We start from the raw sequence: 72,089 nt of genomic DNA, 5'->3' as shown, positions 1-72,089 counted from the left end.
TACGCTGCAGCTGCTGGAGGGAGTGAATGTTTATGATACTGCATTGGATGTCAATCAAGTAGGCTGCTTTGTCCTGGATAACATTGAAGTTTTTGAGTGCTTTTTGATTAGTAATCATTGAGGCAAATGGAGAGTATTCCATTATGCTCATGACTTGTGCCTTGTAGATAGTAGAAAGGCTTTGGGGAGTCAAGAGCGGTGTTACCTGCTGCTTGATGCCCGATATCTCACCTACCATTGAAGCCTCAGTGGAGTTTCTCTTCAGTGGTTACCCCAGGAGGTTGATGTTACAGGCCTCGGGGATGGCAATGCTACTGAATTTTAAGGGTAGTTAGTTAGACTCTCTTGTTGGAGGTGGTCATTGCCTGGCACACAAGGGGCACCAATGTTACTTGTTACTTTTCAGCCCATACCTGAACTTTATCTTTAGGTATGAAATGATTTATTATCTGAAGATATGCACATACATTGACCATCCTGTGAACATCAGCAAGCATTGCCATTCCAGTGTTTATGTTGGAAGGAGGTATTGATAAAGCAGATGAGGAAATCTTGCAACAATGTCATGTGGCTGAGATGATTGACCTCAATCTACCTTTGTTCAAGGGGGAAGGAGCTCTTTGCACATACTTGTATGTAATGTAGCTTTTTGATGATAAACAGAGCCCTTTCTCTACCACCCTTCACCTTTCAACAAACCCAGCAGGCTCCAGTGAGCCTTGTTACTTCACTCTTTTCACTTCATTCACCAGAAAAGACCTCTCAGTAAACCATGGCTGTAAGTCTTTAAATCCCATCACGAATACAGATGGCCTGCTCAGTCAATTCCTTATACTGGGTTCTGATGAAAGGCCCGCTATCTGAATAATTAGCCCTAACTCCCTGTATCTACAGCAAATGGATGACCTGCTAAGTGCCTCTGATTTTGTTTTATTTCAGGTTTCAATCAGCTGCAGCATTTATATTTTTGCCTCAATAACGGATATTCATCTTTGGAGAATTTAGTATATAATTACCGAAGCAGCTTTAACCTTCAGAAATGTGTGATTACTAAACCCACAATTGCAGCAGGTCCTGCCCTGTTGGCATCTACACTGCAAGCATCACAAAGAATTCACCATTCTGAGTCTCTTATGCAGTTCTACTGCAAAAGTTTTATGAAGATATTGCACTTCTACATATTTGTCAGAGCAAAATGGAGTGGAAATGGGGTTATTTATTTTTTGTAGACATTGCTTTCAATACAACTCACCTGGCTTTTGCATGGGGTTAATGGAAATGTTTTGAACTGTTACTATGTTTATACAGTGAAGAATAAAGTTTATTCTGTGCCTAAATGAACAACCTGTGATTTTTAAACCTGCACCTCTATCTCCATTGCAATGCTGGTGATTCAGAAAGAACTGTGCGTGAGGTAGTTCCATATGTTTCCTGTATTAAATTTGAATCCTTTACTGCAGCAGCCTATTATTTTAACCAAGTTTTAACCTGATGCTTTTCCATGGCCACATTGTGCAGAACGTCAACGTTTTTATATTCCTTACCTGGACTTGGTGCCTTTACTTGCCTTTTAATCTACTAGTCAGTACCAATCCCAGACCATTATTGCTGTGTATGTTCACTTAGCTTCTCCACTATTATTCATTCCGTGTCCAGAGCTCCGAGCAGTTAAAATTAGGCACTATTCCAAAGTCAAGTGGTAATTACATAAGGTGACCTAGTATGACAATGATACCCTGCTGTTGTTTTTATTAAACACATTGAAATTGATATGGAACTTTCTATGTATAGCTGAAAAATTTGGAACTAATTTGGAAAAACACATCAATTGGTCAAAGTGTGACGCTTGTTAAAAGTTTAGGGTCTGTCTTGGATTTTCTCTTGTTTGCAGTCTCTCCCATTTATGGTCCGAACATCTTGCCTGTACCAATATTTAATTACCTGGGATATAAAAATAGGACCCTCTTGCAATCAGAACTTGCCATCAGCGGAACTGGCAAGCAGTTTAAAAGGGCGGAAAGGGATCACTTGCTAATATCCCATATTATTCTTGAAGGTTTCAGTTTTAATCTGCTCACTTGACCAGGTTACAGGAATGTTGGAAGACTGCAGAGCTCATCTTCAAATATTCAGATTCAGTTCTGATAAGAACATCAGGGACCCAGCTGCTTTTCCAACTTTGAGCTCTAGCAGGGAAGAGGTTATGGTTTTCCCACCTAGTTAACCATATACAAAGAGATGTCAGGGCCAGAACAGCCCCTGAATTTTTTTTAGGATTTTTCACCTTGTTTTTGACATTTTGATCAAGTTTTCCGATCTTTTGTTATCTCTCGGTTGTGCTCTGCTGAACAAATATCTGAACTCACAAAATTAGCAGGAGTAGGTCACTCAGCTCCAAGCCATTTAATAAGATAATGGCTGATCTGATTTGTAACATTAACTCCTCATTCCTACCTACTCATGGTAACTTTTCACCCCTTTCTCAAGAATCCATCTATATTAAGAATATTCAAAGACTCTGCTTTCATCGCCCTTGAAGAAAGAGAGCTCTGAAAACTCAAAACCCTCAGAAGGATCTGCATGAAGTCCAGTAGTGGAGCAACATTTTACTGGAATCCCCCAGTACTTACTCTGGGGAATCTGCTCTTAAATTCTTTGCCAGATTAGACCAGGTGCAGAATGCATGAGCCCATTCAGTTTAGCAGCTCAGAGTGGAGCTGCAAGAAAAGAATATGATAAAAAGTTTATTTATGTTTGATGTAATGTTTTTTAAATTATTTAAGTGTTTTTATGCCCTTTTAGACTTTCATTTTTATAGTCTATAACTGTCCCTACTATTTAGAAAGATTGGGGGAAAAAATTGAATGTTTTGGGAGGCAGTGTAGCTAGAGCAGGACTTTGCTGTCTACCAAAGATTTCCAGAGGAGTTTTGTAGTTGGGGCTTTTTCTGGCACTCCCATTATATCATCAAAGTCTTTCCCCTTGGCTGAAGGATTGTCTCGGGTCAGCAAAATAAATTGTACAGATCTGGACTTGGTAAGTTCAAGCTAGGGTTGAGTGTAGGCAGTGGGCTTCAGTCAGCAAAATTCAATTTTTCTAAGGCAGGTGCATCAAAAGGAACAGTCTACAATCTAAGTTGTCATAGCTGGGTCCGCTACCAGTCTGAAGAAACAAGAGACTGCAGATGCTGGAATCTGGAACAAAAAAAACAAGCTGCTGGAGGAACTCAGTGGGTCAAGCAACAAAGGGATAATCGACGTTTTGGGTTATGACCCTGCTTCAGGATATTCACAATCCCTTTTCTTCCTTAGATTTTGGTTGACCTGCTGATTCCACCAGCAGCTTGTTTTGTGCTACCAATCTGGCTTTTTGGATCTCTTCACTGCACTTCACTGTAGAAAGGATCATGACACATTGCATTACGGCCTGGTAAGGCAATTCCAATGCACAGGAATGCAAGAGACTGCAGAAAGTAGCGGACACAGCCTAGTTCATCATTGAAAACATCTACATGAGGCACTGCTTCAAGAAGGTGACATATATCATTAAGGATCCCCACCATCAGGGCCATGCCCTCTTCTCACAGCAATTGTCAGGCAGGAGGTACAGAAGCTTGATGTCCCACACTACCAGGTTCAGGAACAGCTACTTTCCTACAACCATCAGGTTCTTGAACTGACCTGCACAACCCTAATCCTACCTTAGCAACAGAATACTTTGAGCAACCTCTTGCACTATTATGGACATGTATTTGCACTCCAGTCTTGTTTTGTGCAGTCTTTTTTTTGCACTGCTTTGTATAATTTATGTACAATTGATGTTATGTGTTGTCTGAATCGATGTGCCTGTGATGCTGCTGCAAACAAGTTTTTCATTGTACCTGCGCCTCACATACTTGTGCATATGACATTAAACTCAACTTGACTTCCATCTCTTTTTTTCCTAAGTACTTGTCTATGGCAAAGCAACAGAAGTTCTTTTTTTTAAATCAATTTATTAAACTATTTATTCTTACTCCACACTTAAAACTTACTTAATTTCATTTTTCACAAGGTCTCACTGGATCAATTACCAGTTCCAAGTAATTGGCCCAACTGGGCCCAGCCAAGATGCTCTTGAAGTGCATTTAAACTACCTAGTGGTTTTTTGAGAGCAGTCAAAGTGAATTTAATGCAAAGGAACACTTGGCTATAAGCTCATTTTCAGCAACCGTCTTTATTGACCTAACTGGCTCTTCCAATTGCTGTTTAGAATGTATTTGCCTGGTGAGGGAGGCAGAAATCTATTTCTTTTATATATTTTTCATCTGTGTTCTTGTAGCCCAAGATAAATATTGATTCATGGCATTCTTACTGATGGTCTCTACAGCTGCGAGCCAGCACTTGACTCCTGCTTGGTCAATGGGGGGTGTATTCTTGGAAGGCTTATGCAGCTTTCAGGCTTCAGCTTCACAAGTAACTACAGAGATCAGTCCAAATCCAAAGCAACAGTGAGTTTGGATTCTTATTCCATTGGATGCTCTTGTATGCAAAGCTGCCTGAAAATGGCTAGAATGTGATTCCAACTATCACTGGATTACCTTTTGGTTGCCAATTATTTCAATCATCAATATTTCAGTACTGTAAAGAAACACTGTGAGCTGCTTATTAAAGTCACAATTGTGTACGGGTTGACTTAATTGAAGTTGGCAGTGATGCTAAATTTCACACACAATGAAAATTGTGAAATCCCTCCTGAAAAATAATGAAGTGCCTAAGGGACTGAGTTCAACAAATTAGACATGAGGCAGAGTGCAGAGAACTGGTTCACTGATGTGCAAGGGAGTTAAATTAGTTCACAGCTGAAAATGGACAGTGGACTTGTGTCATATGATGAAGCTCTGGTAATCAGGCAGCATATTAATTCTGTACCAAGTCACCATTGTAATGATCTCTGTATCTAGCAGATGCATTCCTGTGCTGATGGTCAAGAGGGATCCAATATCACGAGTGGCCATCAGTCCTTTGTACACACCTTAAAGGGGAGGAGCCTAGAGTCTGAAATAGGTGCAGGTGATGTTGCTGTAAGTAAGTCTGACATGGGAAAGAGTAAAGAATGGATGATAATGTGAGATTATGGAGTCACAGTTTCTCCCACACTCCTTACCCCTAAACAGTTAATCTTGTTGAAAGTCTCAAATCCATATCTTGCATTTTCTATATCTTGGAGCTGTTCTATGTTCTATTCAACCAGGTTACATGGCACTCACTAACATACTTCCCTCATTAATTAAAAAAAGTGGAAAGAGTTATCCTGTATCCTTGGGGTTAGGTGTGGAGGGGATTATGGGATCTCCAGTCATATGCTCAGGAGGAAAAGATAGTTGAGGGGGTCATGTGAAGAGTGTAATTCCAACAACATGGATGCAGTGCAGGAAAAGCTTAATGAGTTCAGAACACCATTTACGCAGTGAATGCTTCTTCAAATTCCATATCCTATGAATTATATTAGGAGCCATTGCCACTGGTCTATTTATCACAGGCCCATCATTCACTTGCCATTGATCTGTACCTGTAAAGATTCAAACTTATTATTTTTTGCTTCACCTTACCCTTAACAAGTTAATCTTGTTGAAAGTCTCAAATCCATATTTTGCATCTTCTATATCTTGGAACTATTCTATGTTCTGTTCAACCAGATTACATGGCACTCACTAACATACTTCTCTCATTAGCAGGAGAAGACAGTGCCCAACTGGAGGCAGGAGAAGCTCAGCTGAGGGAAGAAGGTTGCCTGAATTCATTCATGGGCTGATAAGTGGCATATAATCTTTGTGCCACAGAAGTGCCAGACAATGACCATCTCCAATGAGAGAGAGTCTAACCACCTACCATTGACATTCAGTGACATAACTATCCAAGCCCTGCACCAGTAACATCCTGGCAGCCACCACTGAAAAGAAACTAAAGTGGACAAGTGACGCAAAAACTGTGGCTAAAAGAGAAGGTCAGATGTCTTGGCATCCCATGATGAGTGACTCAACTCCTGACACCCCAAAGCTTTTCCATCATTTACAAAGCACAAAGGAGTAGTGCAATGGAATAATTGGTTTACTGGAGACTTAAGAGACTGCAGATGCTGGAATCTGGAGCAACAATCTGCTGGCGGAACTCAGTGGGTGAGGCAGCGTCTGTGGGAGGAAAAGAATTGTCAATGTTTCGGGTCGAAATCCTGCATCAGGACTGACAACCCCACAATTTCCGCTTCTATCTCTTACTTAAGATCCACAAACAGGACCGTTCTGGCAGGCCCATTGTTTGTGCCTGCTCTTGTCCCACCAAACCTATCTCCTCATACCTGGACTCCATCCTGTCTCCCCTTGTCCAGTCCCTTCCCAACTATATCTGGGACATCTTGTATGCCCTCCACCATTTGGACAACTTCCAATTCCCCAGCCTCCACTGCCTCATCTTCACTATGGATGTCCAGTCTTTATACACGTCCATCCCCCATAAGGAAGGTCTTAAAGCCCTCCGCTTCTTTCTACAACAAAGATCCAACCAGGTCCCCTCCACCAACGCTCTCATCCATCTGGCTGATCTTGTTCTTACCTTGAACAACTACTCTTTTGACTCCCCTTACTTTCTACAAAATGTCAGTCCTGATGCAGGGTTTCAACCCGAAACATCAATAATTCCTTTCCTTCCATAGATGCTGCTTGTCCTGCTGAGTTCCTCCAGCAGATTGTTTGTTGCTAATTGGCTTATTGGCTTATTATTGTCACATTACTGAGCTACAATAGAACAATGCAGCACAATACAGGCCCTTCGGCCCACCATGTTGTGCCGGCCTTTAAACCACACCTGAGACTATCTAACCCCTTCCTCCCACATATCCCTCTATTTTAAATTCCTCCATATGCTTATCTAACAATCTCTTGAACGTGACCAACGTATCAGCCTCCACCACCACCCCAGGCAGTGCATTCCATGCACCAACCACTCTTTGGGTGAAAAACCTCCTTCTGATATCTCCCTTGAACTTTTACCTTAAAGCCATGCCCTCTTGTATTGAGCATTGTTGCCCTGGGAAAGAGGCGCTGGCTGTCCACTCTATCTATTCCTCTTAGTATTAATGAAAAGCTTTTGTTTTGTGTGCCATCCAGATGGATCATGCTGTACAAGTTACATCAAGGTAATAAAAATAAAATAGAATGCAGAATCTAGTGTTGCAGTTACAGAGAAAGTGCAGTGCAGGTAGACAAATAAAGTGCAAGGGCCACGACAAGGTAGATTGGGAGATCAAGAGATCAAGGATTTCCACTTTCTTGTCTGAATGCAGTTCCAAGAACTCTCAAGAAGGGTGGTTTCCAACAATATTGAGGCTCTAGCTACAAGTTCGGTGCAGTCAGGGTAGTGAGAAATGAGAACGCAGGTGCCAGCTTGACAGAGGGTAGTTACACACGTGTTCTGGATTCCAGTGGTGACTGATGGGAAATATTGGGAGGTCTGGGAAGCCTGCTGAAAGCCTGTTTTCAGTGTGAAGAAGCACTCGTTAGTATGGAACCAACTTGCTATAGCGTTTATACCCAAGATCTAAAGCTCATCCCTTGCGGCATAAAAAGGAAGAGTAACTCCATCAACGTACCTGTGGGACCAGCCATGACGGCGAATCTGATGGCTGAAAGCTCATCCTCCATTGCAACACGTCATAAGTGTCTTGAGTTCCACAGTGGAAGCTCAAACTGGGTTCATATAAGCTCAGGAAAGCATTTTCCAGAGGATCCAATTGTCCAGACAGCCCGACTCTCCATCAAACTTCTCCCCAGCTGGGTAAAAGGATTGCCGAGATGTTGTCCTGGGTGAGTGAGCGTGGTTCCAGAGAACAAACCCACTGTGCTATCTGAGGATGACAGCATTTGTGATCCCACCTCTGGCCCACCATCAGTGTCCTTGCCTTTGACTGTCAGATAGTCCAGGCTATGGCAACCAGCCTGAGTGAGTTTTACCTTTATCTAGTCTTTCTATGCTGATAGAAATTTGATGTTGCCCTCCAGGTCCATTTGTGGTTCTCTTCACTGAAAGCCTTTCACCAGTCATTATGCAGGAATCAAAACACCATGGTGACCAATTGCAATGGAACAGGCACTAATGGAGCGCCCAGTAGTCAACAGTTTATTTTGTATGTATTATGACATAATTTAGTATATAAATTTGGATTGCATCGAGTATTCTGTGGCTTCTTTTATTTTAACTTTATGATTGTAGGATGGTGAGGTAGTCAGTGACAAAGGGAAAGAAAGGCATGGGACTATGTGTTTTTGGGAAGCTGGGGTTTAAGTTATTCGTATCACTCTGGAGTCATTTACTTACACAGAGTCTGTGTAGAAAGGAGTTCTTTAGGTTGGTATTGGTTTATTATTGTCAATTGTACTGAGGTACAGTGAAAAAATTGTCTTGCATGCTGATCGTACAGATCAATTCATTACACAGTACAGTTACACTGAATTAGTACAGAGTGCAATGATTATAGTAAGGGTAATGAGTAGATCTGTAGAGAGCAGCTTGCAACGAGTTGCCATGCTCCGGTGCCATCACGTTACAGGTTCCTTCTCTCCCACTTCTACATACACCTCATCTTGGTCCACTTTTTCATCCTCCGCCACTCTGCTTTCTCCACTGACAGATGGTGGCAGGGTTTTTTCCCTCTTGCAGTATTTCATGGCAAAACCTTAGACCATGCAGCTGAGTATTGTGGGGCTTTTTCAGAGTGGGCCAGGCAGCAGAGGGATTGTTTTAGCACTCCAGTGGCTTGTTCAATCAGATTTCTCAAGGGAGCACGGCTCTTGTTAAATTCCTGCTGGATGTGTGTGAATGGGCCGCAGATTGGAGTCACCCATTCTGGACCGGTATGGGGTTTACCTACATCAGCAGCAAAAGCAGCAGTGACGGTCTCAGCCTCATCACTACTTTCAATTTCTTGTTCATTTCCATATTCCCTCCTTGATTAACACCTTATTACTCAGTAGACTGAAAGATTAGCTTTAAATACCTGGGCGTTTAACATATCGCATGACCTGTCTTTGGCCCAGCACATGGATGCAATCACAAGGAAGACTCGCCAGCGTCTTTACTTTCTTAGGAGGTTAAGGAGGTTCAGCATGTCACTGAGCACTCTAACAAACTTCTACAGATGTACCGTTGAAAATATCCTGACTGGTTGCATCGTGGTCTGTTATGGCAATTCGAATGTGCAGGAACATAAGAAGCTGCAGAGAGTAGTGGACTCAGCCCAATACATCACGGGCACATCCTTCCCACCATCGGAAGTATCTACATGAGGCACTGCCTCAAGAAGGCAACATCCATCATCAAAGATCCCCACCTTCTGGGCCATGCCATCTTCTCGCAGCTACCATCAGGCAGGAGGTACAGATGCCTGAAGTCCCACACCACCAGGTTCAAGAACAGCTACTTCAACTATTTGGTTCTTGAACCAACCTGCACAACCCTAGTTACTATAGCAACTCTATGACTACTTTGATCACTTTGCATTACAATGGACTTGATTTTCTTTGTTCACATTGTGTTCTTGCTTGTCTAATCTTGTACAATTTATATTTACTTCGTGTTTTCCTTGTGAATGTTGTGCTTCTGATGCTAGGTGCATGTGATGCTGCTGCAAGTAAGTTTTTCATTGCACCTGTGCTGACATCATATGACAATAAACTCGACTTTGACTTTGGAAGAAGGACTGCTTTAAAGTGAAGGCATCATGACTGCTGCCAGAATCCTGGGCATTGACTGGCATCATGCAAAACCTTTGGTCCCACAGCTTCATGTTGCAATATGGAAGCATTTTCAGTTCAGTACAAAGCAGAGTTTAAATGAGTCACACTGATCAATGGGACCTCTACCACAGGGAAGTCTGACACCTTTGTTAAGCCCTCTGACCACTCCACCTACTTCTCTGTGACAAGAGGGAAGAAAATTGAATGAAATCGGAAAATGTGATGAAGGTAGATCAGTCAGCATTTGTGAAGGAAGTAACAGGGTTTACTTTTCAGTTCAATTAATTTTTACCAGAATGAGAAAAGTTAGAGATGCAGTATGTTTCAAGCAAATACTGAGGCAGAATAAAGGAGGAGAGCAAGACTCAAATGAGTAGATGAAGATTAGAGTAGAAGTAGGCAGGATAGATTAGATGAGGAGTTCTCTCTCCTTATATTGAAAATCATGGTCACATTCATGCCATATCAACTGTAGGTGCTTATATCTCAAGCAGCAGCTTGAAAGGAGCTAAACTCATCAATGGTAAGCTGACAGGCACAGGAAATGTTGTCCTTCCTTTCCTCTGGGTTGTAGTTTTGATTGCAACAGGTAGCAGATTTCAATGATAACCATTTCATTACCACATTTCAAGCAATTGGGATTGAAATTCTAGTTGGAGAATTGTTCCTTAAATACCCTTTGCAGATAAAGCTTGCAGAGCGCCGATTTGCCCCTCCACCTCCTCCCTCTTTTAATAGTTTGGCATATACTTTGTATTTTCCAATGTATGAGAGCAACTGATCTGTGCAGAAGACTGACATGAGCAAAATAGTTCTTCAAGCTTATAAGACAGTCAAGCAGAGTAAAGATGATAATAAATTTGCTGAAGTTCTCTGAGAACATAGCCTGGTGGATAAAAGGGAATGGGTATGTTTAGTTTATTTGAATTTTTATTAGGTATCAATAAAAGGTTATTGCAGAAGCTAAGAGTGCATAGGATTGTGGGTAATATATTGGCATGAATAGGAGACTGACCAACAGAAAATAGGGAGTAAGATCAATGGTTCATTTTCAGATTGGCAATCAGTAATTCATTGGTTACCATAGAAATCAGTAAATCAGTGATGGGAGTTGAACTATTTACAGTTGGTTGCCAAAAGAGAGTTTTAGTGCTAGGACTCATTTAGTAGTAGGTTCAGTCACCCCCAGATCTTCCTGCTCAGCTGATGACAGAACTCAGTTACTGCTGTGTAAAAAAAAGAAACTCCATCAGGCACTTGGATTTAAAGGAGCCGTCCTTTGATTCACATGACTGAAATTAAAGTTACTATTGAAAAAAGTTAATTAAAGCTATCCTGAATATATTTCAATAGAAAGTTATCACACCTTCGGACTACAACCATTATTAAAAATGAAAATCAAAGAGGAACAAAGAAAATTCAAAGTAAGAAAACTTTAAAAAAAGACCAATTTAAAAATTAGTTTAAGAATTTACATATATCTGTAAAATCTTTGTTGTAAAGATTTCAGACTGCTTAGGATGTCTTTGGCTTCAATCAATACAGGCCATCTTTATGGTGGGGATCTGATATTAGGCCCTACTGCTTTCTTTTCCTTGGTCTGCATCACCTAACTTCCTCTCCACTGAATTCTCCAGCCTAGTTTGTGTTGTATCCTAGGCGTGTGGTTACTAATTTCACAATAAGTAAGCATTGCAGTTTTCAAAATGGACATTTACTGGAATTTTTTGGAGCTATTTCATATCATTATGTAATTAATGATAGTAGAAATGGGTGGAAGGAATTCTAAAACATTTAAATGTGTTGCTGCACTTCAGCAATAAAGCTCGGAAATCCTAGCAAGTAATGGTAAAATCCTGAAATATGTTATGAAGGTTAACAGATGGTGGAGAGTTGATGCAAAGTAGAAACTTAATCTTCTGCTCCAAGTTATATCCCCACACAGATCAAGCCATGCTGTTACACAACATTTATCCATGACATTTGGTCCCTTGATTAAATTACTGACTGTAGAATCACTCAACCATAATTTATTCAATGTAGTATCACTTACTTGTCGAATGTATAAATTCCATTGTGGCCTCCAGGTGGCTACTTAGGCATTTTCTTAAGCTGTGTAGAGAAGATTGACTGGTTGCAGGCTGGTGTTGTCAGCAAAAAGACGAATGGGGCAGTGTGCTCAGTTGGCTGTGGGTAAACAATTCAGAAGCATATTTAAAGGTATAAACTTCCTGACAGTTGGCTAAAGCAAGAAGACACCATATGAAATCTATTTGGGATCCTAAGCCACTAGGACACATAAAGGTTAAATTCAATATTCCTCAAAATTGGACATGGGGATGGCAATGCGCAATCAACCGCACCCATTGATTGCAATGCAGGCACGACGCCAATTTCATTCTGTCTTATCATTACAAAGCTAGTCTTCATTGCTTCAAGCTAGTCCACATCTCTTAAAGGGGACATGGATGGCTGAAGCAGTTACCAGGACAGTTGTGCATTGTGAATCTGAACAGGGAAACAATGAAGAATGTCACTCCAATGCTACATTGGTAAAGGCAGTGGAAATTAAGACATGATGTTCTGTGCCTATTGGCATGCTCTCTGGACACATGTTCACAAGCAGCAGTGGGAGTAGGTAGCTATGCAGATCACTGTCAGTCTCCCCATGATCTGGATGCAAAGCCATAAAAAGTTGAATGACTTCACACGAGTGGTCAAGGAATGTGAGTGCATTTTCTAAATCCATACCAACTTGCTGTATAACTAGTCACAAAAATGGGCAGGTACGGTAGTGTATGGGCAGGCACGGTAGTGTAGCAGTTAGCATAACACTTTACAGTGCCAGCGACCTGGGTTCAATTCTGGGTGCTGTCTATAAGGAGTTTGTACGTTCTCCCCGTGTCTGTGTGAGTTTCCTCTGGGTGCTCTGGTTTCTTCCCACATTCCAAAGACATACGGGTTAGGAAGTTGTGGGCATGCTATGTCAGCGCCGGAAGCGTGGCGACACCTGTGGGCTTCCCCCAGAACATTCTACGCAAAAGGTGCATTTCACTGTGTGTTTCGATGTACATGTGACTAATAAAGATATCTTATCCTATCAAAAAAAACATTTCACCAGAGTCCCATTAAAAATAAATTGCACTCAAATCTAACATTCATGCTCAATTGTTCCCTTGCACACTGAGCATGTCCGTAAGCCTTGCAGCCGTATTGCATCGTCAGTTATTCACCAATAAGATCCACATAATTCAAACAGATTAAACAGCACTAGCTGATAAATTTCTTGCTCTTCTGGGATGAGATAATGTGTAACCAGGTCATCAGCCATTAACCAGCAGGAAACACACATGCTTGAATGTCCTAATGTTAATGGAGGAGCCTGCCGTCATTAAATTGACTCTTACAAAAACTGTGGTCAGAACTGGGGTTCAAGCAATTGCAGACTCCATCTTCAACTTTACACACAACGTATAATGAGCCTACAGCCCACAGTGTTCAGTATTGAAGTAAGGACACAAATAGGCAAGGCATAGAAGGACACAGTCCGAATATGGGCAAATGGGATTAGTACAGGTGGCATGGATGTGGTGGGCTGAAGGGCCCATTTCTGTTCTGTATGACTCTGTGACTCTATGCTCCATTGACATACACATCCAGACTACAGAGTTCAAGGCTCTTGGAACCATTATCAAAATGAGCTCTGAGGTGTACTTGAACCCCAGTATTCGATCCTCCAGGAAATGATCAGCATTGCAGAGCTGCCACCCTGAGTATGTACCAGAGGCTTCGTGCAGCAAGAATTAGCTCAGGATAACAGCTTTTAGAGATCCATTCAACCAGTGCCACTTGTAATGACGCAATCTGAGACAGAGCCACGGAGGTCCAAAGGTGCTCAGGACATATGGAGGAGAGGAACAAAGTGCAAACACTGGGTGAAGAGGTATTGATTGTGTGTCCTTGGTTTTGACTGATGTAGAAGTATAATTTGTTTGAGTCATGAATTTATCTCGTATTGAGGGCAAGCAGACACTGATCAGCTGTGAGAGGAAAGTAAGATGGGAACTGTGATGTTATAATGAATACTTGTTTTTTTAAAAAACTTCTGTTTATCCATAGTATATAATTATCATTGCAGGTCAGCAATTAATGATCAACCCAAATTGTCCTTGAGAAAATGTTAGGGTGCCAAAGTCTACCAGACCATACAGGCCATAATATGCAACATATATGACTGCCTTAATAGCAAGACACACGGCAGATAATGCATTGCACTGACTTGAAGAAGCATAGTGAGGCTTTTTAATAAAGATAACCAAATCATGACTAAATCATCATAACATGGATATTTATGTATTTAGCTGAATCAGTATAATTTGAATTGCTTTTGGACATATGATTTTTTTCAGTTCTATTCCCATGTTTAATTTCTATATAGAATGCTAAATTATTCCCATAGGCTGCTCTGCTTTAACTCTTTCTTCATTTATGACAATATTTCTAGCCTGTGTTATGTGTTTTCTCCCTTTTTAAATATGGGTTTGTCCAAGGTTCAACCTTACTTCCTCTTGGTCCAGAATAATTGGGCTATTCCTGGAAATTACCCTAAAATCAGACCTCACTTTGCAGAAGCTTTTGTTACTGCATCTTCCCCTTTACTTGTACCACACAATGATAGATACATTGCACATGTCTTAACCAAGTACATGTTTAGTAATGACTTTTACATCTCTTCAAATTAAAACAACTCTTAGTAGTATGCTTGGGATAAATACTGCTACCATGTGAGTAGAGGGTTTATTTTTGTCTGCAATGCAAACTGTACCTCACAGGGGCATGACAGACAGCATAAGTAACTAATTTCTCATATTCATTCAAATTGTCAGTGCTTTTCAAAGAAATATTATGTCTTTAGATGTCTGTATTTTGAATCAAAGCTTTTTCTGTTAGCAAATTATGAAGTCAAAACCCTATTTTTATGGAATTGTAAAGCAAATTCACATCAGGCAGTAGTCTATTAACTGAAATGGCATCAAGTTTGTTTTTTCAATTAATTTAAAGTAACTCCAGATGTAAAGGCACTGCAGGTTCTCGTCAGACTAAAACCGGAGAATTCACTACTAAAAAACAACCTTCTTTTGTGAAAATGCTTCTTTCCTTCATGGACTTCTTTATGACTTTCCATATCCAAGCTTTTCCACAGACCAAAGTATTTTTACTTCTCCGATTTTGTTCACCCCTGCAAAAGACCATGTGGTTTACTTTTGCCCCACATATGTTTATACTTTTTTTGTTCCATTGTCTGTAATTAGAACAAAATCTTCGGTTGTACACAACCATCTTAACAACCAACTACATGAAGGATTCATCTTGCCATATTAGACAAATACTGTAATACTGGAATGACATCAAGTTTGTCCTTGTTCATTTTTCAGTCCCTTGAATTGTCCTAAGCAATTGGCTACTGTACAGCAATATTTGGGTACCTCAGCAAGTTTGCTGCACATCCATATTTTAAAATTATTTTATTTATCTTGGCTTTTCTTTCTTATAATGAACGTTAATAAAATTGTAATGCCAAATATTTCAATGTGAATGACAATGAAATAACCTCATAAATCATTACATCTTCCTTAACAGAAAAGTGCTTCAAGAAGAATAATTTACAATAGTTACACGGGCCTTTTCAATGAAATGTTTTGATCTGTGCATTCTGTGCATACAAAACTTTTTTTATTCATGCTTTTTTTCTGAAATTGTGCTTGGTAAGTGGACAATAGAAAAAAATGAAATTCAGAAAGTGTAATTCCATTCCTTACCTTGTAGTGAGGAAGAATATATGATGTTTGTAAATTCATCTAGAGATAATTTCACTTCTACTGAAGGCTGTGCATTAAGAAGTGAAATAGAACGTCTAAATGCTCAACTTTCCTTTACTTGTTTGACAGGCCATTACTTCTTTCTTAAACCTATGGTGCACATGAATTATAGGAGTTTCTCACTCCTGAAAAAAATTACAGTGGTAAAGATCCGAACAGAAATCCCAAAAGTCATTCTCTTCTGAATAATTTTACAGTACTTTAACTATTTGTGGGTGGATGATGTTAACTGCGGCCTGTTTATGATAACATTGCTACATATTGCATTGCACTATTCTGGGATATGATGATGTGCTGAAAGTTACCCTCCTAGAAGAAGCCTGTAGACAGGACCACACCAGAAGGAACAGGCTGGTGCAAGGGCGGGTGACCAGTGACTTCAGGACAGTGGAAGATCTGGCTTAATGAAACAGGATGTCTCTTTGTGTAACCTTTTGATGTAATCACCTGGCTATCACCAGTAAGCACTTTAAAACAGGTTGATGTAATTGAAATGAAGGATAATTAATAGAATAATTACTTGATACTTATGGCAGTGGCATATCATTAATTGAACACTAGCTACCCCCCGATGGGGGTGGGCATTTTGTAACAATTTCCTTTCTCTTATTTTCTTTTTATTACTTTTGATGGGAATCTCCTAGGGGGTATACAAGAAAGATCAATTAATTATTATAATTTAAATATTATTTGGACCAAACAGTGGCAATAAGGTTGGATTATAGGTCTGCTAGTATTCCTTCTTATCATGTTGGTATCATGTTAAAAACAGAGAACTATTTGAAATCCAGTAGGTACTCTGAATTGGAGGCTGGGAGTGGAAAATTAGGGCCCAAGTTACATCGTAATGGGTTGAAGAATAAACTAAAGGAAAGACAAAAGCTCAGTGTTATGGGATCTCAAAAAGAATCTACTCTACAAGGCTGGATGGATGAAGAAGAGATAAAGCTTTAAAATGTGGTGATATGAAATTGTCTGCATAGGGGCAAAGTTGGGACAATGTGTTGGAGCCTGTTGGACATTGACATTGTATTAACTATTATGTCATCAGAAGTATATGAGGTCAAACTTTGGGAAAAAGAAGACATTTTACCAAAATGTTACTCTGACATCATTTGTTGGCCCCTGGGCAAATAAAGATCCATGTGAAATAGAATAAAACTGTAGCTAAGGACAAAGATTCCTCATTGATGGGTCAAGTTAATCAATAGATCATTGCTAAAATTGAAGTATTGTGTACATTCCTGGTCACCACACTATAGGAAGGATGTGGTTATGTTGGAGTGACTGCAGAGTAGATTCATCTAGATTTTGTATAGATTGGAGCGATATAGTTGTGGGGAGAGATATGATGGACTGAGTTTGCTTTCCCTGGAGCAAAGGAGGCTAGGAGGTGATCTGATAATGGTATTTAAAATTATAAGAGGCATGGATAGGGTAGATAGTTAGAACCTTCTTCTTACAGTAGGGGTATCACCCACCAGAGGGAATTAAAGGTGATAGGAAGGTGTTTTAATGGGGATATGAAGGGAATATTTTTTTACACAGAGAGTAGTTGATATCTGGAAAGTGCAGCCAAAGGAGGTGGTGGAATCAGATACAATCATTACATTTAAGAGACATTTAGACAGACACTTGAATAGGCAAGGCATAGAAGATATAGTCCTAATGCAGGCAAATGGCTTTAGAGTAGATGGGCAAAAAGGTCACCATGGATGTTATGGGTTGAAGGGTCCATTTCTGAGCTGTACGACTCTGTGACACTAAGTGTCATGGCTTTTACTGCAGTTCCACCCATCTTTCTGAGGTGTTATTGATTGATCGATCGAGAGAGAGAGAGCAATGTTCTCTTTTTATGTCATTGTAAAATGTAGTCATTTACATTTTTGCTTTTTTTGGTTGTAATTCTTGGAATATTTCTATCTTCTTATTCTCAGGGGGATAGCCTATTAAAAGAAAAAAAAAATCACTGACTTTTGATCATTGATTCCCAAACAAATAGAAGAGATTCTATGGACCTTAGAAAAAGAAGCAGGACAGGCTGTGTGGCTACTTGAGTCTACTTCACTATGGTCTCTTCTCCTTTCCTGTCTGGTATCTGTGAAAGCTGTTTGACACAATTTTTTATGTTATATGGTTATAATTTTGAATCACATTCCAGGTAATTTAATAACATTTCAGTCGTTACAATGAAATACATTTTACTTCAGCAATAATTCAGGTGATAATACAGTTCACAATGGGATTAAAAAAAACTTGACAAAACGTTCCCAGCTTCTGCTCCTCTGCCGTTGAACCAAACTTGCCTCACACTGACATGGAATGCCATATGTAAACAGACAATTCCTGCATATCGGTATTTCTAAAAGCATCCTGGAATATAGGAAGACTGTTTCACCACTAGATTGTGAATACAATTGCTATGTAGGCAATAAAGCAACACAGAAGGTGAGACACACATCTCTGTTTCTCTCCATGTGAATTTCACACAATTGTACATTCACAAGATATTGGTTCTTTCAAATCTGGAATACTACAACAATTGGCCAATTTCAGGAATTGTGGTGCACAAGTTGTCTCTCACTGTACAGCTGCCCACCTTCTTACCCAGTCAGGTTAATGTAGGTAGAGTTAGCCACACTTCCTGCAGGTATTGCTTCAAACATCATTCTAGTGATCTGCACAGTGCTCCTTCCAGTGCCCAGAACTGAGTGTGGTGCTTCAAATGGGGTCTGACCATGTGAATGATAAAAGGCTGCATAAGAAGCAAACATTTTGGTGATTCAAAAATTATTCATTTTAACTCATCATGCTCAATCTCAATCTTCTGCTGAACAACTGAAGCATAACTTGCCTCCATTTTAATTCTATCTCACATGAGATGATGGTGAACATTCTGTTTACATCTTGGATTACATTTGTATCAAACATCACCTGAATTTTGTACTTGGACACCCTGATCTGCTTGCTGCCCTGATCTTCCTAATTTCTCCATATTAAGGAAATACTCTTATTTGATGTAGTGAACTCCATTTACAACAGTCTTGCTCACTCACAACCTAAGTTCCTTTTTAATTTTAACTTCCATCTGCATAATTACTGTGCCTCGAAACTTGAATATTCCATTATCGGAGTCATTCATAAATGTTATAAAACTGAAGTACCAAAAATCCCGAGGATTACCACTTGCCAATGATAATACATTCCTGTTGTCACAATACAATTTCTACTTCTCTTCCAATGTTCAATCTATTTAACAACTTCCTTCCAAATCTATGCATTTTTCTCTAATAACACCGAGTGCTGAATCTTATCAAGTCCCTTCTGGAAATCTACCAGCTTAGATTTATGGATACACCATCACCTGCTTTGTAAGTAGCATCCCTAAACTACTTAACTGGATTTCTCATATAAATTCCATTTACAAATCTGTGCTCACACTTATCCAATTGTTCAACCAATCTGTCTTTGCTGAACAATTTGAGTAACTTTTTTTTTATTAAGACACATTTTAACCTTAGTTTCTTTCGTTGAAAAGAGTACAGGCTTTTCAATTCTTTCTGGTAGTTATACCTCTCAGTTGTATTATTATCATTATTATAATTATTATATTTTGTAATATTATTTGTGTCTGTGCATCACAAATGGGCTCATGTTACATTTACTACTCCTTTTAACATATGTTTACTATTATCCTTGCTGTCCGTAAATATCCTTTCATGTTTCCTTTTGCACCTTGTAATATTTTATTTGTACGCTTTTGTTCCTTTTACTAGCTCTTTCAGTCAGACGGATTTGGACACAATACCACTGTATCAGGAAAAATAATGCTTACTAAAAATCTACAGAGTTACAAATAATAGCATCGAGGATATGTTTCCTGGACATAATCCAAAAGCAGGGCTAAAGATTCAGAAGAATGTTCAAATTCCATTAGGGAATTTAAATTGGGTTAATTAAATAATGCCCCAATATTTGTTCATACATTAGGCTGCCAATCTGAATGTCAACTTAGAAAAGTCACAAATTTGAAACCCTCCATGAAAAGAGCTGACAGCTGAAATAGCAACTGGCAACTCAAGCTGAGCTCCAAGTATAGCATTTGACCAGAATGGTTGCCTTACAATAATTGAATAAGATTTTCACCGGTGTTTTAGGATCACATTTCACAACTTTTTCCCTTTGTTTGTGAAAATCAGAAGTTATGAGGACGTGTGATGAGATATGAACTGCATGAAGTGGTTATTACTTCAGATGCAGGTGCACTTGAGATGTGTGTGTGTGGTAGATACTGAAACTTGTGAAGGCAAATCAAAACACTGGAGGCGTAAGATGTGCACTGCGGCTTCCCTCCACTTTACCAGAAGATGTTGCTTTCTGACACATTTTTCAGGAATTTTACAACATTCCTGGGTCATACAGCACAGAGACAGGCCCTTTGGCCATTATGTGTTCTTCCTTAGATCCCCCCTAAACCTCCTGCTCCTCACAAACCTATGCTCTCTGGTCTTTGACATCTCTGCAGTTGGGAAACTCTGCATTTCCCCTATCTATGGCTCATGTTCTGTAATTCAGTCTTACAAATCAATAATAATTTATTCTGGAAAGATTTAAAATATTAAGATGTCAAAATAAATGTGTTGTTTCACATTGACAGAGCAGACTTGTTACAGTAATACAAGGGTAGGAGGGCATGGGGAAGAGAGTGGTGTTCTATAAATTTTGAGAGGACTTAAGAATTGGCATTGCAGGAGTGCTTAATCACATTCTCAAGACCTTTAATAGCAGCATTTACTTTCTTATCCTTATTCATAATGTTCAAGCATTTTGAGAACTTTATTGCAATTTTTTCACCCATTATATGTGGTTTATTCAGAGCAGAATTTTTATTTGTGATTACTCCAGTAATCACAATGCCAAATTCTATTTTGTCTTTTCTGTTCTTGTTTGACTTGATGGGTGCACCGAGGATTAAAATGTCGGGCTTGTTCATCAAAGGTTAGTTTGCTTTTCCTATTTTCACAACATTTCCTGCACTTGATCTTAACACAATTAACTTTTGACAGGTATTGTAAACTTTTTGATTGTTAGCTCTTTAAGATATACAACCTTTGCTACTTCAAAAGACATAATTCCTTTATGAGTGTGCTATAGCATGCTGGATGAAACTAGACCTCTCTATGTGGACTAGGTAAGCATGGGCATGGGGGAAGTGTGTTTGAATATTTTGGGTAGGGATCTGGGTCAGCAAGGTCTGGCCCATTGAGAACAATAATGAAAATTGCATAGCTGTAACTATTATGTAAAATTTGGTGTTAATCTTGAAAATTGCACCTTCCATCATGTTCATTGTTTAGCGAAAAACCAATTTTTAATGAATGTGGTAAGTTCAAAATATTTCTTTGGTATTTCTGTTCACAATGCATGTGGCCACACATACCTATTGCAAATTTGTATGTAGGGCCAGAATTTATTTCCAGCAACAAGCTGCACAGGTTTGCTGTTGATCTACATGATGAGTATGAATTTGTCTTTTGTGGATCTGCTTTTATCCTCTAGCTGGTGAGAGCTGCCCTAATCATAACTAGAACAGGAGCTTGGCATCATACTGCTGACATAAAGAGATAGGGGCAGGATGTCACACCCACAAAACAGCTGATAAAAACTTTGACTGTGAACTAATCCATACTACTGGCTTAGTCAACTGTTAAACGTGTCAAAGACTTGAATATTTCTGAATGTCCTTGACAATTAGACAATCAAATGATAACTACTAAAGATAACCATGAATCAAAAATAAATACAAATTAAAGAAACACCTAAAGAATTGCAACATGTAAGTCATTTAATTGAAAAAAAATATAAATTACCTAATACCTAGTGACCTTGAAAAGTTCCTGTCTGAAATGAATGAACTCGCTGTTCCTCTGCTGGGAGTATATTTGGGCTCTGCCGTTGGATTTTATGTGGAATCCAACATTTGTGTTCAGTTGGAAAATTGCCGGTGAAGAGAACCAACAAGTTTGGGACTTCCATGTTCACATGGGAATCCTGAACCTCGGTGGCACTTAAGTGGGGAAATGCCAACAGTTTGGTGCAGAACTGCCGGAATTCCCTAGCAAGTTCCAGCCCATAAAATCCTAGGAATCTTCAGACTAATTGAGTTGAAGGAACATCTGTGAATATTATTTACAGTCTGCAGACTACTTGCCTTGTAGCACACATTATAGTAACACCCAACATGTTTACACACTTCTCTCATTACAAATGATTCAACAATTTATTACTCAACATTGCCTTGTTATGCATAACTTCATGATGAGCTTTGCCTGTAAATTATGGTGGCCTAAGTATGATTAATTGCTTTAGTGCAACAGCCAGGCACACAATATTTGACACCGGTGAACAACAGTAATTGCATTAGTCTGGAGAAGCGAGTAAAATGGGAGAATATCCAACACAACCATGCTCAATTTTTAATAGTCATTAAACACTGAACAATATAGTTACAAAAATAATATCCTTTACTGAAATTATGTTTGTAAACTTGATCTGTAAGAAGCCAGTTTTGCTTTATGAGGCTAGATCCCAGTTCATTGTAGTGAGTCTCTAATGGGTCTGTAACATCTTATAGGTATGACTCTAAACAGATGAATGGCTGGAAAAATAGAAATAAAACATTCAAGTTGAAGATAATGTTGGAGTACCTTTCTCAATATTGAGATTCAAATAAATTTCAGGGTTTACACTTTTGGTGGGAGCCTTGCTTGAGTTCACGTATAAATGTTCAACATAAATGTTCTTGATGCTCTGGAACCATAAGATTGTGCAATGAAGGAAACTATCACAAATTTCTTACCAGAACTGCTAACTCAAAAAGTTGGCTCTATGCATTGCTTCTGTTTTGACTTTGTCTCTGGTTGCAATACCTATTACCTCATAATATGTATAAACATTGTATAAAGAAATACATGATTAACAACACTTTTGACTTTACACAACAGTGCAAAATTTCCATTGAAGTAAAAATTGGGAGGGATGTAAAACAAGCTGCTGACACACTATCACTCATTTTACGCTATTGTACAAAGACAAAATCAATCCCAAGATATTGTTCTCACAGTAAAGTGTAGCTGTGGTGCCATTTAATGGGACCAGAAATGTCCTTAAATCGACCTTTCCATAAATGTTCTGATTTCATTAGGTACTGCAAGATCAACTTGTTTGGATAATTTTCAAGTTCTTCCAGGTTCCTCAGTCGTAATCTTCCAGGAACAATATTGTCTAAACAAAGTTCTACTGAAGTTTATTTTAATTTCTCTTCTTTTCAATTATATAACCTTGGAAGTAAGTCTTAATTATGTGTTGGCTTTCTTACAGCATTTTCAACTGCACCTTTACTCCCAGTAATTTGTTTCCATAAGCCAGATCCCCTCCTTATTCCCATTTACACATATTTTCTAAGCCTTGTTTTGCCCCCCTATTTTGCATAACAAAATATACTTTCTCATGTTTTATCTATATTGCAGTTCATTTGTTCATTACGTGTCCTGAGAGTGCATAATCTCATCCTGCATTTTGCAAGTATATTCTTTGTTAACTATTCTTAGTGATTTTGGTGTTGGCAGTAAACTTTCAAATTGTATTTGCAGTTCTCATGTCCAAGTTGTTTCTGCAAATGATGCAGAACAAGTGCGCTTAGCACTGATACTTGTGGAATCCCACTCCCCATCTTTTGTCAGTATGAGTAATTTTCTTTGAGCCCTACATTCTTTTACTTGTTTTGTTATTAGGCTGCCGGTCAAATTCTATGGTGTTGAGTTGTATATTCAGAATAATAGACCAAGTGTTCTCTTTTGCTCTTGGTAATATGTTTCCCAAGAATCAGCACTCTACTGCATCATTTACAGAAATAACTTGGATTTGAGAAATAGAACCACAATAAGAAAATTTTCCCCCAACATCAAATTTGGTAAGAATAGTTAACGAAGAATATCTTTAGTAAAATACAGGATGAGATAATAAACTCATAGAATGGACATGCTACAAGGGAACATGATCTTTTTAACTGCAAGATTCATCAAGCAAGATCCAATGGCTGGATAACAACATTAGTACATTGGAGTACCAAGATTTAACACACTGACCAGGAGATTGTCACTTGCTGACTTGAAAACTCCCTGCTCTTACCTAAAGAGAAGATCAAACACCTGCAACAGTGCATGGAACCAGACTGATTCTCTTACAACCCAAGGTGCAGTGGAGATTAAAAAAATCATTTATCTATTAACCTCAACTGCAAAGAATATATTCACAACCATCTTAGAGACTCTAAAGAAGGATAATATATTACATTTGAAGAATGGATGCACATAATTTGCTTTTGCATTTGCTAAAGATATAATATATCACCTGTTAAACTGTCAATGTCTTAGAAAAAGAGTGACATCACGAAATATGAAAACAGCAGGGGCATAGCCCTGCTGACTGTTCTCTTCCTGCAGTCCTTTACGCACAGTTAACCTAAATTGTGGTGCAAAGTCTACAATGAATGCATATGTGAGAAAGAGAATGACTTCTTGGATGATCATTTCAGAAACAACCAGATGCCTGCTTTGAAGCAGATCATTGAAAAGGTGATGCAGTTCCAGCAGTCATGCCTGATAAATGTCAGTGATTTTAAACAGCTCTTTGGTCAGGGTATCATAAAGCTTTATACATTTACTATTCCCGGGTCAAGTATTAACAACTTTTGCATAAGATGAGAAACTGTGTGCATATACTTGCTCTGGATTTTGGATCATTTACCATCCACTTGGGTGTCCATTGGGATTGCGTGTGGTAAAGTCCTCTGGTGGGCATTAGATAATAAAGGAGCAGCTGGCAATCATTTTCCAATGAAGTTAGCAATACCCAGACAGTTGACTGAGTGACCTATGCTAATCCTTTGATATTGCAGTCATCTGATACAGGTTTGAGGAGAAAATATCTTCAATATATGAAAGGAATGCAATGTCACTAGTCACATTTCTGTGATATTTGATGGTAGGAAGTACTTTGGGACACATCTTCCATGCCAGTTCCAGTGCCTCTGCTGGGAATTATTGGCAATTCCACATGAAAGTCCCATACCATAAGTGGCACTGGGTGAGGCTGGTAGTAGTATGTTCCCCAATACCCCCTGTGCTGCCGGCTGCCCTATGTTACTGTCCAGGGTTCTCCATAGCATCCAGTTTAATGCTTCTGCTGCATTAAATCCAGAGTTATTCACCCTGCCCCACCCAGAATCACCACAGCAAGGCTTCTACAGAAATGGGCATGATTTACAAGCCCCAGGGAATAGTGAGAGGCAGCCTAGGTTGATCTCAGTTGTTCTTTGTGTGGAATTTGCATGCTCTTCCTGTGACTGTGTGGACTTCCCTTGGGTACTCGCACATTCCAAAGTCAGGCTGGTAAGTTAATTGGCTAATGTAAATTGCTCCTGGTGTAGGTGTGTGGAGGACAGTTGTAGGGAAGGTGGGAGTTAATGGGTATATCAGAAAAATAGATTGCAGGGAAATAAGTGTGGGAATGGGACTGACGGAAATGCTTTGAAAGCCAGAATATACTCAAGAATAAAAAAACTGCTGGAGGAACTCAGTGGGCTGAGCATCTGTGGAGGCGAAGGGATAGTCGACGTTTCACCAATATTAAGAGGGGGTGGCGTATGTGCAGGCAGATGATAGGTGGAACCAGGTGAGGAGGGGTACGATGGCCAGATGGAGTCAAGTGGAGGAGGAGGAGGGGGAAGGTTGAGTAAGATGCCAAAACAATCATGGTTTGGTGCAACCTTTATGCAGCCTTGAAAGAAGGTAGAATCCATTAAAATGACACAAGGCCTGTGTGCAGGGAGTGAAGATGATGTGTTTGTGGATGAAGTTGCCACTCATCTGAAACTGACCACTAAAAAAGCTGGACGACACAAATCCAGTGGAAGGGTAGAGCTGTTTTTTTTTTAAGTTAAACTTAGATAGACAGATGAAATGCAATGATATAGTTCACCCTGTCAAATATGGCAGAGAGGTTGAGAAGGATAAAAAATGACTGACAGAGAGGACATCCTTTCTATTTGTGGTTGGAGAAATTCAGATAGGAAATTGTGGGAAACAGAAGAAGAAGAAGAAAAGGACGTTCAAAGATTTTGGAATGGAACATGAGATGTGGGTTAGGATTTGTAAGGCGAGAGTAGTTGAGGATAGTTTCTTTTGAGAGGGACTATTTCAAAGTCAGCTGGCATGGGAGAATTAGGAAGGGAAATTATTTGGCAAACAATTCATTAGGAATAGATTTAAAGAAGCAGGATGTGGACATTGGTGCGATACTACAGGAATTCTGCCCTCATCTGCCTCCAGTGATCCTGTGCCTGCTGAGAGCAAAGGTATTTTCTGTTGTGTACTAAGATGGGCCACGAATGAATTTATTATGTTGCAATCATTCCTAAATTGGTCCTTTTCTGCCCTGATTAAATGTGTCAACAATATTTTTTCTTTGTCATTGGGTCTACGATATCCACCAGTACGCTACCTTGGAATGGGATAAAGACAGCAAAAACATGCTGTGTTTTGGCAACATTCTGGGGTGGTCACTTCTGTTGTGATACCTACCTGCCACAAGTATTAAAATAACCCTCTCCAGAGCATAGTAGGGGATAGGGAGCTATGTAAGTAATGGCCAATGTTTATCATCTCGCAGTACCTTCAAGCTGTAGAACATAAAAGTGTTCGATGCATGATCTCTGAATGGAAAACCAGGAGTTCACAGTCTATGACATTGTTCCCTCGACTGCAAATGAACCTTGCTTTTGTGCCTGAAATGGTTGATTGTAAAACTTTACTCAACCTTGCTCAACTGTAGGAGAAGCATGCAGAATAAGAAATGACTACAGCTTAATCTTACTGGTTTTATGTCTCAGCATAGAAAAACATGTTGAAATAAGTTATGGTTTGACAAATATGTTGATAAATGGGTGAGACCCAAGGCCTTAGGGAATTTTGATTTTTATGTTAAATCCATGCACAGAAAGGATCTGCATTTTAACAGAATATGTTATGCTGACACCAGGTGCTGGCTCATTTATCTACATTACACAGGTCTTACTGAACAATCTTCTGCGCATAAATTCTATTTTTGCACTCTGTGGTGTTTTACTGCCTTCATACATATGTACTTCATGGGTTTTCTCTGACCCATGCCTGGTACACCACATGTTTATTTCCCTTGGTCTCTTTGTGGACTGGCATATTAATCTCTCTCAATCATCTTTTTGTTATAGCCCCTGCTCTGTTTTGGACATAACAGTGGTTACATTGGAAAGTCAGATATGCACAGCTGAATGAGCATTGTCTTTATCATGGTGTACAAGTATGACTGTTGGTGCTGCTGTGACATTACCCAAACGAATTGTGCTTATGCTCATCTATTGAGGGCAGTTGCTCTGGAAATTGCATTGAATATCCAAACAAAGGTCCTTCCTAAATTTCAGCTCTTTCGTAGGATTTGGTCCAGGAAACTGCAAAAGAAACAAAGTCAGCAGCACTTTTAAAACTGACCTTGCCTCCAGAAAGAAATGAATTACTTCAATGATTTACCCAGATTTTGAAGGAACATGGCATCTGTGTGAAGTTCTGACATTTTTGTCATCTCAAAGCATATATGTCCAGAGCAGGTGATATCGACAAGGATTGTACCATGCATTAGCTCATTCCTTAACCACTTAACATTGAGAAAGATGCAGAGGAAAAATAAGTAAAGAATAATGTGAATGATAGAAACATATAATCAGAGAATAATACAGGATAGGAGGCTATTGCTTAAATCATATGTGACAGCTCTTTGAAAGAACAATCTAATTAGTCTCAGTGCACTGCTCCTTCACCAAAGTCCAGCAATACTATTTTACAAATGTTTATCTGATTCCATTCTTAAAGTTCTTTTGAATCTGTTTCTATTACCCTTTTACACAGTGCATTCTGAATCACAGCAAATTAGTCTGCTCAGCCTTAGGTTACCTCGTACCTTATGCCAAATAAATTAAATCTGCACCTTCTGTTTGCAAGTCTGTATTTCGATACAGCTTTCCTTATTTATTCTATTCAAGTCCTTCCAAGATTTTGGACATCTCCATCAATTTCTCCTTAGCTCTCTTTGCTTTAAGTATAACAATTTTACCTTTCCTGGTGTCTCTAAATAACTGAAACATTCTCAAGGTATCACTCTAAAGAATCTCCTCCACACCCTGCGCAAGATATTGATATCCTTCTTAAAGTGTGGTGCCAGAACTGATGACATTTCTCCAGCCAGAGATGAATCAGTAATGTTTTTAATATGAAAGCTTTTTTTAAACATCTCTAAGTTTGTGTTCTGAGTCCCAGTTTATAAAGCCAAGGGTTCTGTATACTTTTCAATTGTCTTGGCAGATCCAAAGACTTGTGTCTGTACCCCTTTTAAAGTTATACCACTTTGTTTGTACATCCTCTCCTCACTCTTGTTACCAAATTAATTATTTCATACTCTTCTGTGTTAGATTTCATCTGCCAGGTGCCTATTTCAAAAGTATGTCCATGCCTAATTAACTGTCTTCACTGTTTACTAATTCCCATGTTTAATGCTATCTGCAAACATAGAAGCTATGCCCTGACTTCCCAAATTCAGATCAGTAATTTATAACAAAATTACCATGGTCCCAACACTGACCTTTAGGGGACACTACTGTATACATATAAATAGTTCGAATAACACTTGTTCTTCAATACTCTTTGCTTTCTGTCTCTTAGATAATTTACACTGACCTAGCCATGATCCCTTTTATCTCATGGGATATCATTTTGCCAACAAGTCTGTTAAGTGGTACTTTGTAAATTGCCTTTTGGAAGTTCATATGCACAAAATCAAGTGTAGTACTGTTGTCTGTCATCTATGTTATTTCATCAAAAAACTTAATCAGTTTAGTCAAGCATAATTTAAAAAAAATGTGCTGCCTTCCGTCTGTTAACCATTTATTAAAATGTGAAACATAAGGGGATGTAGGTGACTTGGAAGATATGCCAGCTTATGACTGAAGACCTGCACTCCACTTTCATTTGGCAAACGGTACTGTCTATATCACTCAGGCTCACAACTGTCTTGACTTTTGTTTTGCAACTGGATCCTTACACATCACATCTGGTGAGATTTCCCTCATTAATCAGGAAGCAGGCATCATTGCCTGGAGAAGGTGACAGATGCTCTCTTCATGCAATCTTCAAACTTGATTTGGCCTCGGTGGAAGCAGACTAGGAAAGAAAATATTACAGACAGGCAGGGTTCTGCAGCTGCAAGGAACCATTAACAAAAAAGCAGGTGGCAATCAAAGCCCCAGCTGATAACCCTTATATTTCATAAATAGGAAGCACTTTCAATACATTAAAGTACATCACAGGCACAAAATCACTCATATTGAACAATCACTGCCTAGAAAGATTCCATTTGACAATTTGTGAGTTATTTAACTTAAGCCCATGTGGGGGATGAAGAGCCAGTCAAAGACCAGAGCAATGGATGCAACGAGCCTTTATTTAATCTCACTACAAGTAGACATATAGGAGAGATCAGTTGGGACAGTCACCCCAAAAATCTAACTAACTTGATTGACAGCTCCTCAGATATGGCTACAACCATTTTGGGTGAGGCTGGGAGCTCTCTGGGGTCTCCCATTGTCCTGAACACAAACTTGAAACAACAGGCCCCTCTTGGTATTTCCATGTTATTATATTGAATTTGTTTCTGTGAATATGGAATAATGAATTAATTCTCAAATATATTTTGCCCCTAATGCCCAGTTCATTCATACTTTGAATGTTTCCTATCCTGCCTGTTGTCAGCCTTCCAGTACATTTCACATATATCTGATTTCCCCCTTATCCTTAACAGCGTTTCTTGGCTTGGGTTTTGATGTATCACTGAAGTGTTGATGTGGATTTAGCTCTTCAAAGTGGGCTGCTATCTTCCCTGTACATTTGCCAAGTATCCCAGAAAATCTCATGGTCTTGTCATATTTCTCACTGGCACAAAGCTAAGCAAATATGTACTGTATGTACTTATATCCTTATACATATTGCACATCAGGATTTCTTCCATTGCAATTTCATTTGGGGTCTTTGTAAATACTGTGGCTGGTTTCAAGAAGCAATTATGTCAAGTGTCTGCAGTCTGTGTAAACATCATGCAGCTGCCACTCTGTTGATAGCAGTCCTTAATGGTACAGGTGTATCCTGGTGATTTCTGTTCCCCATTACTGTTTGTAATATCATTCCTAGGCTGGGGGCTCTGTGAGATCAATATAGGACACAATAGGAATATGTTACCTTCCAATGGTTCCAATTAACTATACCCCCTGGCTATGTATCTCTCTCTCTCTCTCTCTGCTCCGCTCCCTGACTGCAGGATGATAAGGGAGTTTTGGCTTATGATTACAGTGCTTTCTGCAAAAGGAGGGAGATATCAGATATAATGAGGCCCATTAATTGCAAAAAGTGTAGAAGACCAGATTTTAACCATTATGGTTTAAGTTTGCTGACCCACCCTGCAAGAAGCTCTAGAATAACTGCAGCTTGATGTTCCATAATATTGTAATGAGGAAGGGATTTCTGTTTCTGTATTGAAGAGGGTGATGAACATGAAAATTGGCTGCCTTTCATCCCCACAGGATGAAGAAGGTAGAAAGGAAAGGGAGGGTGTGTAAGGTAGCAGTCAACAGTCAGTGAAATGGCAGCACAAATTATAATCCAATGAATAAATAATCCAACGAATAATTCAATGAATAAAAGTTGTCACACGGGATAAAGTCACTTTGCACATATCTCATTGTCCCTCCCTACACTCACATAGTCCCCCACTGTCCAAGACTTTGACCAAAGGCCTCCATAAAATATTTCCTCAGTCATTATCACATGTCCTGGAGTTAAATACATTCACAGAAATGAACTCAGCATTCTATATGGTTAACTATGTCAATATTACGGAACACCTTTCATTCAAAAGTGTCAAAAATTCTATTTACTACATTTATAATTAGCTGTCAACTCTGTGTCTGCCTCTATGCCAACTGCTTTACTTGCTTCAGTTTGTAATCCACTATCTCTCAGACACACTGATTGAGGAAGATGTGTTTGACTGGTGAATGGATTGGGTAAAAACCCCAGACCGAGCTGATTCTGCCAGACCTTTTCACAAAGTATCAAGGAGTAGCAGGCCCTTGTATGAAACTTCCTCTTGTGTGGACATTTCTGTACTCTGTAGAGACATCTGCGATCACTCTTTAAAGTCCACTGCTGCAAGGTGCAGATACAAAGATCTGTCTGGTCAGACCAATTGATCTCAACCAGGTCTTGGAAACCCTTCACAGACAGTGTTAGGGTGTATCCTGGAATCATCTCCTGAAGAAATGAAAGTGGCCACTCTGGAAACCATTGTTGTCTGTACTGCTTTCTCTCATTTCTCTAACATTATAACCATATGCAAAACAATAATCTCCACCAGCTCCACAAGAGATAAAAATTTTGAGAAATGACTATCTACTTCTTCCAGATTTTTGTTCTTACTTATATTCTGTACTCCATCCAGTGACAATACTTCTAATCCATGAAATTCTATCTCTTGAGTGGGTGTCTGAGTTGCTGCTTGAGCAGGCAATGGTGGAATTAGTGAGAAGCTACAGATCTGAAAGGGAAAGATGTTGTGGAGTTGGAATTGCAAGAATAGATATAAAGACATCTAAATACCCTCTAAAGCATTCCTTAGGATGTCTGACACTGAAGAGACTGATCTTGAAGAAACAATGGCTGACTCTGAGTCCATGGCAGTAATTTGAGAAAACACTTGAATCTGACATTGGCTATTATTGACCTTATGCTTTTTACCAAGTGTATCTGTAGTCTTACTGACTCCCATAGTCAGTCCCATCTGTCTCCCTATTGTCAGGAGGGTTTCCTTTTGAAGGAGCCTCAGGGTGTTCCTCTTCCTGCTATAGTTCTGCCATTGGTTGTTCTGAACCATTTTTTCTTCACAGGATAAGGATATAATGTTTAGAGAATGTGAGTGGCCTGGATATATGTTTCTCCCTTTAAGTGTTTGCATCCCATGTCGATGAGACATGCAGGTGCATTATCCTTGTAAATGAACCGTTCCTCAAGGCCAGCAGAAGCCCTGGGGGCAGCCAATGTGAATTGACAGCAGTAGAGAGTTAAGATGGTTCTTGACTATTTATACCAGGTCCCTTTCACAATACAAGGTTCATGAAAAAAAATACAGCCACAATCTGCTGGCGCCATTTCAGACTTTCAGCTAGATTTCCTAATGAGGAGCCGTTCATCTTTAGATTCTTTGATGTCTGCGGAGCAGTTTTGGAGCCAGCATTGCTAAATTTTGGTTTGTTTTCTCCCCCCACACACACAGGCACACAATCTTTTCAAGGGCTGAATAACAAATGGATGGTCAGAAAAAGGGCTTTCTCACATTCTAAAGTGATGTGCTCAGTGCTGTATTTACTCAGGGTGTTAAACAAAAGGATCATAGAATATATATTAATTATTGAATAATTGTTCAATTTATATATTGGGGAAAACAGGTGGAACAAAATATCATTTTTAACTGAGAAGGAAGTCTAATGTCGACCATTGTAATTTAGAGCAACAGTGGCGAAAGGAAACAGTGTTTAGTTTGATTTGTACTTAGTGATCACTATTTCACACCGGAGCTGGCTATTACCTATTGGCACGATTGCAACTGGAGCAAGCAGACAGAAGACATCTAAATAAATTGCAGGCTTCTTTCTCAAAATAAACCCCATTTAAAGGAGCACTTGTTTTTGAAGATACACCGACACATCTTTATCCAATAGATAGAGGTGCCAACTATTTCATTGATCTCAATAACATTATACGTAAATGACTTATGGGTGTCCTTGAACAGACTAGACTGATGGATTGTGTGTTTGAAAACAAATGAAAATAGGATTTTTTTAAAATGAGCTTTACCTAAAGTTTTGATTCATTTCTCTTCATAATGAAACAGTTTAGGTATGTACTTCTACCACAAACTGCTGTGATAGATATTAAATTTTCACGGCTAATCTATTTCACAAATACAGAATATTCTTGGCTAGTTTTCAACACCGGCCACTCATTTTTCAGTGAAATAGAAGACCAGCAGTTGGGAAGGAGACTTTCCCTAACCCATGGATTTAAAATCAATTTTCAGATAAGGTTGCAAATGCACATGTAGCATTTCTGGTTGTTTCCAGCAAAAGGCTTTAAATGTGTGCAAATGAAAGTTCCTTATCAGTTGGAGGTTACTGATACCAGTTTTTAAGCACATACAGGCAACGAGTTTACCACTCATGCTCAACAGATTTGTATTGGGGGCCCAATCTCTCTTTGTTTTTAGTCTTTCCCAGGCATCCTTACAGAAGTGATTGTGTTGATGTCAGCCTGCTCTCAAAGATTAATGAGGGTAATTAACACCAATATTTTCACATTACTTTAGAAATACTGTCCCCACCACTTTAAACAGGAGCATTAATGTGACTGTGATTTAACCTCTATATCTCATAGATGTTAAAACCAAAAAAACATATTTTTTAAAAACACAAAGATTCCACTTAACAACTGCCATGCCTAATTGTTAGCAGCTGCACCTAGAATCTCATTGTTAACTGCTCTTTAACAAGGAGTGAACAGCTAATTGAAACTGCTTGAAGGTCTGACTTTGTCTAAACTCAGCAGAGAAGGGTAACTAAGTGCAGGATTAGCATATATGAAACTGTCCACAATATTTGGCAGTGTTTAATCTGTTATAAGCAATGCCTTTGTAATTGATGCCTATGGTAATGTCAGTTTATTAGTATCATTTACCTGCTATGTACTGCAAGCCACAATGGATGGTGTAAGCAGTGGAACTGAGGCTCATACTTTGAAAGTTATTGAAGGTTAAATTGGACAACTGTTCAAAATGGGCACAGGGATCATGATGGATAATTAACCTACAGATTTTGATTGAAATAAATGCAGAGCATCATGCCCCGTGTACTTGGATTTCTATGAGCATTTTACTTTCCCTTTACTTTTCATTTTGATTGCTGGAAATGCTGAAATTGCTAGGAATAGTCTGTGTGTAACAATTAACCACAGCCGACCACTGGAAACAGCTGGTGGAATGGCTTTCAGAAATTAAAGAGGCAAAATAGAGGAGCAATGTCATATATCCTCAGAGAGGGGAACCTCAACCTCTTCCCTCAACATGCCAAGTAGCAAGGATGGATAACAATAGGTTAATTGCTCCAAAAATGTGGATGCAGTGTGCAAACAGGTTTAAGGATCTGACATAAGCGGTCAGGGTCAGTGAGTATATATTCAAATGCCATATCCAATCATTGCTAGCCTCAGCCACTGCTCTTTTCACTTCACCAGATCTCTCAGCAATACTGATCCCTATCACAGAGGTAAACAGGCCTTTCAGACCAGCTCATCCATGCCATTCAAGGTGCATACCTAAGCTATTCCCATTTGCTTGTATTTATTCCATACCCTTCTAAACCTTTTCTATCCATGTACCTGCCCAAATGTCTTTTAAACATAATAATTGTACCCACCTGTACCACTTCCTCTGGCAGCTCATTCCATATACCCACCACCCTCTATGTGATAAACTTTCCCCTCAAGGTCTCCTTTAAGTCTTTCCCTTCTCACCTTAAACCTATGCCCTTTATTTTTAGATTCCCCTATCCTGGGAAAAAGACGATGACTATATACCATATCCATGCCCCTCATGATTTTATAAACTGCTATAAGGTCACCCCTCAGCTTCCTTTGCTCCAGGGAAAATAGAGTCATAGAGCAATATAGCATGGATACAGGCCTTTCGGCCCAACGAGTCCATGCTGACCATGGTGCCCACCCATCTAGTCCCAGTTTCGGTTTATATCCCTCTAAGCCCCACCCCTCCATGTACCTATCCAAGTGCTTCTTAAATGATACTATTGTACCTGCCTCAACCACTTCTTCTGGCAGTTCGATCCATATACCCTTTGTGTGAAAAAAGTTGCCCCTCAAGTTTCTTTTAAATCTTTCCCCTTCACCCTAAATCTATGCCCCCCAATTTTGGATTCCCCTACCCTGGGGAAAAGATTGCTACCATCCACCTTACCTATGCCCCTCATGATATTATAAACCTCGATAAGATCACCCCTCATTCTCCTACACTCCAAGGAATAAAGACCTAGCTTGGCCAACCTCTCCCAACCCCTCCCTATAACTCAGGCCCTCAAGTCCTGGCAATGTCCTTGTAAATCTTCTCTGTGCTCTTTCCAGTTTAACCACGTGTTTCATATAACAGGGTGACCAAAACAGTACTCCAAGTGTGGCCTCACCAATGACTTATACAACTGCAACATAATGTCCCAACTCTTTACACTCAATGCCCTGACTGATGAAGGCCAACGTGCTAAATGCCTTTTTCACCACACTGTCTACCTGTGACGCTGCTTTCAATGAACTGTGCACTGTACTCCTAGGCCCCTCTGTTCCATTATACTCCCTAGTGCCCAACCATTCATAGTACAAGTCCTACACTGGTTTGATTTTCCAAAATGCATCACCTTACATTTATCTGCATTGAAATCCATCTGCCACTCCTCGGCCCACTTCCCTAACTGATCAAGGTCCCCCTGTAATCTACGATAGATAACCTTCTTCGCTGTCAACAGCGTCTCCTAATTTTGTGTCATCCACAAATTTACTGATCAAGCCTTGTGCATTTGCATCCAAGTCATTGATATAAGTAATGAATAACAAGGCTCCCAATACTGACCAATGCAGCACACCACTGGTCACCGGCCTCCATCCCAAGAAACAACCTTCAACCACCACCCTCTGCTTCCTACCTCCGAGCCAATTTTAAATCCACCTAAATATCTCTCCCTGGAGTCCAGGGGACCTAACCTTCAAACCAGCCTACCATGTGGGACCTTGTCGAAGGCCTTGCTGAAGTCCAAACAGACGACATCCACTGCCCTACCCTCATCTACCTTTTTGGTTACCTCTTCAAAAAAAACTCTCAAAGGTTCAGCAATCACGACTTTCCATGCACAAAGCCATGCTGATTCCTCCTAATCAGACTTTATCCAAATGCTGGTAGACGCTGTCCCTCAGAATTCCCTCCAGTAACTTCCCCACTACTGACATCAGGCTGACCAGCCTGTAATTCTCTGGCTTGTCCTTTCTACCTTTCTTAAACAACGGAACAACATTAGCCACCATCCAGTCTTTAACCTTCACCAGTGGCTAACGATGAAGCAAAAATCTCCACAAGGGCCTCCGCAATTTCTCCTCTAGCCTCCCACAAAGTCCAAGGGTGCACTTGGTCAGGCCCTGGGGATATATCCACCTTAATGCACTGTAAGGCTGCAAATACCTCCTCCCTGGTAATATGAATTTCCTCTAAAACGTCTCCACTAGTTTCCCTCATCTCTTGAGCAGCCATAATTTTCTCCTCAGTAAATACTGAGGAGAAATATTCGTTAAAAATCCCACCCACCTCCTGCGGCTCAGGACATAGGCGGCCCTGCTGATCTCTAAAGGGACCCACTCTCTCCCTAGCCACCCTTTTACTCTTAATATAGATAAAGAACCTCTTGGGATTTTCCGTAACCTTGCCTGCCAGATCCATCTCATACCCTCTCTTTGCTCTCCTGATTTCCTCTTGTGTATTCATAATCTCCTTATAGTTGTCAAGAGATTCACTCGTGCCGACCTCCAAAATCCAATATATGCTTCCTTTCTTTCTTGACCGGAGCCTCAATATCCCTCATCAGCCAAGGTTCCCTAAACTTGCCAGGTTTATCCTTCACCCTAACAGGAACATGCTGCCCCTGGACTCTTGTTATCACACTCTTAAAAACCTCCCACGCCATTCGTTTCTTTCCCTTCAAACAGGCTCACCCAATCGACCTCTGTTAGATCCTGCTTAATTCCCCCAAAGTTAGCTCTGCTCCAGTTTAGGACCCTGACCTGTGGACCTGTGCTATTCTTTTCCGTCACTATCTTAAAACTAATAGAATTATGGTCACTACAGCCAAAGTGCTCCCTGACTGCCACTTGTGTTATTTGCCCTGCCTCTTTCCCTAAGAGAAGGTCCAGTATTGCACCGTCCCGAGTAGAGCCTTCCATATATTGACTCAGGAAACTTTCCTGGACACAATTCACAAATTCCACCCCATCCAGGCCCTTATCACTCTGGGTAGTCCAGGAAATGCTGGGGAAATTAAAATTTCCCACTAATACAGCCCTATTATTCTTACAACTGTGAGCAATTTCTCTACACACCTGCTCCTCAAGTTCCCACTAACTACTGGGGGGTCTATAATACAGCCCCACTAGGGAGACCGTCCCCTTCTTGTTTCTAAGTTCTACCCATATGACCTCACTGGACAATCCCCCAAGAACATCATCTCTAATTACTGCTGTTACGTCCTCCCATATCAAAAAGGCAACACCCCCACCTTACTTACCCCTGCCTCTGTCACACCCGAAGCATCTGTATCGTGGAACGTTGACCTGCCAGTCCTGCCCTTCTCTCAGCCATTTTTCTTTTATGGCTGGAACATCCCTGTCCTCAGAGCCAATCCACAATCTGAGTTCGTCCACCTTACCTGTTAAACCTCATGCATTGAAATAAATGTAGTTTAACTAACTATTCCTTTCCCTGACTTCACTGTGCCCTTGGCTATCCTGATTACTAAACTTGCTCTCGCTGGCTACTGCTTTATCCCATGATTTGCTCCTGCTCAGAGTCCCACCTCCCTGTCCAAGCATAATCCAAGCATATCCAATCTCTCCTTATAACTCAAGCCCACCAGTCCCAGCAACAATCATGTGAATCTTTTCTGCATCTTCTCTAGCTTAATTACATCCCTCCTACAGCTCGCTGACCAGAACTGTACACAATACTCCCAGTGCAGTCTCACCAACATATTGTACAGCTGTAACATCATGCCCCAACCGATGAAGGCAAGAATGCCATATGCCTTCTTTACCACCCTGTCTACCTGTGTTGCCACTTTCAGAGAACCATGTACTTGTACCCCTTGGTCTTCCTGTTCATCACCACTCCACAGGGCCCTGCAATTTGCTGTGTTTGTCCTGGCCTGGTTTAACTTCCCAAAATGCATCACTTCACACTTTTCTGAATAAAATTCCACCTGTTATTCCTTTGCCCACTTTCCTAGTTGATCCAAGTCTTGTTGTAACCTTAGACAACCTTCTTCACTATCCACTATACCACCAATTTTATTGTCATCCGCAAACTTACTAATCATGCCACCTATGTTCTTATAAAAATTATTAACATATATGACATACAACAGGAAGCCTTGGTCACAAGCACAGCACTGGTCACAAGCCTCTAATCTGAAAAACACCCCTCCACTACCACGCTCTGCCTCCTACCACCAAGCCAATTTGGTATCCAGTTGGTTAGCACACCCTGGATCCCATGTGATTTAACCTTCCAGACCAGCCTACAATGTTGGACCTTGTCAAAGGCCTTGCTAATGTCCATGTAGACAATATCTACTACCTTGCCCTTGTCAATCCTCTTGGTCACCTATCAATCTGAACTAGGACTTAACATTCAAATACTTCTCCTCTCACTTTGACTGTCAATACTGTTGCAAGTCTCAAACTCACATCTCACAGTCTGCACAAATAACAAATATTCAGAGTATCCTCCAAACAGATTGTAACACATTCACATTTCCCTTTCTTTTTTGGAAGAAGGTGGCACTGAATCAAGTTTTGAAAACTTAGTCTAGTATCGCTTTTTTCTGTGGTTTTATACCCTTTTTGAGCTGATAGTGCAAGCCATTATGAGAATGGTCCTGCAGAGGTGGAAGCCATTAAAGATGACTACGTCTTCATATCTAATCTATCTTCTATCAATAAATTCTTTCCTCAACCATTAATGTCTTCTGATTTGCAAGCTGCAGATTAGTGAAATGTGTACTTTATGCTTTTCTCTCTCTCTCTCTCTCTCTCTCTCTCTCTCTCTTGTTTAGAACTGAATGCTCAACCATTTTTCATTTCAGATGCAGGGCATGTTTTCTCAGGATCAATGTGACATGTTCCACTGCTTCTAAGAGATCATTTTGGGAATGTCAGGGTTTATTCTGGATATTGTCAGACACATTACTGCTTCAAGATTATTATCTATGATCTGATTGCACTTTTCACTTCATGGCTCCCTGCCGTAGCTTGGAACCTGTTCCAAATGAAGACTAATGTAGAACTTGAGCAGATTTCCTTTGGTCTATTTGCTGTGAAGTGATTCAGAACATTGGAGGTTGATAAGTTCAAGCCGAATACTCAATTTCTCTTGCTTCTAAAAATGGGTCAGCAAATAAGTATACTTTTTCTCAGTTTCTGCACGAACTGTGAATTGCTGCTTAAATTAATATTAAAGCTCCCTCACAATAAGGTCCTGAGTCCAATGGATCTCAGAAGACACTGGTAGGAAAGAGAGAGATCATAGCACTGCAGTTCACTTGTTACTTCGTGTTTCCTTATGACATAGAAAGTGGACATTTGGCCCCTCAACATAATGACAGCTCTCAGAACAATCCTGTTAATCCTATTCCCCCATATTCTCCAGGCAACCTATTGTCTCTCGCAAACCCATCAACTCCACCCTAAATACCCTACCACCCGCCATTTACACTAAAAACAAGCACATCTTTGGGATGTGGAAGAAAACCAGGAACCCCAGGGGGAATCCACACTGTCACATAGAGAACATATATACTCTGCAGGCAGTTGTGTCAGGAACAGTTCCTTTTCAATGTGACAGAAACATGATTTGGCAGATATCAGACTCAAGTTTTCCTTGCTCTGATGGTCAGTAAGGAAAGACAGATCGCAAAGCCTGTTGGCATATATCTGTTAGGTCACAAGCTTTTCTCTTACTCTCAGAAAAACTTTGAGCTCTGACAGCAATGCCACAAACCTTTCTAAGACCTTACTGCTGCTGAGGCATCTCTGAAGTTACACCACCAAACCCAACATTAACTTCTTCTAAATACACTTGAAATTATAATGATTGTGTCCAAGTGATTTGGAGGGAGAACTGTCGTCCAAGGTTTGCGGGCTTCTTTTTCTGTTATGGTCCTGTAAGTTTATTAAGATGGATTGTTCATTTGTGTATTGCCCCTTCAAGTTGAATTCCTTTGAGTCTGCATCTCTTCCCTTAAGAGTTAAAGAGAGACAGCCTGGTCAGAAGAGGGTGCCCAGGTTGCTTTCTTCTCCTCTCTTTTCTCTTGCCTTCCCTCCTGCTCTGTAGCTGCTTTTCATATAGCTGAGCGCTTGGGTAAGCATCATGAAGCAGATCATGAATCTTGGAACTGCTCTGCTGACTATTGCAGAACTCCTCCAGAGCAGTCTGCTGCACAATGACTGCTGCCAGAATACCGTGCAGTGACCTATGTGATGCAATGTCCACGTTGAAGAGTAGAATCCCTTCAGATTGTGGTACATCTCTGAGTCAGATATGTGGCACCCTCAAAGCAATGTGCTTGCAGTCGATAACATTGAAAGTTGTGAGCTTGCACTGCCTGTTGCCTGTCAACTCTCTTGAAAGGGAGAACTTTATACAACAGTTGTTGGCAAACTATGAGATGTTAACATATCTACAGCCTGAAAGGGTCTTGATGCATAAAAAGTAATTGCTACGATGACCTTGGCAGCATTGGCAGACTAGTCTTCGAACTGCTGTGAGGTTGGCAGTGTGCATGCAGCAGTCAGCATATTTCAGTCAGGATGGTCTTAGTGAAGCAAAGTTACCTCACACACTCTTCCACACTGATGTCCAGGTAGGAGAATTGCTCCCTGAATCATTGGGATTATTGAACTGCAGCTGCAATCTCTTCCCCTCCTCCTCCCCCTTGTAGCAGTTGTTCCATTTTCTCTCTGCTCACTATCAGTGTGTTCTCTAGGGGAATACCTACTAATGCACTCTTGTCTGGGAGCAACTGGCTTGTGCACAAAGCATAAGCTCAAGGCAAAATTTGTTGGCACCTGGCACAGCACTCCTGTAGATTCTAAATTAACTGAACACTCATTGAATGATAACAACAACCGGCAAATATTAATCAGTAACAGATATGCAAACACTAATTGCGTTCTTTATAAAGCAATGGTTGGAGGGCATTCCTACTGCTGGCTATGTTTTTGACAGCACAAAGTTAAGGGATGGTGTTAACAGGGGTAATGTGCTTTAGTTTTGGTTTGTGGCAAGCATTTGCCTTGCAAGATGGCAACTCCCAAACTTGTGCACAAGCATGAGTTGTCATATTAAAACTAATCTGCCATCTGTAGCATCTGAACGACAGGTGGAAGAGTGAAAAAATATGTGGGAGCTTCTTGTTTGATCATGCAGCAAATACACATTGTAAAAAGAACATCAAAGTCTAGACATTGTGCGTACTCCTTTTCTCTGATTGGCTCACCATATTGTTAGTATCTGGTCATTTTGTTCTTGAACTAAAAACCCTGCCTTCTCTTTGTGCACCCTAAGGAATTATGCACCTTATTGCATACTTCGGAGGGCAAACTTCGGAGGCTTTGTGGGCTTCGCTTCGGAGGACTTCGGAGCAGCTAAGATTTTCTTTTTTAATCTTTTTTATTAGGGTTTTAAGTATAAGACTTAGTTTTTAATAGGGTTGTAATTTATTAGGGTTAGTGTTTTTATAAGGTACTTTTATAAGAGTTGTGAAAGTTTTAAGTGGGGAGAGTGGGGGCTGGACTGCGCAGGCGTGGCGCGGGCAGCTTAAAAAGCCAACCACCATATCCAGCGGGCAGCGTTGGAGCGGGCAGTGAAGTGGGAGGTAGCGGAGTGTTCTGGGCTTTGGCTCAAGGGGCTTTGGCGTAAAGGGGCGAGGAAAGGTAGGTGACTTGAGTTAAGGAAGGAGTATGAGTGCGGTTTCCTGAACTCGGTGTCAGATGTGGGCGCTCCCGGAGTCTCCCTGCCTCCGGGAGGGCTACATCTGCACCCAGTGTGTTGAGCTGCAGCTCCTGAGGGACTGCATTAGGGAACTTGAGATGCAGCTCGATGACCTTCGTCTGGTCAGGGAGAGTGAGGAGGTAATAGAGAGGAGTTATAGGCAGGTGGTCATGCTGGGACCATCGGGATCAGGCAATTGGGTCACAGTCAGGAGGTGGAAGGGAAAGGGGAAGGGGAAGAGTCAGGTACCAGAGAGTACCCCTGTGGCTGTACCCCTTGACAGTAAGAACTCCTGCTTGAGTACTGTTGGGGGAGACAGCCTACCTGGGGGAAGCAACATTGGCAGTGTCTCTGGCACAGACCCCGGCCCTGTGGCTCAGATGGGTAGGGAAGGAGCGAGGAGGGCACTAGTGATAAGAGACTCTATAGTTAGGTGGGCAGACAAGTGATTCTGTGGACGTAGGAAAGAAACTCGGGAGGTAGTTTGCCTCCCAGGTGCCAGGGTCCGGGATGTTTCAGATTGCATCCAAGATATCCTGAAGGGGGAGGGAGAACAGCCAGAGGTCGTGGTACATATTGGTACCAAAGACATAGGTAGGGAAAGGAATGAGGTCCTGAAAAAAGACTATAGAGAATTAGGAAGGAAGTTGAGAAGCAGGACCTCAAAGGTAGTAATTTCCAGGTTACTGCCTGTGCTAAGCGACAGTTGGTATAGGAACAGAATGAGGAGGAGGTTAAATGCGTGGTTGAGGGATTGGAGTAAGGCGCAGGGATTCAGTTTTCTGGATCATTGGGGCCTCTTTTGGGGCAGGTATGACCTGTTCAAAGAGGACAGGTTGCACTTGAATCCCAGGGGGACCAACATACTGGCGGGGAGGTTTGCTAAGGCTACTGGGGAGAGTTTAAACTAGAATTTTTGGGGGGTGGGATCTGTACTGGAGAGACTGGGGAAGAGGTGTTTGGCTCTCAAATAGAGGAGGCTAGGAATAAGTACCATAGGCAGGTGATAGAGAAGGGACGTGTTCAGACAGCCTTGAGATGTGTCTATTTTAACGCAAGGAGTGTTGTGAACAAGGTGGATGAGCTTAGAGCTTGGATTGATACTTGGAGCTATGATGTGGTGGCCATTACGGAGACTTGGATGGCTCCGGGGCTGGAATGGTTGATTCAAGTGCCGGGTTTTAGATGTTTCAGGAAGGACAGGGAGGGAGGCAAGAGAGGTGGGGGAGTGGCACTGTTGATCAGAGATAGTATCGTGGCTGCGGAAAAGGTGGATGTCGTGGAGGGATTGTCTACGGAGTGTCTGTGGGTGGAGGTTAGGAACAGGAAGGGGTCGATAACTGTGCTGGGTGTTCTTTATGGGCCGCCCAATAGTGACAGGGTTATTGAGGAGCAGATAGGGAAGCAGATCCTAGAAAGGTTTGAGAATAACAGAGTTGTTGTGATGGGGGATTTTAATTTCCCAAACATCGATTGGCATCTCCAGACAATGAAGGGTTTAGATGGGGTGGAGTTTGTTAGGTGTGTTCAGGAAGGGTTCTTGACACAGTACGTAGATAGACCTACAAGAGGAGAGGCTGTGCTTGATTTGATATTGGGAGATGAACCTGGTCAGGTGTCAGATCTCTCAGTGGGTGAACACTTTGGTGATAGTGATCATAATTCTATCTCCTTTACATTAGCACTGGAGAGGGATAGGAACAGACAGGCTAGAAAGGTGTTTACTTTGGAGTAAAGGGAATTATGAGGCTCTCAGGCAGGAAATTGGAAGATTAAATTGGGAACAGATGTTCTCTGGGAAAAGTACGGAGGATATGTGGCAAATATTCAGGGGGTATTTGTGTGGAGCTCTGTATAGACATGTTCCGATGAGACAGGGGAGTCATGATAGGATACAGGAACCTTGGTGTATGAAGGCTATAATAAATCAAGTCAAAAGGAAAAGAAAAGCATACAAAAGGTACATAGAGCTAGGTAATGTTAGAGATCTGGATGAGTACCAGGCTAAAAGGAAGGAACTTAAGAAGGAGATTAGGAGAGCCAGAAGGGGACATGAGAAGGCCTTGGCGGGCAGGATTAAAGAAAACCCCAAGGCGTTCTACAAGTATGTGAAGAGTAAGAGGATGAGATGCGAAAGCATAGGGCCTATCAAGTGCAGCAGTGGGAAAGTATGTATGGATCCGGAAGAAATAGCGGAGGTACTTAATGAATACTTTACGTCAGTATTCACCACAGAAAAAGATCTGGGGGATTGTAGTGGGGACTTGCAGCGGCCTGAAAAGCTTGAGCATGTAGATATTAGAAAAGAGGTGGTGCTGAAACTTTTAGAAAGCATCAAGTTGGATAAGTCGCCAGACCAGATGAGATGTACCCCAGGTTGCTGTGGGAGGCAAGGGAGGAGATTGCGAAGCCTCTGACGATGATCTTTGCGTCGTCAATGGAGATGGGAGAGGTTCCGGAAGATTGGAGGCTTGCGGATGTTGTTTCCTTATTCAAGAAGGGGAGTAGAGATAGCCCAGAGAATTATAGACCGGTGAGTCTTACCTCAGTGGTTGGTAAGCTGATGGAGAAGATCCTGAGAGGCAGGATTTATGAACATTTGGAGAGGTATAATATGATTAGGAATAGTCAGCATGGCTTTGTCAAGGGCAGGTCCTGTCTTACGAGCCTGATTGAATTTTTTGAGGATGTGACTAAGCACATCGATGAAGGGAGAGTAGTAGATGTAGTGTATATGGATTTCAGCAAGGCATTTGATAAGGTACCCCATGCAAGACTTATGGAGAAAGTGAGGAGACATGGGATCCAAGGGGACATTGCAGTGTGGATCCAGAACTGGCTGGCCCACAGAAGGCAAAGAGTGGTTGTTGAAGGGTCATATTCTGAGTGGAGGTCGGTGACCAGTGGTGTACCTCGGGGATCTGTACTGGGACCCTTGCTCTTTGTGATTTTTATAAACGACCTGGATGAGGAAGTGGAGGGGTGGGTTAGTAAGTTTGCGGATGACATGAAGGTTGGGGGTGTTGTGGATAGTTTGGAGGGCTGTCAGAGGTTACAGAGGGACATAGCTAGGATGCAGAGTTGGGCTGAGAAGTGACAGATGCAGTTCAACTCAGATAAGTGTGAAGTGGTTCATTTTGGTAGGTCAAATATGTTGGTGGAATATAGTATTAAGGATAGGACTCTTGACAGTGTGGAGGATCAGAGGGATCTTGGGGTCCGAGTCCATTGGACGCTCAAAGCGGCTGCACAGGTTGACCCTGTGGTTAAGAAGGCATGTGGTGTATTGTCCTTCATCAATTGGGGAATTGAATTTAGGAGCCGTGAGGTATTGTTGCAGCTATATAGGTCTCTGGTCAGACCCCACTTGGAGTATTGTGCTCAGTTCTGGTCGCCTCACTACAGGAAAGATGTGGAAGCCATAGAGAGGGTGCAGAGGAGATTTACAAGGATGCTGCCTGGAATGCAGAGCATGCCTTAGGAAAGCAGGTTGAAGGAACTTGGCCTTTTCTACTTGGAGAGATGGAGGATGAGGGGGGGGACCTGATAGAGGTGTATAAGATGATGAGAGGTATTGATAGGGTAGATAGTCAGAGGCTTTTCCCCAGGGCTGAAATGGTGGCCACAAGAGGACATAGGTTTAAGGTGCTGGGGAGTAGATATAGAGGAGATGTCAGGGGTCAGTTTTTTACTCAGAGAGTGGTGAATGCGTGGAATAGGCTGTCGGAAATGGTGGTGGAGGAGGATACGATAGAGTCTTTCAAGAGACTGTTAGATCGGTACATGGAGCTGAGTAAAACAGAGGGCTATGGGTAAGCCTAGTAATTTCTAGGGTAGGGACATGTTCGGCACTGCTTTGTGGGCCGAAGGGCCTGAATTGTGCTGTAGTTTTTCTATGTTCTATGTTCTATATAAACATGCTTGTTTGAATTGTTTGTCTGATGTGGATTCCCAGTTCTACTTCAAATAATTCTTCACTCCAATTTATCATAAATCACAGCAGTGCCTAACCATCCATTAGCAAGCCTGATTTCTCGTCTGGTTCCAAACTGAATGTTTCCCAGGTGACTTGTTCTGAGCTGTAACCTTGCTTTCTTTGTTTTACATCTGGGCAGATTTCACTGCAAAGATAAATCATTCTAGACCATATCCAGAAATCTGTCCTCAGACATGTTCTTGCAGTCACATGATTCTGAGCCATCAGACTGAAAATCATCATATTCTTGTTACACACCTTTTGAGTCCTGCATATTTGCTTTCAGCATTAAACTTCTGAAATGACCAAGTATCCCAGCCCTCATATCTTTCTGAGAATTTAAGAAACCTATTTATCTGTTATCATATTAAAATATATGATGTAAATCTCTGTCCTGCTTCATAGTCTAGCTTTAAAAAATAGATCTTATCTTATTCTTCTTAACTTACCCACATTAAAACTGAAGCAGTGAATCTTCCCTGCAGCAAATAATTAAAGAGAGACTTGCCTTTCTTTTGGTTTCAATTGCTTTACCAAATGCTCTTTATCTCTTTGTTGTTGTGAATCTCTGAAGAAAGTTGTTTTAACTCTTGCCCCTGTGCTTTCTTGATCACTTTTTCCCCTGATTTTTTCATTGCTCTCTGAATACTGTTGCATTCTGCATTGTGTATAAAAACTCTGGCAATCGTCTTCCACTTCTGTTGCCTTCCATCCACAGCTGCCAATATAATGCCAAGTTATAACATAACCTATATATCTGTTGTAACATAGTGATGTTATAACACAACAGCAAAACACCATGACTCTGAAGATGCAGATTTTTTTGACTCAATTGATTTGGACAGAATACAAGACAAAAAATAATTACATTGGTGACGATTAGATTAACAAACAAACCTCCTAGCTCCCCTTTATCTAGAAACAGCGACATAGCAATTTTTATTCAAATAAAACTGAAGAAAACAATTTAAATAGAGATACTGCTGTAGGGTGAATCTTGCTGGCTGGGTCAACGGTTATGTCTGGGATTTCTGTGCACTGCGTCTACCACAAGACTCCCCACGGAGTCCAAAACTAGAGACAACTCTTGATTGGATTCTCCAGCAATGCCCGGAGAATCGTCTTTGAGATCCTGCATCAGATCAGACCAGGATATTGGATCAAAGAACCCAATGATTTCATCATTGGCATGATGATTAGGTGGCAAAGAGAATAGGAAGCTTTAATTATTATTTTACTTTTATTATTTTACTAATGTTTCCATATGTTTTCAATTAACTCTATTTCTTATTGAAGATATTAAAATGCCTTATGACTTTGGCAAAGTTCTGCCCCCATCGTTGCCTTCTGTTGAAGGCTATTTGGAGCTTTCTGGGCACCAGGTCTCAGCACTATACTGCCCAAACTCAAGTCACCAGCTGAGCCTATCACCCAGCTATTGGGGGCAGAGGGCTGTGAGGTCAGCTCCCAACATCTGACCTAGGTAAGTGTGGGCATATGGGTGGAGACTTTGGGAGCTGGGCCAATGTGATATAGCCTGATATCTGGTGAATCAGATCAGCTCTTTGCTTCACTTGCCACGATATTTCTGGCTCTCCAAGGTACGTAATAAATACCGCTTTCAGAATTAATAGGTAAAAATTCTTTATTAATTTACATGTTTTTAATTATCCCACTACCCCACAATGTGCTGGATGGGGAAACATTCACCAGCATTGATCTTGCTTCTTTCCTCCATGTCCATGCTCTTTCAAGCAGGTGGGTAGGACAAGCACAGAAGGGAAGAGTGTTCAGGTTTTCAGGGTGTAGTTTGGATCCAATGATTATCACTGAAAAGTTGATAAAGGACAGCTCCTTCGTCAACTCCTCCACTCAAAACTTACCCAGAGAAACAGAGAGAAACACAGTTGAGAAAGGACTGGAAGAAACAAGAAGTATTACAGTAAGAAGCTGTGCAGTATTTGAAGGGATCAGGCAAGAGGAGGAGGGTATAGGATACTTTTATTTCATGCACAGCACATAGTAAATTAGGTTTGAGAGCTGCAAGGGAGCAACTACATGAGAATGTGATGCCGTGAATTATGAAGAAGTAAGGATGCTGCTATCTCTTCTTCGTAGACCACCAACTAGCAGAAAGGGCATAGAAGAGAAAATTTGTAGGAAAATTAGTGGCAAGAGCTATAGAATTTTTATAATGCAGCACTTCAACTATCTTAATATTAGACTGAGGTAAGTGATTGTCACATGCAAAGAGGAGAAGATTTTCCCAAATGCAATGAAATTTTTTTGATCAATGCACTTTCAGCCCAATTTCATTTTCAGAAGAAGGCTCTGCTAGACCTGATTCTAAGAAAAGAAATGGCTCAAGTGGAGCTTGTGCCATTGTTGAAACATTTGGAGAGTTGTGATCATAGTATCATAAGATTTAGATCAACTAGTAAAGGACAGCGTGTAGCCTGGAGTAAAAGAAATTAAGAAATTGGAGGAAGGCCAAGTTCAGTACATTAGAAACACATATGGTTGGCAATCAATAATTGGGATGCAAGACTGTAATCAGCTGTAAATAACCTTAAGGAGGAGATGGTTTGAGTAGAGTCCAGGCACATTCCCTTGAGGGGGGATGATAGGACAATTAAAAGGAGAGCTCAATGTCTGATGAAGCAGAATGAAGCAGAAATAGAGGCGCTTGACACGTTTTGGTAGAATAACACAAATGAAAGCCAGGCTGAATATAGGAAGTTCAGAGAGACAGTGAGAAACGAAGTGAGGGTGTAAAAGAGAGAGTAGGAAATAACATTAAAAGGGGCACAAAAATCCATAGGCTTAAATGGGAAAAGGAGAAGTGGGTTCAATCAGACAGTACGAAGTCAGACAGCATGGCCAAATGAGAAAGTGAAGGAATACTTTGCATCTTTCTTTTTAAGGAAGAATATCCCACAAAATTCATAGTGAAGAGGAACATTGATAAAGGAGGTACTAAAGACTGGCTGTACCTTGTGGATTAGTCTTTAGGCCCAAATGGAAATTAAAGAGGCATCGACCATAATCTTATAATCATCCTTGGATATGCGAGTGGACTAGATGATTGAATGTGTTGCACCCTTGTTCAAAAAAGATTATGAGGATCAACTCAGCTGCTTTATGCAAGTCACTCTAACGTCACTTGAGGGAGATCCCACAAAATGCTGTCTGCATATATACTTGATAATTATTTGGATAAGTGTGGATTAATAAAGGAAAATCAATGCAAATTTGTTAAAGGCAGACCACGTTTATCTTGACTATGTTTATTGATGAGGAAACAAAGAAGGGTGACAAAGGTGATGTATTTAATGCCATGTATATGGATTTTCAAATGACATGTGGGAAACCATGATATAATTGGCATGTTAGAAATATTGAAGCTCTGGGAATAAAAGGGCAGCGTCAGAATGGATATAAAGTTGGCTTCAGGACAGGAAACAGTATAGGTGGTCACATGGCAGATGAAATTTAATGCAAAGACGTTCAACGTAATACATTTTAGTAGGAAGAACAAGGAAAGGGTACAAATCTAGAGGGAGTGCTAAACGCTGAAACAGAGATGGCTAGGGGTATATGTGAACAAATCCTTGAAGGTGGCAGATCAGGTTTGAGAAAGTTGTTAAAAATGTGTAAGAGGTTCTAGACTAAATAAATAGGGTTTAGAATTCAAAGCTAGGAAGTAACTTCCTCCATGGCAAGAACTCTCCTAGTAATTTTCTAACAAAATGTCTGAGGCCTTAATATGTACCCAGTTCAAGGCAGTGCACTTCAGGTATGTATAAAGGCCTCAGACATTTTGTTAGAAAATTACTAGAAGAATTCCTGCCATGAAGGATTTCAACTGCATGGCAAATGCCTAGAACTGTGGTTGTTCTCCTCAAAACACAACATTTTGATGGAAGAGTTAAGGATCATGAAAGATGCAGTCAGGTTAAATGTAGAGAACCAATTTCCATGAGTGAAGCGAATCGGCGAGTACAGATTTAAGGTAATCATTAAAAGAACCAAAGGCAACATGAGAAAACTTTTTTTATGTAGCATTTATTGGGATCTGGAACGTATTACTTGAGAGCACAGTGGAAGCAGGTTCAATCATGGCTTTTGAAAAGGAAATGGATAACACTTGAAGGAACAAAGTTTGGGCTATAGGGGAAGAAGGGACTTACAAAACATCCACTCTTACAAAAAGCCAATACAAGCTTGATAGGCCAAATGGTCTCCTCCTGTGCTGTAACAATGCGGAGCTGAAGCTAATGCTAGATTCACAGCTCTCCCTTCTGTTGATGAGGGCCCCTGGCTTCATGGTTTTCAGCTACAACTTCATTAGCCTGCTCTTTAGCAATTAGCCAGGTGCATGGCTTTAATGTGACCACATAGCACCTTCCAAAGATTGTATGCATCAACCAGAAAGCTGTATTCCTTCTCCAGCAATTAAAAATGTTTCCATGTCTTGTGAGAGTTTGCAGAGGATGGCTTCTTGGTTTAGCCAGTAACCATATAATCCACTAAACTTGCTCTGAAAATAGAAACTGTTCTTTAAAGTAAAAATGATCAACGAAAAGCTGTGAATGCAGGAGAAGTTTAATGCTCTGTCCTTGGATGCAGCTCAGAGTGAAGCAATACATATTTGGCTCTGCACTAGCTATCACAATACTGCATGGAGTGATCTCAGGAATTCTCAGCTCAGTTCCAAGAACAAGTAATACAAGTGGTGACAAATTGGATTCAATCAGAAGCAACACCGGTGGAAGAGATAGGAATAGTGGTTGTGGGCAATAAAACTGCCATATGAGTGCAACAAGAATGCTCTTATGAGATTGGGGTTAACACATATTGTTGAGTTAGGCTGTGCTGTATCCAGTGCCTATTAATTCTTAAGAAAGAGTATTTGTCAGATATCAGGCAAAAAATTATTCCATCCCGGCCCTGATGATCACAACATGTGGACAATTTTAAAATGTAAATTTATGAACACATGGATGGCAGGTGGAGAACTAACAAAAGCTGATGAACTGCTTGGATGAAGCCAACACACTGAAGCAGCCTTGAAAGTAGATTTTTGTTACATAATTATCATTTGTCAGCTGAGCTCAAATGAGTTGACAACCCTCTGGCTTTTGAGTCATAAGAATGTGGCTTCAAGCCCAACTTTGGTCCTGAGCAAATAATCTGTTGACTGCACATGTGGCCATGTGAATTCCTTATTTAAACTGAGATGTGCTCCACAAAGGAAGGGGCTTCATTTCCTGAATATGTGACTAATCTGTGGCCGCCAGCAGTGCATCATGCAAGAGACTGCCTGTAATCTATGGAGCTGCTATCTTGCACATATAATCGGCTCCGAAGGTCTTTGAGCTGCAATGCACTGTGTACAGTTGGCTGCTCTTGACTGAGGGGTACTCTCCCATGTCATGGCTCATGGCTCCCCCCGAGTAAGGTCCAGATACTAGGGCAACATTCATGCAATGTGAGGTATATGGCTACTAAGAATACTGAGCTGACCAATGAAGCCCTCAGGCAGAGGTTTAGATGCCTTGCCAAATCAAGAGACACTCTTCAGTACTCAGCAGTCCTGTGGAAGTAGCATTAATGCTGCTTTTGGAAAAAGGCCAGGAGGTTCCTGTTCCATGATTCCTATTAACCTACTTTAGATTCTATGTTGATCCAGCCCAGAGGACAGATCTCTGGACAATAAAAATACTTTTTAAGCTTCTTTCAGTCATGAGCTCTCTACAAAAGCACCAAAGGAATATTCATTACAGCACTTTCCAAATCCATGGAAGTCCTATTGAGTTAAGTAGAATCTCGCTGGCCTCAGCAGAAGCACTTTGTCATTCTAAGGAATTGCAACAACAAGTTTGTAAACTATGACTTCTGCCAGTGGATGCTTCATGGTGTTTGGCTCCACAGATCATCGCTGAAGCAGCCAGTGTCTCGATGATGACGGTAGAGGCATACTGCTTTATCCCCAGAGGATACAGGTAGACTGTCCATTGCAAAGATTTAGATGTCACACCATCCATCTTTGCTGAAGATTGGGGCTTACAAGTTCCTCCTATTACTCTTCCACAGACGAACTTCGTTGCAATCTTCCCCCTTGCTAAGTTGGCACCTGTAGTGCGATTGCTTTCCATTGGTGCTCGATACAGCCTATACAAGGATACCTCTTCTATCCTAGCTTGGTAAATGTAGTGCTAGTATCTGAGGCAGTGTAAGCTGTGTACTTTACTCATTCTTCTCCCCCTCCAGAGGACAAGAGGATTCTTGATAGTCTCACTCAAATCATGGAATGGATGGAGACTATGACTCTTATTTCTCTTCTAATTCCTTGGTGGTGCAAGATGGCTCTTGTTCCTGGGAGCTTGCAATGATGCATTGTAAACATGGTGGTGCGGTCTTTGTGACTACCATAGGATTATATGTGTGAAGGGACTGTATGGAGCTTTGGAGTGAGAAAAGGTTCATTGTATTAGAACTGAAGAACAGTTGCCCTACTGCAAGAAAACTGGAGTAGCACATTACACTGGATGAAATGGTCCCTGCTGTACATGTGGACAAGGCATCTAACCCAATTACCACCAGTGCTGCCTTCTCGAGAGAAGTGATCTTGCATTCAGGTCTTTCTGGAACATGTTAGCTTGTCCTTTAAAAGAAAGAACAGTAATTGTGAGTGCTTTAATAGATGCATTTTTGTGTGATGCTTCTTGTAATTCAAGATTTGTATGAGGACTAAGTGATGGCTGTGAAGGATACAATATTGTGGGTTGTGTGAATATCAGTGCATAGCAAGATGGCAGATGCAGTGTATTGAAAAAATGAAACTGATGTTTTTGCAGCTATTGTGCAGTGTGTTTGTGAGATGAAATCTTATCTCAGATCATTAAATTTCACCTTGACCACACATGCCCTACAATGAGCTCCTCTTGCATGGATCGCAAGTGCTGCCTGTATGGGGACAAAACATTCCTCCTTCCTTTTCCTCTTTACATAGACCACCTCCACCAGCACCACCTCTGAGATCCTGTGATCGCGGTCTATCTCTCCATCTCTCTGTCTCTCTCTGATCCATCCTGAAGTATTGGCTTTTCTTGCAGCCAATGCACTCAGAAAATACGTATGTGTGTATGTCCAGGAAAGTTGTATCTAATCTGCCTTGTACATTAAACATCCATATGCCCATTTGAAAATGTGAAGATATGTTTAATCATGGTAATTAGTTCCAAATTCATGCTAAATTCATTCTTTCAAAGAAATGTTATGAAAAAAAAACAGATGACCAAGTGAAATAAGGAGACTTGGTAGGAAAAACAAAAATTCTAAAATGTCATGACAAAAATTACAACAGAGAGAATCAGATCAGAACACAGTGAATTTGTAGACTTTATGGCCTGTCCATCGCCCAGATTGTGCTTTCTGTCTTCCATTATTTATCTATTCTTCCTTATCACTGGGCTATAATTTCAGTTGCGTTTCTAATCCTTGACAATCTCAGATATGTGGCTCTCATCTTTTTCATTCTAAGACACTTCACCTCAGGCAACTCATTTCCTCACTAAACTATTTTTATGAGCATGCTTGTGGTATTGGACATGAGGTTTGGACACTCTACATGCTTAGAAACACACATTTTGGAAGTGAAGAAAATATTATTTCAGTTGTGATTGCAAATTTTGACCCTTCATAGAGCTCTTGATTACTTCCATTGTACCATCCCAAGGTCCCATTTCAAAATTGTTTTCAAATTAATACCAAGGCCTAATTATCAATCCCACGCTTTTCTGATCTGTAAAGCTTTATATCACACCGGTGTATGTGTTTACCACTTGGTTATTTGCACAATATACCATGGAAGGAAAACTTGTAAAAAGATTTAAGTTTGCCTTTGTAAAAGTAAATAATATTATAAAATGTAAACTGATAATGATCTCAGTACTGTAATATACATTACAATTTACTCATAATATATAAGAGATGACTTTAGCCTTGCCAATCCAGTAGATGGACAGACAATTTTTTAATATCTTTTCCTTGTCTCAATTTCTCTACTGAGAAAATCAACAAGGCCACAGGAAGCTTCCAGGATTTTGTTCACAACACATATTGGGGATGGATGACATCAATGTACCTCAACTGCAATCATAAGTGGACAGCCCAGGCAGGAAGTTACAATAGCCAAACTCTTCACATGTAGCGAGGGAACCACACAGAAGGGGATCAGAGCCAAAACAGAGAAGCAAAACAGTTCCTCTGAAAACCACATGTAAATCTTAGGCTTCTCTTGCTCTGACCTTCCTCTCCCACCTCCCTCTCCCTCCATTATTTTAGTCACTGGATCTCATGAATAGCCATTTCCATCAATTCTGTGGGTGGGATTTAACTGAGGTTCACTTTTAAAACAGTCCAGGTCTCAATTTTATACAATCAGATAAGATAAGATATCTTTATTAGTCACATGTACATCGAAACACAGTGAAATACATATTTTGTGTAATGTTCTGGGGGCAGCCCGCAAGTGTTGCCACGCTTCCAGCACCAACATAGCATGCCCACGACTTCCTAACCCGTACGTCTTTGGAATGTGGGAGGAAACTGGAGCACCTGGAGGAAACCCATGCAGACGCAGGGAGAACGTACAAACTCCTTACAGACTGTGGCAGGAATTGAACCTGGGTCGCTGGCGCTGTAATAGCATTATGCTAACCGCTATACTACCGTGCCTGCCCTTACTGTAAATATATCTATATATCTATACAGTATATCTATGCATAAAAGACATAATGCCCAAGATATTCTTGCTGAAAATTAGCGGCAAGCAGCAGATTTGCTCCCATTTCTGTGTGAAAAATTAATCAACTTAGATTTAACACAAATGGATCATATTCCCTCTCCACATGTTGCAGTATTTGCTTTATTCATCCTGTGAGCACAAAGACTTTCTGCTAATAATTAGCAAATGTAAAATCAGTTCCCTAGGAAACTGGGCAAAATGAAAACAAATTAGGCGAATGATGTAGCAATCAGATCTATTCTTCACCTATACATTACTCTCACTATTGCTTTCTGACTGCCTTCCAGCAATTCACAAACAATAACAGAATATTAAGTTGATAGCTTATGAGCCTTCATTCTCACCACCAAAGCAAATGAGGGGAAAACTTGTGTAAGGTGAATGGCAATTTGATGGGAATCGTTTTGTGATGGCAGTAATTTATGTATAATAAGCTCTCTGCTTTTTCTTGGCCTTCAAAATACTTCCTGATTAAATATTGTATTTTCATCATCTTTGATAATCAATTTCAGTACAAGCTTTTGATCTGCCTCAGTCAACATATTCACTTTTCTTGAATGTCTTTCTGATAACTTAAGACTACCTTGATGACATCAGCAGAATTCAAAACCTTCAGGGAACAGCAAGAGTCCATCAAATGCCTTTTCTGTTAATTGTTAGGACTTCTTTTAGGGACCTGTCCAACAGAACGAATGAAAATAAATGAGAAGAATATGCAACCTTGTTTGGCTACTCTGATTGTGCTGAAGCTGCCTGTGAGGTAGTTTCAGATAGTCTTGCATTCAAAATCTCTAGGTAGTACTAGCTTTATGATGTTCACTACCTCTTGGGGTATTCCATATGAACAGAGGATTTTCCAGAGGGATTTATGGTGAAGGCTGTCAAAACTTTTTTCAGTCTATGAAAATGAATCAGAAGTCAAACCACAACCCTGTCATGATCATCAATATTATCACTGAAGAAGTGAATGATTTCATCTGACTGGGAGTTAAAGTGGCAACAGAGACTGAGAAATCAACTTGAGAATTAGTAAAACTAACATCATGTGGACATTAAAGTAAGTAGAAATAAAGAAAGCTATAGATTCAGAACAGCTTGGGACACCTAAAGGGCTGTTCCAAGGAGATCTGAAGAAGTGCACAGAAGGAGATGAAGGCATACAGTCTGATGTTGGATACCATCATAAAATCTGCAACAGGCCTTTTGGAAGCCTAACTTGTCTTTGTGCCAATGAGGACACATAGTGAATGATAATATGTTGTGTTGATAGATGACTAAACATTATTAATGGAGACAAAAGATAACAAAAGATTGTAAACTGTGGTGCATGATCCTATTTTACACCAGGATCAAAAACTAATTATTATATTACATCTAAGTGTGAGGCTCCTCTGCTTACCATGGCACTTGATTGTCAGGCTTATTGAACTAAGGTTTTAGTTTCAGGTGGAATTAGACGAATAGTGGAAAGGGAAGATAAATCAAAAAGCAGTGATGAAATCTCACAAAATAGGTCTTAAGTGTCTGCATGAACAATCATTCACCTTCCATTTGTGTAGGAAATTGGATAATTTTGCTTCATTGATCTTTATTATCAGATGAGTGATGTATCATAACAAGATATAATTGAAATAGTAGAACAACACTTCTCCAGTTGCCCCCACATTCTTTTAAATATATTCATTTTTCAAAAGCAGTTTGACATGAAATGGTCGAAAACCAACAGTAAATTGAAAAGATAATCTTTTAAAATTAGATTCTGAACATCAAAGGTAATTGGACCAGAGGAGTAGGTAACTGAAATGAATAATCTACATTGTTCAACTCTAATATGATTGGAATTATGTTTACCCTTATAGAGCATTTGATCATCTTTGTTCATTCACAACCTTACACGTGGAGATTGAGACAAAGTCTTTATTGCATCAAGTATGGCAAATGTCCTTTATTCTCATTAGTAAGGACCATTGATGAAATATTTATTAAAATAGCACTCATTAAGAATGAGTCATTCTCGTTCCAAGCCTAGATAAAGAGTTAACATCACAAAGGGCAGTTGCTTGTAAAAGCATCTGCTGAATCATCTCGATGTGCATCCAGGAAAATAATCTAGTTGAGCTGTCTCTGTTGGTGATGTGTGATTGAAGCCAGTGGAGAGCCAATGTCTGCAACCATGACTGTATTTTGATGGGACAAGTGAGAGAAGTTGAAGAAGTAAGCTATGATCCAGAGTCACCCTACTTTCTGTTTGACGATTTCTCAGAAGGTAATTGAGAATCATATGTCAACATTCATTATTTTTTAAATTTAATTTAATGTCTGTCTCACTCATAATTAGATCAGAGAGCCTTTGATGTAGATAATGCTTGACTATTTTCAATGGTTAATGCATGAAATGTATTACGATGTATATCCAGAGAGTTTTCTTCATTTTTTTCTGAATTGGCTTTCAGAGATTTAAAATGAAAATCAAAAATCTGCAGATGCTAAAAATCTGAACTGAAAACAGAAAATGCTGGAAACACTCAGCTGGTCAGGTAACATCTGTGGAAAGAGTAGTAGATCTAACATTTCAGGTTGAAGAATTATCCATGTGAAAGTGAGAGCAGGATGGAAATTGACAACAAAAGTAATAACATTTTTGAGTTCACTTTGAGTGCAAGAAGGGTCTTTGACCTGAAGCAATAACTCTGTTTCTCTTTATATGTGGCTTTTGTAATGTTGGCTATGTACTCCATTGTAGTATGTGACTAACTGCAATTTGTACATATCACAACAATGTTTACAGAGGCGTTCCAGGAAGTTTCTCTTTTTGTACAGAAGCTGCTTGCTTATCTTGTGTAGCAGACATACAGCAGACAATGTTTCTCTGTAAGTTCTTTTGTTCAATAAAACATTTTGTTATTTTAATTTCCTGACCATCCTACAATATCTTTGAAAGGAATATAACAAAAGGATAATGTGGTGTGTCTACTATAGTCTGATTTTCAAAGGCTTAGCTAAGTATTCCCATGACTAAAGCAAGACCATTTTGTATCAAGCAACACAATAGAAACTAAACGGAAATGTAGAACAGGATTAGAGATATTCAGAATGACAGAAGATTTATTGAGGGTGGGTTATGATTGGCTATATTAAGCTTGTTGGACCTGCTTCTCATGACTCACAAGTAAGGTTACCTCATGCATTCAGCTGTCAGGTGTAGAACTGGTGGCTTTGATATACAGAGATATTTTAAAACCATTAAAATTGTTGTAAGTAGTTTAAAAAATTAAAATATTCAAAAAATAAAAAAACTACATACAAACAATAAAAATAAGAAATGACTACAAATGTTAAATTAAAATAACTTAATAATAAATAAATACATAACCTGTCTTCTAATCTTTGGGATGGGAATTAAATAAATGAATCCAAGTGGATTCCAGTGACAGGGTGGGCTGACAGATGTGCCACGATCTCTCCTCATCTTGTGCTGGACTTAATGGTGGGTCTGCACTGATCTGAGACATACTTGGCTGGGAGTTGAAAAAGATAGAATGAAAATAAATAAAAATGTAAGCGGAATCACCACAGGAAAAGGACAAAGTGTTTGGTTATTGTTGTTTTGTTCCATAAGACAATAGGGTGAAATTTATTAACTCTCTTACATATGCCATCTGCTAAGATTATTCTCTGAAAGATTTTTTTTGCTTAGTTCAGATATTTGAACGTCAAAACAATTTTCCATCTGAAGGGTGTGATGGTCTTCAGTCACAAATAGGCATGTGGTTGACAAGAACTGGCTCACAACACTGCCATGATGAATAATATAAACTAAGTCTATCAAAGCAGTTCACTACCTGCTGGAATGAAACTCCACAGCTTTATTTGTTCCTGTTCTGGACAGCCACCTCTGTGCTTTATGTTGGAGCTGTATGTTGATCATTAGAACAGCAGCCTTAAATCCAAACAGGGAGATGAATTCATATTTACATGCAGGATTTTCCATTTCATGACCTACACTTGATTTCACTTGAAAGACTTGCAGCAAGTTTGCAGTTCATTTTTTCAAGGCTAACAGCCAGGTGGTGTAAATCATCCAGCAGTTTATGGAGGATCTGAAGTCATGGGGTACCTTTTCTTCAGTACAAATCACAGGAATTTTAGCAAACTAGTACTAATGCGCACCCTTACTTTGTCATTATTTTTCCACCAGTTTCTGGGCTCATATGTTATTATACTAATGAAAGATAGAAGTAAAAATATTGCAACATCCTGAAAAATGGAAATATTATTTGAACAACCTGAGCAGTGGTTGTTAATTATCATATACCACTGTCTGGAAAATGGGATAAATATTTTCAAACTGAAATCACCCAATTAGAAAATAGTTCTTCTGCATGAAGATTTCCTGATGTTTTCCTCATTATGCTTTCTGTGTCGATAGTGTATGGTTCTTCTACAGAGTGTGTTTATATTAACAAGTGATGTTTCTATTCACTGGAACTTTAACAATACATGATTATGTAAAGGAATTCGTGCTGACATTAAGACCAGAAATATGAACCAAATGTGTGTTCCTGTTTGATGTTGCAAATTTAGATAGGATATTTAACAAGAGAATGGCTGAAGCTGTAAGGCGTAACTTTGTGCAATCTTGTTTTAATAAATCTATTGTCTTGATAACAGTCTGTACAATAAAACTTTCATGGAAACTGCCTCACTAGGTATCATTAACATAGTCACTGTGTTTTTCATTTCTTGTTGTTTTTACAATGAATGACAACTTTCAGGAAAACATATGTTTTCCATTAGATTATTATTCTAAAAATCTGATGAAGTAACATAAAGAGTATAAGTAATGAAAGGCAAGAACTAAAGTTGGAGTGTTCCAATTTATTAACACCACATGAGTCCTGAGTGGTGTAAACAGTGTTGATCTTCACAGGTGTTCATTGTGGAATCCAGTGAAAATCTTAAGATCTTACTGTGCATCACAGACCTGAGCTGGAGTGAGCGAACAGGTATATTAGCTCTTCCTTTCTTCTCTCCTTGACTCTTCTATTTACTGTTGATGAAATCGAGTTGATGGAGAGCAGGGTGGGGGAGCTGTCCTGGATAGCACTGGTATATTTACCAGTCCAGAGGTGGATTAAAGTCTGGGCAGTAGTAGAGCTAATGCATGGACTCTCTCTTTCTGTCTGGATTTGCACTAATACCACCACACTCCCTCATAGTCAAAGGCCCAAAAGAGCAGCATTCATTAAGTTTTCTTTCTGTTCTTTGAGATGTGGTATTTACTCTAATGAATCACTGAGAGAAATATTGAAGGAACATCTAATTTTTATACTTAAAATGATTATAGTATTTGATAAGGTAGGTAGGGAGATTCTTTCTTCTTTGGTGGCAAGTGAGAACAAGTGTAAATAACCTTAAAATTAGAACCAAAAGTTCAAGGGTGAAGTCAGGAAGCAGTTTTTCATATAAAGGGTTGTGGAATTCTGGTACAGTTTGCTCCAAAATGCTGTTGAAACTGAAATTTCAACACTGGTATTTTTATTAGGCAAGGCCAAAATGGGCTATGAAATCAAGACAGGTAATTAAAGTAAAGATACAGATCACCTATAGTATAATCGAATGGCTTACAGAGTTGAATGGCCTACCCCTGTTCAAATATGTCTGTCATATCATTGAGGCTTTCTATCACCAGTACATTTTGTAATATTTTAACTGGGAAAATGCCAAAGAGATCAGATTTTCACTCAAAAGTCATAATTTCAAAATGTTGACTCTGAATTAATTCACATTATTTTGGTAAGATAACCCAAGTCTTGTTTGGGATATTAGTTTTCAGGGTATCATCTAATGTAATTTTGTAGCTCTTCAACACTTGTTGAATTTTAATTCTATTACTGAAAGAAGTTGATCTAGGTTGGCTAGCACAAGGGAATAAAAAAGAAAAACAACTTCATTTTTTTAATATTAAGCATCTCTGGTCAACCTAACAGTCCCAACCTAAAAAAACAAGGCCAAAAGATGTAACCATTGTTGTCACAAATTTTTTTTTGACTTTGCGATGTTATAAAGAAAAGCAGCATAATAAGTGGAAAAGTGATACTTGGTACAGTGTAAGTTGCTACTCCGAGCTTTGAATCTTTGTCAAGATAAAGTAAGGGATATTGCATGTATAGTCCTTGACCTGCAGGGTGACTTCTTAATGAAACCCATTTCTTTTCAGCACTCATAATAATTTTTCATCTAATTGCTCTTAGCAAATAGATCACCTACATGTTCTAAATAAACAATATTTAAGGATAAAGACAGTAATGCTATAAATTGATAATCAAGCACATATATTCACTAAGTATCAATTTGAAAACAGATCTTAAGTTTAATCAACATCCATGAGATTATCCAGTGGGATTAATGCTTCAGGACATTGGCCCCTTCATTATTAAGGTGATTCACTTGAAACGTTCTTTCTGTTTCTCTCTTCATAGATGTTGCCCGACCTGTTGAGTATCCTCAGCATTTTCTGCTTTTATTTAAGATTTCCAGCATCTGTGGTGTTTTGCTTTTCAACTTGTTTTCCAGCAAGCTGTTTAATAGCTGCATTTGGGAAATCTCAGCTGAACAGCATCTTACTTGTAAGTGGCTTTTGATGAGACACAGTGGCAGAAAATACGTAAATTATTGATTCATTAAAATATGTTATGGTGTTTCCTTGAAGATTGGAAATAAGGTTTAGTGAATTTGACAGATTATGAGGAAAAAAAATCCTCAGTGCTGTCCTGCAAAGCATGATGAAAAATATTCTGCTGACGAAATCCTTTTATGTCAGCGAGAGGGGTAGATATCTAACCATTTATCATAATTTTCATAGTTATGACCAATATTAAGCAAGATATTAAATTTCTGACTATACAGACAGATATAAATAACTTTCACAAGGTGAGAAAATTGGGCAGAACATGTCTGAAATAAGGCATGACCAAAGTTTAAAGTGAAAATAATAGATTGAAAATCAAGGTTCTGGAAGTGAGAGACAAGCATCTTTGCATATGGGCTCATTCACTGATTGGGACCAAGAAAATAAATAGAATATAGAGCATTGAACCAGGCTCAACATGGCTCAGCTTTCCCACACTGATCTCACTGTTGTACATGTCTCCTCCCTTCTCCATCGGCTAAGTTTATCACCATTACTGTTGATCATTTTTTGCAGGTATGCTTGTCTAGCTTTCTCTTAAATATATCTATGGTAGTATCCTCAATCACACCCTGTGATAGCGGATACCACATTCACGCACTAAGCTTGATAAAGAAATTCTTTCTGAATTCTCTGATTTCTTGGTGACTATCTAATATTGAGTGAAATTTTGCTCTTCCCCATTTCTCTGTTTTGACTTTAACAAAACACTTTAGAATTTTCAAGAGGGAGAGAGGAAATTCCAAAGCTTAGGGCCTAAAAAGATGAAGATATGGCCAGCTATTGTGAGTGATGTACCAGGTCAACATTGAAGGAATGCAGAGCTCCCTGAGGTTTTGATGCCAGAGGAGTTTACAGAGATCAGCCAAGACCATAGAAACAATCAGAAGGATGAGAACTCTGAATGTAAGGCTCTGGACCAGGTGACAGGTAAGTCAGCAAGCACATAAGTAATGCCTGAATGGGACGGTTTAGAATTTTGGATAAGCTCAAATTTTTGGAGAAAAATATAGTACTTTGGCCAAAAGAGCACTGGAACAATTAGTTCTGGAGGTAACAAAGGCATGGATGAGGCTAGAGTGAAGACAGAGATGAGATGTATTATAATGAGAGTGGTGCGTGACAGAGAGGAAATGGGTTTGAATGGTCAGTTGACAGCCATATAGGATGTCAGGACTGCCAGTGGACTGGGTCAGTAGCTACGGAAGGAATCTAGTAGGGTAGCTGGGGAATGGAGATTTGAACATTAGGTCAACCATAAACTTACCTTCCCGTGTAATGGCTTTTCAATAAGTGAGCTTTTAAATAAAACTGAAGCAGGCTGCCCCAGGTAACAAATGAAGTACATTTTTACAGACATCAGTAAGTCCATTGTTTCCCTAAAATACGCAAAAATTCCTCGATATGGTAACCGTACCTCTGCAGTATTGTAATGAATGGTGTCAAAAGCATATACGAAAGAACAATTACTCAAAGTGGAGAGAGAGAGGAAACTAGTTCTGCCATTTGTAGGAACCAATGTATATACACACGCTGGACTTCTGAATTTAATAATATTATGGGAGCTCATTCATATGTAGGGGTGTCTATAAGTTGGGTGTTCATAACTCGAGGTTGGCCTATAATTAGTTTGAACATTTGGACTACATTTTAACCTCTTTATTTGTCAGTCTTGCTCTTCTAAGAAGTAATTTGAGTCACAAATTACACCAAATAATAAAAGTTAGCATTGCAAAGACTACATCATATTTAAATGTTATATTGTCAGGATACTTCAAAATGGTTCTACTTGATATGGTTCAGTTTTGATGAATGACAGGGTGATTAGGCATTCATCAAAACTAAGTAAGAACACATGATACCTAGTAAGAACATAAAAGACTGATGGACCACTTTTCCCTGCACTTTTCCCTTTGGTGGCTGCATAGCTCCATCAACTACCAGGACTTTGAAACACAACGGTCCACTAGTAGTGAGTAGGCTTCAGGGAGTGGATTCTAACCTCCTGCCCCTACATCACCTTTATGGTATTTTAACAGTTTGTGCTGCAAAGGCCCCTTTAAATGTTTCTGATGTTCAGAGACATTCAGTATCGGTTTAAGTATTGGTTTATTATTGTCACGTACCGAGGTACAGTGAACAGCTATTGTTTTGCATTCCATCCTGACAGATTATTCCATACATAATTATAAGGAGGTAGTAAAAAGAAAACAGAATACAGAATATAGTTATTACAGTTCAAGAAAGTACCATACAGGTAGACAAATAAAGTGCAAGGGCCACGATAAGGTAGATTTGGAGATCAAGAGTTATGAGAGGTCTGTTTAAGAGTTTGTAATGGAGGGATAGAAGCTGTCTTTGAGTCTGGTGGCTCATGCTCTCTGGCTTTTGTATCTTCTGCCCAACAGGAGAGGGGAGAAGAGAGAATGAGGGGTCCTTGATTATGTTCGCTGCTTTCCCGAGGCAGTGAGAAGTGTAGACGGAGTCAATGGGGGTAGATTGGTTTGCGTGATGGACTGGGCTGCGTTCACAACTCTGAAATTTCTTGTGGTCTTGGGCAGAGCAGTGATGCATCCAGATCGGATGCTATTGAAGCTAAGATTCGTCGGGGACATGCCAGATTTCCTTAGCCTTCTAAGGAGGTAGAGGCACTGGTGTGCTTCTTTGGCCACAGCATCCATGTGGCTGGACCAGGATAAGTTATTGGGAACTTGAAGCTCTCAACCATCTCCACCTCAGCAATATCTGGGGCTCATGGTGCATCTGGTGAGATACAGCATTTCTAAGCACATTCTTTGACCTTGACCACCAGTGTGAGGTTACTGGGCATCCTGCTTCTTGGACCTTAGTTCCCAATGTTGACCTCTATAACCATCTCCTCCCAATATCTTTTGTCTGTATGTGTCAGTTGGGCTTTCTGATTCTTCTGAGAACAGGAATTGCCCTCTCTCTCTGTCTATTGCACCAAGGTGTTCAGCAAAGAAAATAAGCAAGGCCACTCCCTTCTTGTCTCTATAGCGTTCCTTTTTTGCTCCTTTCAATGATATTTTATTATTCTTTCCTTTCAATGATATTTTAAATAACTTTCGGAAGCTTTTCTGCCACTCTCAATGCTTTGTTCCAATCACAGTCACATGGACAAGGAATGATCTCAGAGCTTCAACATGTGCTCCTCTGTTGTTTACACAGACATTCTCTACTGACCAAAGTCCTTTCACATATATGGAGGCTATTTTCATAGATGTTGTTCTCTTGCATGACCATTTAATCTTTAAACCGTGACTGCTAACTATCTTGGACTGGATACGTTCATCCAATATTCTGCACACAAGCTTAATGTGTGATTAGGATACCACTGAAGTTGGAGAGCTGCAACAGATCTTTCAGAGCAACAAGTTAGTTGCTGATTGTCTCTCCCGATCACTTGTTATGGGTTTTAAACTTAAAACTTTCTACAATCTCTCCTGGTGTGTAACTTCCTATTTCTTCACTAAATGGGATACTGATTGCCCAATTAATGCAAGTAAGTTTTCAAATGGCGCATAAGTGTCTGGCTCACTAAGTATGCTGTCTGTTTTGAGTTTGCACATCTCCCTTTGCGTGGGTTTCCCTGGGTGCTTCAGTTTCCTCCCACATTCCAAAAACGTGTAGGTTAGTTGACACTGGTAACTTCCTCTGAGTATGTGGGTGGTAGAAGCTGGGGTAAGTTGATGGAAATGTGAGGAGGATAAAAGGGGTTACAGTAGGATTAGTGTAAAAATGGGTGCTTGATGGTTGGCACAACTCAGTGGGCTAAAGAGCCTGTTTTCATACTGTATATTCTATAACTAATACCTGTTGTAAAATATCTTAAACATCTTGGGCCTTGTTGAAAGAGGTGCAATTAAGTTTTTAATGGCATACCAAATCATAATTACTGCTTGAAAGCCTGCCCTGTCCTAAAACTATGCTTATATAGTTGGCTCGTTCCCTCAGATTATTACAAATTTCCATTTTTTGTAAAAGAAATATAAGCTTTACATGTGTTCATTGTACTTAACTCACACATGTACAGAATCTTTGTTTCACGCCTTGTAAAATATTTAAAACTTGTTGCTATGGTTTATTCATACCACCAAGCAGTGAAAGACTTCATCTGAAAGCAAGGTTTTAAAGATTTGGGTTCAGTCTCTGTAAAGCAACTGAGGGATGCTCTATCCCTGACAACCCCAATTCTTCCTTTTCCTGTTCTTCAGTGATCCAGCACAATAGCTTACCTAATATCCTACACAATAACCCCCAATTGGATTAACCGGAGTGCTGTATCTTAGTTCTAGGAATTGTAAATAAGTGTTGAATGAGCTGCTTCCATCAGATGATGTAGAGAATCTGCCTTCTGATTGCTTTGGACAGATGACGCACTGAATACATTTAAGGTAGTGGCTGATGGACATTTATACTAGAAGGGAGTCAAGGAGTATGTGGGGGGATCAGCCATGATCTTACTGAATGGTGGAGTCAGCTCGACGGGGTCCTGCACCTGTTTCTTATGTTCTTGTGAAGTTTTTCATAGACAAAATATATTCACAATTCCGTACATGTGTACTCTTGGGTTATATCATCGCAGTCAATTTAAAGCCCTCTTCAGAGATATTGAGCAGGAATGAAAGAAAATAAAGAACATAGAACCCTTGGTGGGACTCAAGCATTCACCTCACCTGTCAGTCCTGCCACCTCTGTCAAATTACCTTGCTGGTGCTTTTTACCCTTTCTTCAAATGAGGTCACTTCCTGAACTGCAGCAGGTCCTTTCCCCAGCAGATGTGACCTGTTTTATGTTAAATAACTTCTCCTGCAAAGAAATAATTTGTCCATGAATAAATGCAGCAAGATCACACCTGCATCATTTGCGCCTTGATTTTCCCTGAATTAATAATGAGTAGCAGTGTCTGAGTTTGCTGGTCATTCATGCATTAAATCCTCAGCAAGATTGATGTGGTGTTCCTGTGGTTTGTGACTGGGCAGTGTTTAGTACATGAGCCTGAAACAGAATTCTATTTCACTGAGCAAGGAAAGGAGACTGGAAGGAAACAGATGTTGCAAAAGAAAGAAAACAACAGATTATTTTAAACAGTCACAAGATTTACCTCTCCTTCAGTGATATGCATTTTTTTTCTGGTGTATTATCAACGTCCTTGGCATCTTGCTAATGCTGTTGATTGTTTTGACACGTCATGCCATGATTTTAGCCATTGTTTTCAGCATCTTCTTTCTGTGGCGGGGATGTCATGCAACATGACTTCTCTCTTCTACTTCCTGCAGCCAATGCTTAATGGCTCAGTCATTAAAGCAATGTGCCCTTATGCCAACCACCCTCTTTGCACTGCCTGCAAATTGTACTCACTTTCATCAACAAAGAAAAACCAAATCACTAATTCCTAACTACTATTCATTTGCAAACAATGCACCATTTGCAGTCTAAGAAACAAAAACAGAATGGATTATAAAATGTTGGCAAAATAAATTCCACAGTTTTGCATTCTTAATGTGTGCAGAACATGTGGTCTTCATGTCTCAAGTCATGAAACTGTTAACAAGTTTTTGGAACCACTGTGGGCCCTACCTTGTTTACTGCATAGTTCAAATCTGCCTCATTGCCTCATCTCTTGGCTTAACACAGTGCTCACTTTCCCATCACTGGGAGGGCAATCTGGGTGCTGCTGTACAGTTGTAGATCAAGCTCCATGAGATGAAATGTATATGGCATAGGTTCCTTCTGCTTTGTTGCTGTCTGAAGTTCATTGCATTTCTCAAGCCCCATCAGCTCTTTTTGTTTGCCTGCTTCCCATGTCTCTAGTATTCCCGAGCCATGATAGGGTGCAGCATGATAGTGTAGCAATTAGCATAACGCTATTACAACGCCAGTGACCCAGGTTCAATTCTGGCCGCTGTCTGTAAGGAGTTTGTGCCTTCTCCCTGTGACTGTGTGGGTTTCCTTCGGGTGCTCCGGTTTCCTCCCACATTCCAAAGACATATGGGTTAGGAAGTTGTGGGCACGCTATGTTGGCGCTGGAAGCGTGGTGATACTTGCAGACTGCCCCCAGAACATTCTACGCAAAGATGCATTTCGCTCTGTGTTTTGATGTACATGTGACTAATAAAGAAATCTTATCTTGTCTTATCTTATCACCTGTCACTTCCCTTTTGAAATATGCAGATAGGAAATGGTAGACATAAAACTCATATTCATCAATGATTCTATGGTAAACAATCTACTCTGCTCATGTCTTCAACTCTGCCTCTTCCTCTACAGCTCAACTGATCAAATATATGTAAGGTAGAAATCAAAGCAATTCTGAATAACTTACACCTCCCTCTTTAATATTTGCTTAACAAGATCAGTTATATGTATTACACTGATTACTTAAATTTGTCAGTCACATTTTAGAGCTCACTCAATTAACAGTAATGAAAGTAACTTTAACACACATTTACTGCACGTAGAAAACTTAATTTCCAAATCAAATAAGGTATGACACAAAAATATAATATTAACATTAAAATACATAGAAATTGTCAAAGATTCAAAATGGGAAAATAACATTTAGCATTTGCATTTTGATTCATTTTCAGTTTTCTTCCTGTATTCCTGATATCTTGATGAGGTAGGTATCCCTTCAGAACTCTGAGTTTGCAAAACTGGCATGGCCCTAAATTGGTACTGATGGCCCTTGTGTTGTATTGATGGGCTGCTAATGGGTCAGTGTAGACTTCTGTGGGTTTTCCAGCTCTCAGAGAAACCTGCCCACTGAGTCTGTGCCAATTTAAACCTAGTACAAGCACAGCAGTCCCAATCAATTGGGAAAAATCAGCAATTGGGAGGAAGGTAAGTGGAAGAGTTTTCAGTATTTATTGATGTTCAATGCATTTTTTAATGCTCAAAGGTCTTTTTAGTGTGTTTGCTTAAACAATATGTTTTTAACAGGTTCTAAACGCTGCTGACTATTTGGGAACATCAAAGGTGTTCATAAATGTTCAATGGCGTGATAACACCGACAGCTTTGACAGCTAGGAAGCCTGGAGGTGTGGCCTAACCAGTGGGCAAAGCCATTTTCTGAGTACAGCTGTCTGATTATTCTGTGCTGGGATTTCAGCTCCCAGCAGAATAATACACTGGGCCAGACTGGAAAAGACGGTGTGGCTCAAGGGCAGCTGGTCGGCGGTTTTGATGCAATGGAAGATATGCCGATTAACTTTATTAATTTCCCATTAGTGCTCATTTTCACATGGCATTCTGATTGGTTAAATTCCTTAGTAACAGCCAGTTGGATAGAAATGTTGGCACTTGGTTCCTGAGAAGAGGAAATAATTTGTATACATTTTAACATGAGGCTGTGAAAGATGCTCTGGAAATATAATTCTTTATTTCTTTTGCAGAATATTTACTTTCTAATTTCCATAAAGATACCCACCAGACAATACCCTGGTCCTCTGTGAGCTTTGAGAACCACTTCTTAACTGTCATACCTCCAAATGAGAGTCCCAGTCACTGTGCCCAGTGTTAAACAGCACTAATTGCTCCTACTGTCTCACATTAAGGGAGGATTCTGAGAATATTACAGGCTATAGGAACTATTCCAAACTTGTCTGAGTTGTGGAAACAATTAACTTCATTTTCAGGAAATGAAGGACGGTGAAGTCAATTGAAAAGGAAATGGGAGGTGGTGTAAACCAAGCTGGGAATTTTATTTGAGCCAGTTTTTCTCTACTTCATTAGACCAATTTCACCCCAGAGAGAGCTTTGTTACCCCCCAATATGATGTGGAAATAAAGTCTAGACTAATGAGATTTGTAAAATAAAAGTCTGACTTACCATTGGAAGTCTGCCCTTTTTTGTTTCTTGGTGGACCTTGATTTAGGTGCCAGTGCTTCTGGGGGAAGCAGGGGGAAGTTCCATTAAGATATTGAAATAGGAGTCAACTTATGTAGTTACAGCCCCAATGTGATTCTCATGTCAATTGATATAACCGCTGCAACTTACTCAGCCCACCCTCAGATCCTGAGCAGTACAGGTTAGAAGGTGACAGTTTCTTGCTAATTAAATGAATCACTACTGCTGCAAAGGAAACATGGAAACAGCTCATTTTTCCTGATTCTTTTGGGAGTTTAGAGCGTTAAGGCTTCCACAACTTCAACTCATTGCTGGAGGGAGTAATCTTTAATTTTCTAAGTACAGAAATGCTAATCAGCCACAACCATGAAAACTCATTTACTATCCGGTATTGTCAATAGGTGGGCTGCACTGAGCAGATGTTTCACCCACTTCCCACCTAATTGGAAACATCCCCTGAATTTCTCACAATGTCACGTTCCTTAAGTACTGTACTCAAGAGTTTTATTGGAGCTTGAAGTCACAAGCTTTTATCTTGTAGGTGAGAAAGCTTTCAGGTGAGCCAAAATGATCTACTTATGCTTGTACACGTGCACAAGTATAGCATACTTTGGTGACCATTATGCAGAAAAAGGTTTATTTTTATTAACCGGACTGGGTTTGGACATCAACTTGCAAATAATACTGTTCATTTTGAGGCTTTATTTCATAGTTACTCTCTTGGTTTTTAAATAGAACATGAACCTAAGTGAACATAGCTTATTACTTTGAAACAGTATTGCATTTGTAATAATTATTATGGGGAACCAGGGAATTGAATGGTTTCTCACATCTTCACCATTCTTATTCTCCAAATTGTTGCTTAAAATGGACTTGCAGATTTCAACTTGCTTTGTCTGTACATAATATCAGCTCTGAATAACAAAGAAGAATGGCCCACTGATCTTTGAAATACATAGAAACTTGGTAAACCATGTTCATTTTCCTAATTATTTGGTCCAGAATTTGTACTGGAATTTGAAATACTAGAAAGGATGTACATATTGTGGAAGATATGTTCCATTCTTATTTACTATGTGGCTTCTTCATTGGAGATCAAGATTGAAAATATTCCATTTTTTTTCGCTTACTATCACTGAACAAAATCATTTTGTTTCAGTTTTGATTAACAAGAGTATTGGTATTGGTTTATTATTGTCACTTGGACAGAGGTACAGTGAAAAACTTGTCATACCATTTGTACAGATCAATACATTACACAGTGCATTGAGGTAGTACAGAATGCATTGAGGTAGTACAGGGTAAAAAGAATAACAGAATACAGTCCTCTCTGGACCCAGTCCGGTTGATAAAAATAAACTATTTCTGCATAACAGTCGGCAAAGTATGCTATACTTGTGGACATGCACAAGCATAAATCGATCACTTCAGCTCACCTGAAAGTGTTCTCACCTATAAGATAAAAACTTGTGACTTCAAACTCCAGTAAAACTCCTGAGTACAGTACATTTTGTGGAGGTACAATAAAACTCTAATAATTCACCATTTGCTTATTGGGAAATCACAATTATTTGGCATCTGGCTCTCAGGTGATGTTTGAATCGTTACCTTTCCACTCATTGAGACCTACGTTTCTCTCCTCCCTTTCCACTCACTGGGACCTGTGTTTCCCTGCTCCCTTTCAACTCACTGGGGCCTTGCTTCCAGTGCTCCCTTTAAACTATCCTGGTTTGCTGGAAAAGTTATTATATTACTGTGTAATATCTAAAAAAAGTGCATGAAGAGTGTTAGAATATTATTAGAAATTAACATCTAGTAGTCTGGAAAATCTGCCAGTCCAGCATCACAAAAAACGGAGTGTTCTGGATTATTGGGGTTATGACAGCCTGATGCAGAAAAGCAATGACAAATACATGAGTTGCACAAAATTTTGCAAGATCCAGCTGTGTTTATGGTGTTTTATCTTTTTCTCAAGAGTATTGGAAGTTAGGTAGCTCCACAGGGGAGACAATATTTATCCCAATTATTTTCATGCAGCAGAGAGGGATGCCTGTTAGAGTAGGGCTAACACAAGATAAACTCCTGGCCGTGAACCTGCATCCCCACATTACCCCATTTTATGACCTTTTACTGAAAATTCCTCAGAGAACAATGGACCATTTCTTAGTGCCAGCACACTGTTAAAATACTGTGGCTTGGCAGCAAATTCTAGTCATATTTCAACCACATGTATATAGGAAAAAATCAAAAGATAGTGATCTGGCACATTATTCCGTCAGCTTCAGGAGTCTTGGTTTTAGAGCCAGATATGGAAACAATTAAAAGCAGGGCTTGCAAGATTTATAGAAACATGATGAGGACTGCAGTTCAATGTGTGCAAACGTAATGCACTAACAATGTCTAACAAAGCAAAGGGTCATCAATCAAGGTTCTTCTGTATTTTTAATGAACTGGACTTCTTCAAATTTAAGTTTCTAAAAATGAAAAAAATAGTCAGAGGAGAATACAATGTAAATATTTGCCTTGCACTTACTATTCTGAACAGGAAGGTAAAATGGCAAGGAACCAAACTTCAACAGCTTTTGCATTGTGGCTCATCAATAGGAACAGTAGTTATTTTAGGAAAATGTCATGCTTATTCACTATTTTTATTGCCAGTAGGTTTAGTTCGATCCTGCAGATTGTTTGCATGTAACTTCCTAGGCAATAATTGACCTTTAAAGTTACAAATTATAACCTTGCAGCAAGTGATTATTATAATTTGCTTATTTAATATTATCTTGATTTATGTGAGACTTCCTATGTAGCTTCCAAACTATTCAGTTAAAAGGGCTGAATTGAACAAGTATTTAATCATTATGCATCAAATGATTATGCCTTCAGAGAATGGACAGCAAAAGATATATAATTAGCTATTTTTCTAAAGACAGGGAGGGTTGAAAAAACATTTTAATCATTTGAAAGTAATAAAAGCCTTTACCTAAATCAAATCTTGTGATGGTAACTTCCTTGATGGGCTTTGAAGGAGCTGA

At 39.9% G+C, this 72,089-nt stretch overlaps 1 long non-coding RNA gene across 1 annotated transcript; it reads right to left on the bottom strand.

The window, feature by feature from the left end:
• Positions 1 to 11,824: 11,824 nt before the first annotated feature.
• On the bottom strand, positions 11,825 to 69,061 carry LOC127567554 (uncharacterized). Its single transcript, XR_007955908.1, has 3 exons — positions 69,040 to 69,061; positions 14,902 to 15,008; positions 11,825 to 11,956 (listed from the first exon to the last, which is right to left on the bottom strand). It is a non-coding gene; the product is annotated as an uncharacterized LOC127567554 (long non-coding RNA).
• Positions 69,062 to 72,089: the final 3,028 nt, after the last annotated feature.

The sequence above is a fragment of the Pristis pectinata genome, chromosome 2 (assembly GCF_009764475.1).
Source record: "Pristis pectinata isolate sPriPec2 chromosome 2, sPriPec2.1.pri, whole genome shotgun sequence".
In the NCBI taxonomy this organism is placed as follows: domain Eukaryota; kingdom Metazoa; phylum Chordata; class Chondrichthyes; order Rhinopristiformes; family Pristidae; genus Pristis; species Pristis pectinata.
The sequence above is the reverse complement of the archived record's forward strand: the minus strand, read 5'-3'. Positions and strand labels throughout refer to the sequence as shown.